The 67,866-nt window shown below is 40.8% G+C and overlaps 1 protein-coding gene across 1 annotated transcript; it reads right to left on the reverse strand.

Annotated features, from left to right (window-relative positions):
• Positions 1-1,637: 1,637 nt before the first annotated feature.
• On the reverse strand, positions 1,638-60,239 carry tll1 (tolloid-like 1). Its single transcript, XM_085355771.1, has 21 exons — positions 59,870-60,239; positions 36,510-36,632; positions 36,256-36,336; positions 34,030-34,203; positions 33,817-33,934; positions 30,948-31,126; positions 30,270-30,375; positions 28,976-29,100; positions 25,512-25,627; positions 25,159-25,261; positions 24,370-24,486; positions 23,982-24,127; positions 23,375-23,570; positions 23,142-23,267; positions 20,459-20,619; positions 20,165-20,345; positions 13,874-13,999; positions 10,885-11,012; positions 4,265-4,478; positions 3,731-3,981; positions 1,638-1,772 (listed from the first exon to the last, which is right to left on the reverse strand). Exons 1-21 carry the CDS (start codon positions 60,048-60,050, stop codon positions 1,638-1,640), a joined length of 3,087 nt encoding a protein of 1,028 aa, XP_085211897.1. The 5' UTR covers positions 60,051-60,239.
• Positions 60,240-67,866: the final 7,627 nt, after the last annotated feature.

Raw genomic sequence — 67,866 nt, forward strand, 5'->3', positions numbered from 1 at the left:
TTATGAACAGATTAATATTTCCTTTAAAAACAAAAGACAAAGAGAACACGAGTGTGGCTTCAGCCTGTGTGTATTTTAATGACCGATGCAGAGGACGTCATGTCAGACCCAGAGGTGGAACGATAAAGCAAAAACTACAGTTAACAGTGGGATCAGGGTCACCTGGAGCTTGGCACATACAGCAATGAGAGATTCAACTTAAAAACACACAACTTAAAAGACACACACGCACATTTGCTCTAGAATCACCTACGACACACTAAGAGAAACAACGCAGCCCATTTGCAACACATATCCTTCGAATTGTCCTTTTTTCCCCTAAATGCACAAAAAACACGCGTATGTGTGCATGTAACCACAAAAGTGACACAAACACACATGCACTGCAGATATCGTCTTACACCCGGACTTCACGTTTCATGTCTTTTTGTTGTTGCTAGTTTTTTGGTTTTTTTTACAATTAAACCAATCTCACCAAACAAATCAAAACATGGCGCCGACACGAGATGTAAGAGCGACGTCCGATAGCATACATTTGGTTCTAAGGCAATATTGTAGTTCCATAGGACTAGTGCTGTTGATTGCAGAGTGCTGTTTGCACGCTGTCTCCATTTGAAAGCCTTCATTCAGTCTTTCAGTGTATTCTTTATTTTTAGCACCATGGGAATCTCTCCTTCAGTCACTGACTTTCAAGAGACAGCTGTGTAAAATATTCCCTTCTGCTATCCACTGGGGAAGAAGAAGAAAAAAAGAAAATCACATGTTCACTGTGGAGGAAGGGCAACTGGACACACCCACAACTTACAGTGAGGCTTAACATTAACATCACACATCGTTTTGGAAGTCTTTATTTGCATTTAATATTCTTTATTTTCTTTTTATTCCACAATCTGCATAAGCTGTAAGCAAGAAAACCACCAAAACGGCAAAGGGCAGACTCGAGCCTCTTTGTTCTCCCCCCCACACACACACGCACACTCACACAGTAAACACAATGAGTTTTACAATACAAAGACATGGAATAAAATAATCTGCAGCCGTTCTGAGCTGGGCTGAAGAGACCAGTTCCCAGGCCTCAAAGGCAATAAAAATGTTTGTCAGCAGTTTGTCGTGGGTTACTGTGGATGGTAAGCAGCCGTCTGATCACAGTACGTCGCACGGTTCCAGACTCTGGACTCCCTCCTCGGATGCATTTTTAAGGTCTTTAGTTTCTTTGGCATCCACGGTTTATATCTCCGAATATGAAACTAGTGTTTGTGCTTTTTATTTGCATTTGTTCAGCTCCGGGTATCTCAGTGAATCTATATGGATCTCCTGCAACCATGTCGTCCTGTACTGATCACATAGCTTTGATGTGCGGTAACAAAACCATCTCCTCCGTGAAAACGGCTCGCGCGGTCATCGGCGCAATCCCCCAAGTGTTTGCTGATAAGTCTCGATGTTTTTCCTCGTCTCATCTCGGAGTGCAGTGACCTGTGTGGAGCCACAGAGGGAGACAGATATCCACAGAAGAGTCATCTTCTTCTCATAGCTGGCCAAGAGGGGACGAGCTGTACTTTTCTCATTGCCGTGGTGAAGGTCAGGGTAACAGTGGCTGGGGCTGCACAGAGGTCAGAGGTTACGGGCTACGACTGTAGTCATTTCCTGGTGTGAAGGTTCTCCTGGAACTTGGTGCTCGTGTAGAGGATGTGGAAGCCCTTCTTGCTTATTGTGTCGTCGCTATGGAAACGGATCAGCATAGCATCTCCAGGTGAGTAAATCCCCTCTCTAGGCTGAGGAAGGGACAACAGACACACAGTGAAGAGATTGCTTTTATATATTTCAGGATACAGAACTATGCAAAAGTTTTGATCCACGTCTTGACTAATTTCTATATATTTTGCTTCCAAGCAGCCAGACTTTCTTCTGCTTTTCTAAAGTGCTTTTAAGCAACACTTCTCCAGCAATGTTCCCTCTAAGCTGCGCGCGTGCGCAATTGCGCCCTGCTAGCACGGTCTCTGCGCAGAAAAAAATCTACGTTGCGCACAAAAAAAGAATCTAACCTGAATTGAAATTAAAGTAAATATGTTAACAATTCTGTTTTGCAGTGTTAGTCAGTGAGTGACTGGCTGCTCCCGTATGGTATTAGAACGATGCCACCTTATCCCATAGTCCACCCAATAATGCGATTCACATTCGTATATACGCAGCTAATCAACGTCATTGACAGGCTATGACAGCGTCCTTATGTGCAGACACCGGTGTTTTAGCTAGCAAAGCGGCGTGGCTGATGTGGAGTGAAGCCACGTTAATGACAACGTGTACAACCATTGGAGATGTGAGCAGGACAGACGGAACAATTGGAAAAGCGTGGACTTTATACCAGTTTTTAAATTGTGTTGATAGGCCACGAAAACCAGAGTTATGATAAAAAATATATGCAATGTTTGGCTTTCTTCCTGAATACTATCGTTGTTTATATTTACTGCGGGAAGAAATGGTAAAAACGGCGTTTTATAAGGAAAACATTGGCTGCTTTTTCACAAATTTTCAGTCCTTGTACCTGAACATTTTCATGATGATGTTGTTTTTGTTTGTTAAGCCACTAACACTGACCTATGAATCATCCAAGCATTAAAAAAATACCTTCTCAATGGATGAAACAGTGTTGTATATACACAAAACAGATAACTTAGCAAAGAAAAAGTCTTAAATCGTAAATTTAGGCAATTTGTTATGAGCAACCTGTTTGTTGAATTTATAAAATATGTCACAGATAAGACAGTTTGACATATATAAAAGAGTATTTTTGCACCAACAAGGGCTGTTTGCTGAAAACGTGGCACATCTTGGCATTATGTACAGAAAGTCATGCCCTTAAGATCTAGCTGCTATTCACTGAAGCTTCATCAAAAATGGTGTGGGTCTTTCTTAAACAAGGCAAACAGAAGTAAAAGGCTGAGGTATGTCAAACATCCAAAGAACTGGACTGAGAATCAGTGAATCCAAATTAAAATTTTTGGTTCAAATTGTTGTTAATACGTATGGAGGTGATTAAAATAGAGGTACCACACAGTGATTGTCTGCTATCATGGTTTGTGGTACATGTCAGCCAGTGGTGTTGGGGATGGTGTCAAAATTGATGAAATTATGAATGCAGTAATGTATCATCACACTTGGATCCACCATGCAATATCATCTGGACATTGTCTGATTGGTAGACAGCTTCATTTTTAGCATGACAATGATCTTAAACACACTGTCAATGCAGTAAAAGCATATCTGGATAGAAAAACAAACAATGTAACACTATCATGGACTGGCTTCCCCACCATTACTAAAACAGCGTGGGATCATCCAAAGAGGAGCTTTGACTGTCCTTCAAGAAGCCTGGAGAATTATTCCTGAAGACTCCTTAAGGAAATGACAAGAAATCTGCCTAAGAGAGTTCAGGCTATGTTGAAGAATAAAAGTGGACTTTCAAGCTCATTAAAACTGCCTTATATACTGCCTTTCCTATGTATGTTTGCACATTTCAATAAATCGTGAACGCTGCAAAAGTTAACATTGCAAAGTAATACAATGCACATTTATAAAACTAGTTAAAGCTTCACTGACTCAAAGTGCCAAAGCAAACTCATATCTAACCTGAAGTGTTTCATTGTCGACCACTAAAACATGTGGCGAGTCCTCCACAAGTCTTTCAAGTTTACAGAACTCAGAGACGTCCCTGAAAATAACGGTAACTCACCCCTGAACCGCAGAAGCGTCCCAGTCGGTGTGAGTTGGCATCATACCCATTATAGAGCTCGATGTAGTCATAACCACAGTCGGCCTCCTCCTCCACCTCAAATGTAATGAAGCTGAGCTCGATGCCGTAGCCCTGTTCTGCCGTCAGCAGCCACTCGCAGTCAGTGTGACCCGGATAATTGTTGTCTCCGAACTGGGAGTGGGAGTAAAGGTTCTTCTGATGAGCTTCTGCTTTCAGCCGACCTCCACACTCTAAAGAGGCACAAAGAAAGGAAAAAGTATGAAAAAATGGTTTTTGGGGCACTTTTTGTTCTTCCCAGCAGTGAAGAACTAAAGTCAGATTTCATGACGGGTTATTTCAGCATGCACGTGCTGTTAAAGACCACTAGAGGGGGACATTGCTCCTAACTTCAATTAATTACGCTGATGACTTTGAGTGATGCTCTCGACAGATATGGTCTTGCACAGTGTTCCAAGAACAGACTTAAAAAATCGACTTTATTTACTACATAAGGATATTTATATGACCACAGACCTGTTGAGTGTGAAGCTTGGAAACCCTTCCTTTGCACTGAGGCGTCAGAAATGAAGCGTAGGTACATCTTGTTGCCAGTGGACACCAGCGACTCCGGGATCTTACTGCCACACAGACGACCCAAGATGGTGGCTGTGTCACTGTCCCCGTCAAACGCCTCCAGATGGTCATAGGCACATTCCTGATGCTGCTCGATCTCAAACTCATTGAAGGTCTGAAAAGAAGGAAGCGGGGAGAATGGCAGAGACGGAGAATGAATGAATGAGTGGGTGTTAAGACAAGAACCTTATAGGAGCTACCAGAGATACTCAAAAGGATACTTCCTATATTCACAAAAGTGCTAAGAGTGACCTTTATACAAGTTGGCGTCGAAACATTTCTCTATTGATGAAATCACGAACTTACACATGTATCTGCATGATTGGCTGGCAGGTGACAAGCAATTCAAGTTTGTAATTCTAAAAAACATGTAAGTTGTCACTCTGAGAATTCAATCTTAGGGTTTTACAGTTCTGAGTGATGGTAGCATGGCTATGGTGTCATATGCTAGATCACGGATGTCCAACTCGTTTTACATCATGGGCCGTTTTGATCTCATGTGGGCCAGACCAGTGAAAATCCTCTTTTGCCTGGTGTGTAGAAGTTTTTCTATGATAAAGACAAGCTATTAAGATATCTTTATTTATCTTCCTTCAACCCTACCTAACTTGGCATTTGTGTATGGACAGCAAAGGAAGAATTTCATTGCACAGAGAAATGCTATTTCTTCTGTACACATGACAATAAACACTTTGAATCTTGAAAGAAATGCTGCTGTGATAAAAGAAAGAAATCTGTCAGCACATCTCTTAAACTGTAAGAAATTAATGTGTAAACTTTTAGATAAAGTTCTGGTCGTTGCCCAGACTGTTTGGTAAATTTAAAACAGAACATTTCTGTTAATGCACAGCTTATGTCCTATTTTTTTCACCGTGGATCTACTTTTCTGTCATTTAATTTTTTATCTACTACTTAATTACTTTGGTAGTGTATGAATGGGGCATTTGGGAGGTCTTTATCAATACAAAAAGCTGTTAAAGTAAAAAGTCCAAAATGTATGTGCTTCTTCATGTTTTCCAAAGCTGCTCAGTGCATTTGATTGGAGTCTGTGTTGGGCTGATTCTGCCCCTGGGCCTTATGTTTGTCACCCTGTTTGGTCAAGAAAACTACATCTAAAGCCGAGTTCCTGATTTAACTCTTGGCACTACATCTTTGCTGAATTTCATTTTGCTGCTTTCGCTCTCTCTCTTTTCCCTTTGTTTTCAATCTGTTTCTGCTATCCAGTAAAGGCAACATGCTCCGAAAAATCTCTAAATATGCAAGAACCCTTTCGTAAAGATGCTGCACTACTAATCTAATCTCTCTTTTCCTGAATTTGTATCATCCTGGCAACAGGCAGGCATTCTGAGGTCCCTCACCGGTCTCTCTGAGCGACATTAGTTGGAGAACGGCACGAATAAAATCCCTAAAGTTGTTCAAGTCACTTTTCCATCTCACTTCTTCATCCAGGTGCTGTTGAAGGAAAGGGCTTAACTTTATCTGCTTGCTTGGCTCCGTAAAGCTGATTAAATTTGTCCATGTGAGGCACGAAGAGCAGAACTCGGAGATCAACAAGCTTGTAGGTACGAAAAATATTTCTGTAGTGTTTACAAAGTCTCAAAACGTGAGGGCTTTATTATTTTAAAGAATTATTTATAGAACTCAGGAATGTAGACAACATGTGCGAGCTGAAGGAAAAAATAAACACAAAGAAGAGCAGACTGAAGGAAGAGAATGGATTATTTCCAAATGTATTGTGTGTTTTTATGAAGAAATATCTTCACGGTAAGTCTTTCATTAAGCATCAAATCATTTTTTAAACAAAGAGAGGTAAACATGAGTTAATGTAGCTGCAATGGAAATGCATTATTGCACTGTTATTGGGTTCTAATTAAGCATGAGATACCCAAATTCCGTCCCCAATGAGCTAACTGACTGCCTGTCAGGGGCATGCTTAAAGCTTCCCAAACATCCCTGGTCAATAGTACTGTCAGTCTAAGAAATCCCAAAGCAAAGTGAAGTTATTAGAAAGTAATTAAAATTAGCTGAGGCCACAATACAAAAGAAAATACACACTGTCTCCTCAACCCCATATTTATTTCTGATTTCATTTTCTTTTTCCCATTTGTGGCAGATTAAAAATAATTCTTGTCATTGTCCAGGCTGCATGATATATTACACTGGGTTGTTTTTTTTTAATGAAAGATGCAGGATGCTGCATATCACGTTTAGGCTGTTAATCTATCAGTCAGATACGATCTCGTTTTAGAAAACAAATGTTATTTTCTTTCTGAGCGTCAGAGAAGAAACCCCCGGCCCATGCAATGCCTCCACGCGGACCAGCATGTACACAGTGTCACGATTTATAATCCAACCATGTCAGCGTGAGCTGAGTCATAACACCTTGCAGGCCTCGCTCCCACACAGTCACACACTTGATTGGGTCTGTCACGTCACCATAACCATCACAACACTCTGATTTTTTTTTTCTTTTTTTCCATAAACCAACTGACTTGAAGCAGAAAGGAGGGTGAAGGTGGGCTGATGCGTGGATTTCATTACACAGATGGGAAGTGTTTGATTCTGAGGTCGTGATGGTTTCCAGATGTTTCTAACCATACCTCAAGCGAGACACTGGTTTGATGGTCTGACTTGAGCCGTGTACTACATCCAAGCAAATTGTGTGTGTGTGTGTGTGTGTGTGTGTGTGTGTGTGTGTGTGTGTGTGTGTGTGTGTGTGTGTGTGTGTGTGTGTGTGTGCCAGACAGAGTGAGGAATAATTAAATGATCTTAATGCCATGTTCAGATTTCTGGCATTTTATATGTCCTTCTTTGATGTCATTACTGTGGAGAAAGAGAGCACCCCTATTTATTATATGCATACATTTGTACTCATGTCTTTGTGCATACTCACTGAAATGCATATATCTTTATTGAAAAGAGAGTTTACTAACATACCAATAAAAAAAAACTCCTCAAAATCTAGCATAAGGGGAATACATCGTTTGATTTCGCCCTTACCCTACTTCTAAGCTGACTGTAACACTAAATCAAATGAATTTTAATACCTGACCTAATTCCCCCCCCCCCCCTAAAAAAAACAAAAACAAAAGTGCCCTCACTCCACAAGTCTAAAATTTAAAACTGGTCCTCACAGATATATGCAAAGCTAAAGTGCACAAAACAACAAGTAATATTAAAAACATAAAGACAAAGGAGTGTGTATTTAGTATCGTTTGAATCACACAAAGTTACAAAGTTACATTCAAAACGGGAGCAAAACCTCGTAACTGTGCTATCGCAGATGATGATGTAATGTGTTTTGGTTACATAAGCGGTCATTAGAGATTATCAAAAACTAAATGACGATGGATGACAGTTTTGATAACAAGCCCATATTGTGGCTGCAGAGTGGAAGTAAGGTGAAGAGCCAAACGTTTAATGCATCCTTTCAACAGTGTGTGTGTGTGTGTTGGATAGAGAGAGACACATGCATGGGAACATGACTTTAGGAGGATTATCTAAAGCATCCTGTGTAAATGTGAGCATGTGAGTGATTTCATTCTTCTGTATTTGTTTTTATTATTATTTTTCTTTGAAACCAACCTCTGGAGCTGAAACATGAAGCCAACACAAGGTTTGTTTGAAAAGTTAGTCAATCCACACAGACCTTCCGATAAAAAGCCCAACATCTACATTACATCTGAAATAAACAGTTTTATCCCCCATTTAAATTGCATTAAGACTTCAAATTATCCATGATTAAAAGAGTGGCTGTTTTGGTGAGGGCGGCTGACATAGATGGCTGTACTGTAGCTGGCAGAGGTCTGCTAGTCAGAGAACTGGACTATTGCTGTAGCAGGTTCCTGTGTCTGTTTTGTGCACCCATGCAGTGGATGAGCCTTGCTAGACAAGCTTGCTAGCATTAGCTGATAACACAGTTACTCTACCCTGTTGTTTAAATATGCTCACGGCAGTGTTTTTATACGAGAATATCGGTGACGCAGTAGCTCATGTGGCTCATAATCAATCACAATTCACAGGTTGTTGCCTCGAAAATAACAAATGTGACCTTGACCTTGAGCACAGACTGCATGAAGACCTGTTAGGACAGAGGTAATAAACTCATTTGCATTACATTTTACATTGTAGGTGTCGTGCTTTGATCTCTGGTGGGCCGGCCAGTGAAACTCCCCTTTCTGTCAGTGCAATGAAATTTTAATACACATTTAATCTCTTATATCTCTTATATCTTAAGATCTTAAGATATAAGATAAAGAAGTGCAATTTCAACAATGCATCCATTCTCTTCCTCTCATCCTTATCAGGAGCATTGGAGGGGCCTGGAGACGGGATACACCCTGGACAGGTCTTCAGTCTGATGCAGGGCTAACACAGAGACAGACAACCATTCACATCTATGGGCTAATTTAGAATCACCAATTAACCTAACCCCAATAACCACATGTCTTTGGACATGGAAGGAAGCCAGACTACCCGCAGAGAACCCATGCAAACACGGGGAGAACATGCAAGCTTCTTGTAAAACAAGAAAGACTCTCCAGATGGGAGAGTCAAACTGAGGAACTTCTTGCTGCAAAGCAACAGTGCTAACCACACCACCATGCTGCCTCACAATGTCAACAATTTATCTCTGTTTTTTTTCTACATAAGAACACAACGTCAGATTAAACTGTGAAAAATAAAGGTGTAAAATTATAGAGAAATTCCTGCAGCTCATAGTATGTATAAAGTTTTTGTTATTTTACAGAAAATGTCTCTTTTGTAGACTCATAGTAGTTCTAGAGTAGATGGTGAAAAAAGAAGAACTTTTCTGTAATCTAATTGTTTAATTTGGTGTAGTATGAATGGCCTTCGAGGATGACTTTATCAGTAGTAAAAAGTCCAACATGTATGCCAGCATTCACATTTTCAGTCATTCAGTTGGCCAGATTGGAGTCTAGTGTCAGTCCGATTCTGGCCACTGAACCTTATCTTTGACACCCCTGTGTTAGGTGGTTATTTTGTATAAATATGATTAAATTCTGACCAGTACTGATTCAGAACACAACTCCACAAACCAATTAGAGGCCAGGTTCCTCCCCCTGTTATTTAGTCCCTTGTGAGAACAAATATGAGCTCTGCACTTATGACGTTCATACCTTTAGAAAGTAAAAGTAGTAGTCTAACAGTCAACTAACAGAAAGTTACTTGAAGGCTGCAATAATTAACAGATTAAAGCCATTCTTTAATCTTAAATGCCACTGAAACTCAAACCAATTTTGGCTTCATAATTGAGAAGTCTTACTAATACTCGTAACGAGTGACAATACATATTATAGTTTATCTTTGGTGGACTGCGCTATTTTCTGAACTTTCTGAAATGTATAAACTAAATTATTAATATATTTAAGAGAAAAGTTACAAGTAATCATCTTTTTGCAACATTTCTTGGACAAACAGTGGAAGCAGTCATGATGTAAAGTAAGGTTATGACTTGTTTACAGCATCATCTCAACATGTTTTAGTTGACCTGTCTTGTGCTTTATTACGTTCTTAAATAAAATGTTTGGTCAAGATGAACATTTTTAGAAGCTGAAGACAAACATCAGCTGTCATTTTATCCTCTGAAGTGAACCCCCCCCCCCCCCTCCCCCCAAAGATTGTATGTCATCGCTGGTTTTCTGTTTTGTTGTTCTGACATGTCTCCATCTCTATCCATCCATTCTCTTCCATTTATCCGATTCAGGGGGGCGGAAAAGGCGGGGGTACACCCTGGATAGGTCGCAGGTCTGTTGCGTGGCTAATGCAGGGAGACAGACAACCAATCACACCTATGGGCAATTAAGAATCATCAGTTGATCCCACAAACTGCATGTCTGTGGAAACGCAAACTCCACACAGAAAGACCACTATCATTGCCCCTGTCATCACCTCCATCAAGCAACAGTTCAGAGTTAGATTTCTCCCTTTAAATGACTTCCTAAACTGCCAAGGACCAAATAACCATTCAGATTTGTCTTGGAGCTAAAACTATGCTTAGCTTGCAATTCTCACATCAACTTCTCTAGAGAGGCAACACTGAAATGTCTGAGTTTCTGCAGCAGAAACAAACACTTCACTAAATGGTACTGGAGCTCAATTTTAATGGTGTCTTATAAACACATACATGTGCACCAAATTAGAAAATACGCAAAAGACTTTGTATGTGTGTGTGTGTAGGCAGCACACATGCATGCACAGGCATAGAAAGGCACACTGACACAGATGGCCACTGCCCAAGGCCTTTCTGTAATGCATGAGCACTCACTCACAGTTAGCCCAAATATACAAACATGCACTTTCTCCCTCATTCACATTTGGGTTTCATAAGTGGAACACGAAAGGAGAAGCCAAGCCAAGGCTTTACCATACAAGATGACCCCACAGACAGAATGGTGCGTCGTTACAGTGGGGTGGCATTCCTGTGATTTCCAGGAAAAACACACAGAGAAAGAAAAGCCTGACAATGTTGAACCCGCTTTTACGTGATGCACACTTACAATTTTGACTCTGTGTCCCGGTGTGGCTGTGATGTCCCAGGTGCACTCTTTCCGGCTGGGGTACTTGTCTGGCCAGTTTGGGCTGCTCAGGGTCCCACTGGGACTGTGGATCTTATGCTCACACTCGGCTGGAGACACACACACACACACACACACACACACACACACACACACACACACACGCAAGAGCACACACAGAGAGGAAGTTTAAAAATCATGGCTGCACAGGAAAAGGTCAGAGGAAATGGAAAAGGAACAGGAAGGAGAGAAACACAAGAACTAAATGAGAGAAGAAGATTTCAAAGAAGCACATCCTGGTGACAAGTTCACAGTGGGTTTCACTTGAAATTGGCAGCAAGCTTTGCACAAACACTGCAGTGGGACCTTTGCACTTTCTATACTGTAGCTGAGTACATATATGTATATGTACACTATTTGTATACAGTAATTAAAGTAAGAACCATATCATTATTTTGGATTTGGGAGAGGAGGTGGGCCTGAATGCTTTCTATATGCATTCAGTGAGTTTAGACTGACAAACAGTGTACATTTGTGTAACCATACCTGCACATGTAGCATTCAGAGTCTGTTAAAGATTGAATGCTTTTCTAAACACCATTGCATTCATTGGAGAAGTATCAAACTCAGTGGTTTTTGTTTTTATTCCTGACGACTACTCTGTCATTTGCCCCACTTTCTTTGATTTTAAGGCTTTGTCAGCTCCACCTACTCATTACATTATAGAAAATCGTACTCAGCAGTCAGCTCTTTGTTGCCACAGAATCTCAGAAAGCGCAATGAAAAATATCAGCTGCACTTCATTTGTCACTGATGGACGAGTCTGGAAACACACAGGAGCTGTTTGTTAACACTGACTACTTTCCTCCTGGAGTCTGTCTCAGGTTAAAGCCGTCCAGAGCAGCCCACACACAGTCACACATGGCATTTTCATGCATTCGATTTTAATGAGACAAATGCTATGGCTTTATGAAGGTGCGGGGAGGCAAAAGGCATGCACACGACAAAGACGATGTGTTTGAAAGTGATGGCTTTTATTTCTCAGGAAAACCAAACTCATGTACAGCATGAAATGGCATCCACAAGAACAACACGTGAGTCTGAAACAGCTTTTTTTCCCTTTTTTCTAGCATGCAAAGTATCACATACAGATGTCAAAATCTCCACACAGTTTTGTTTTTACAGAAGAGTGTAACATCTCATGTTACAGATAGAGCCATGGGTACAATCTGATTGAGTTGCTGGTAAAAACGAACAGTTTCAAAGTCATTGCAAGAGTTTAAAATGAGATCCCTGAGACTTTAAAGGATGCTGTGTGTCATTTTTTATATTTCCCACTGGTGTGAAAAGCCATAAAGGTGAGTAACAATTATGCTTAATGATGAATCCAGGGTGTAACAACAATTGCTGAAATCTTCTCAAACAAGCCGAAGCTCATGTATATATATAAACAGGGGCACAGGCCGTGTGACGGGAATATGAATTAGTGTGACACGGCAAGGCTCGCTTACACTGGTGTTGTGCACATATAAACACACATGTACACACAGGAAGACAACGCTACACGCAAAGCTTTCAAGGTCCCAGATGTTTGAAACACGAGTCTTTTTATGAGCATCACGGGGAGTCTTTAGTGAGGTGTGTATGTCAGTGCTGATGTTGTGAGTGTGTGTGTGTGTACGTGTTCAAAAGTTCAACTTCAAAGAGCTGTGTATAATATGTCCATTCAGCAGGGTGTGTGTGTGTGTTTGTGCAAGTGTGTGTGTGAAAGTGCAAATAACCTTTAATAAATAATGTTTTCTGTCAAACTAAAACTTTTTTCCACCCTTTGTCCGTTTCTCACACACATCAGAGTGAACAGAGTTTTAGAGACTGCCAACTGGTTTTTAGGTCATCTGAGAAAAGTTCAAGAGTATCAAGTCGTTTAGAGTGGAGCATCTCCTGAAGTTAATCCCCTACATATAATTTATAATGTCACAGTTTTGTGGGACATTTCTGTGGTAATTAATTTGGACTTGGTGTGTTTCTGTTTCAGGAATGTCCTTTAAGAACAGTCCAAGTTAGGTCTTTTTTAGTCTCACTACACAAAATAAATACTCTTAATATATAATTAAGTTTTTAATTTTTGCTGATGATTTTGTCTCAGTTTTTGTTAAAGAAATAGTAACATTGTGTAATATGTCATGTTTTGAAGTTCACCTGAGGTTGTATTTACCTAATTTTAAGACCTGTTGAGGACTAATTTATTCTTAATATATCCTGATATATAAAACCTTAAACTTGTGTTCCATTTTGCCTGTAGTGCTATTTATTTTGCCTGCATTGTTTTGGTCTGAGCAGGTTCACACAGCACCTATTTTCTTTCTGTCTGCCAAGCTTTTCACTACCCAAGAGGAAGAATGCCTCTACCTGTCCCGAGGCTCATGCGAGTGACAGCGTGACAGGATGTAAGTACTGATGGCGTCTCCCCTCAGCTGAGCTTTAACGTTAGCTAGCTGCATGCCTTCTTTGGTTGGTGGGTGTAGTTTGACAGAAAGAAAGCAAGGTCATGATTTCAGGAAAAAAGACATTCCTGCGGAGTTTTTCAATTTCCTTTTTCACTGGGGCGCACTCCAAGGCAAATGCCATAACGTTTTATTATATTCAGGATATTGCAGACATTTCTACAGTGGACATCCCAGAAATTGGACAACTCTCACTTGAACAATTTAGATGAATAAATAGCGCCACAGGCCAGAAGATTTGGGGGTGAACTGTCCCTTTAATCTATGTGAAAAAATATAAGCCAAAGAAAAAAAACTCCCTCAAATGTAAAGCCTGCTATCATGTGGATGTGTGTGGACAGCGCGTGATGGATGATGGCTATTCTTATGAATGAGCACATGCTTGTGTTGATGCGCGACAGCATGCACGTGTGCTCCGGTGCTTTTATGCCAGTGTGTGTGTGGGTGTGAATGCACATGAAACCCACCTTCCTTACAGTCATGTTTGTTCTCATGCAACACGAAGCCATGGCGACAATGACACACGTAGGAGCCCACCGTGTTGATGCACTCGTGTTGGCAGCCGCCGTTGTCCTTGCTGCACTCGTCTTTGTCTATGAGGGATACACATGCAACACATCAGTGATGTGGAAACATCAGAGAGATGAGATGGTGGGAAGGGAGAGAAACAAAAGAGGACAGTAATGAGGTGCGGGTGCAGTGGAAAAGGAGAAAATGAAGACAAGTTAAACATTTTATTGCAAGGCTGAGAGTTAAAGCCCAGCAGGATGATCAAGTGAGCCATCCCGGCTTTGAACGCTCTCTGCAGCTTACTTTTGTTTTTTTACTACAGTAACAGCTGGAGATCAATAAAGGAGAAGTTACTCAAAAAGGCAAAAGTTTGCATTGATTGCCACGGAGAAGAATATCTAACGAAAGAAAACAAAAAAAACTTTCTGAAGTTTGTTAGTTTGTGTAAGTCTGTTGTTGTGTTGCAATCGTCTACGTTCAGGTCACAGCAGCTGTCTTATTTAGGTTTACTGAATTTTGATTATTCTTTGTGTTTATTTTGAAAGTATTACTTCCCTTGTGTGTCCCAATGTGTTGTTTTGCGTCCTTAGTTGTCCCTACTTTGTGATCCATTAACTTGTCCCTGATTAGTTTCATCTGTTTTTTGTTAACATACCCTGCTTGTGTATCTTGTTTGTGTACTTGTTTTAGTCTGGGGCCCAGTTGCAGTCGAGCCCCTGTAACCTCTCTTTGTTATGAGTGTAACACAGACTGAAAGCACGCGTGGCTGCTGAAGGGTCTCTTAATTAATGGGTAGGGTAGAACCACAGGAGTAAGCTTTGGGATGCACTTGGCTTTCTCTAATGATGGAAGAAACTTCAAACCATCTGCAGTGATTTATACAGCTATCAGATGGAAGTAATAACATCATGTCCATAACTTTCAACATGCATACACTCTAATGAACAGTCTCTGTTTATGTTATTCGTATTTTAGTGTAGAGAGACAGAATATCAACCAAAAATCCAGAAAAAAAAACACATTACATAAAATGTATAAATTGATTTGCATGTCATTGAGTAAAATAAGTATTTGAATCAAAACAGTCTGAATTCTGGCTCCCACAAATTGGCTGTGTGTCCATGTGGCACACAAATTACAAGATTGTAGACCTGCACAAGGCATAGTGAGCAACAACACCATCCGCAAGACGCTTGGTGAGACGTTGACAACTACTAGTGTGAATATCAGGAAATGGAAGAAACATAAAATGATCATCAATTGCACTTGGTCTGGTGCTCAAGTCAAGATCTTGAATCACAGGGTTAGGATGATCATGAAAAAGGTGGTAGATTTGGTAATGACCTGAAGACAGTTGGGACCAAAGTCACCAAGAACACCACTATTAACACACTATACCGTGCAGCACCAATGAGGTCTCCCTACTCAAGAAGGCATATGTAGAGGTCTGTCTTAAGTTTGCCCGTGAACATCTAATGATTCAGAAAAGGCTTGGGGGGGAAGTGTTGTCGTCAAATGAAATCAAAATCATACTCTTTGGTGTCAACTTCATCTGCCAAGTCGGAAAGAGGAGAAATGCTGAGTATGACCTAAAGAACACCATCCCCACAGTCAAGCATGGAGGTGGAAACATTATGGTTTTGTTTTTCTGCTAAGGGTACAGCAGGATTTCACTGGGTTAAGGGAACAATGAATGAACCTCCTTCCCTCAGCCAGAACACTGAAGATGGGTCGTGGATGTGTCATGACAACAACCCAAAAAATATCACCAAGGCAACAAAGGAGTGGCTAAAGAAGAAGCAAATGAATGTCATTCAGTGGTCTAGCAAGCCTCTTTTATGTAATGTGTTGTAATGTGTTTTTTCTGCATTTTCAGCTGATATATCTCTTGCTGCATTAAACTGAAACTATAGTAAAAGTGAGAGAGAGTTCATTTCTTTGGAAGTGAGCAAACTTGCAAATCCAGCGGGTGATCAAATAATTATTTGCCCAACTGCATGTCATAAACTGTATGATTTTTTTCAATTCATCATTCATTTTTGCTATGTGCTGATACATAAAAGATTTCATCATTCATCAACTGTATAGGGAATTGGTCAGAATCCAATAAAAACTTCTTAGTCACTTTTGGAACCTTTAAGCCTCTGTATTTATGTTTATACCCCACCATGGTACTTTACAGTCCCATCATATACTACATAATTATGTTAGATTATTATTGGAGCTACATATTGGTTGTACTGAGTAAAAGACTCCAATATATATGCAAAATATGAAAAAATATTCACAAGGTTAATATAAATTAAATAGTTTGTTTCATCATTCAATACACATTACCTCAAAATTCAGAGTGAACATGTGGTGTCTTGCGAATGTTTTGGGAATCTGAAGAATCTGAATAGAATTTTAAAATAAGATTTGAACACCAAGTAAATGCGCATGCTACAGTATTGTTTGGTCTGTTCATCTTTTAGTCCATTGTTATGCGGTTGCTAGGTAACATGATGATGTTGATGAATATATCAAGCATCAATCAATTTGTTGCTATAAATTAGAAATTAGTTATTGTTGTGAAATGTCAATGATACAGTACCTTTCGGTGTTATAGATGCATAAAAGCTGCAAATGGATTATTTTATCCTCTTGGTAACTGGCAACATGATGACATCATAATGTCTGATATAGATGAGAACCTTCAGGGCTTAAGATGTACTTGTGTACCAATGTTGTTTGCACCACTCCCGATCATGTAAGAGGAGTTTTTAGGTAAACAGACACAGATTGTTTGTGTTATAGTAAAATGTTTGGCTTGGCACAGAGTTTGATCAAATTGATCCGGTTGCAGGTTAAAGGTGGAAACGTTTTAAAGTCCAAAAACAAACTCACTTCCCAATCATTTTCTCTCCCTCATACTCAATTTGTGGTGTCCTCTAACCACTTGGATTCACCACAGGATGGGCTGGGTGAGAACAAAGACTTTGGTGAGGCTGAATCCCGGGTGGAGGCGGAAGAAGCAACGGAAGGTTCGCTCTGCTCGGGGTTGCCACGTTAAGCGCGGAGACAGAAAGAGGCAGAGGAGGTGAGGATGGATTGCAGACCGCACAGGAAGACAGAGGATGTATGGGGAGAGTGTGGGAGCACAGTGTGTTTGTGACTGAGAGAGAAATAGATTCCTATAAAGAGATGTGAGATTAGACACAGACGCCAAGTCTCACTTCAACTTTGGAGCTTGTGAATCAAACTAGATCTGCTTTTAATGAAACCACTAAATCCTCTCTCTCTCCCTCTCTTTCTCCGTGTGTGTTTGTCTGTGTCTGCTGTGGTATTACAGTGCTATTGTGGGCTCAGTCTCACCCTATCACAGGCTAAGAAGCTTTGCGGTCGATGCTACACAGTGTTCATTGTAGTTGTCTTCAGGTCAAGCACAAAATGTCCACACGCACGCACGGGCAAACACACACGCACACACACACGGATTAGTAGTATGTGGGAGGCTGAGGGGACCTCCCTAAAGCTGCTGGCTGTTCACCAACCAAAAGCTATCCCTAAAAGCTTCTGACAGTAACTGAGCCACACAGCAGCTTTTAACACACAAGTACGCACATTATTCGTATCTGAGTAATTTCCTTTTGCAAGCCTGCCCCACTGAACTGTTTAGCTGTGTGTTAAAGGTGTGCTGCAGGTTAGTTGAATGCAGTTAACAGCTTTTCTTCCTCTGAAGTTGAAACTGTCCTGATTTTCTCTTCAAGTTTGCAGTAAATTGTTTGAGTAAAAAAGAGAAATCTGTATCATAACATCCAACAAATTTCTCCCTGAAACAGCAAGCGGGGAACATTTGTTGTATTTTTAGTGGAAAACCGGGCTGTGTCCCAATTTCATACTGTTTAAGACTGTCTTTGAGATTGCAGTTTAAAAAAAAATCAACGTACATATATTTGCATACGATAATCATGGCCCGGATTTATGAAAATACATGATGGTGACAATACTTAAACATTTTGGATAATAAAAAGCTTTTTTCACATCATGCATGCTATATTTCTTTTGGCCAGCTTTGATGGCACAGATTTGAGGGGTGTTGTTTCAGTTTGCACTGTGACCACATTCATTTCCATCTAGACTTGGATTTTTTTCTCCTGTATTGATGATGGGAGAGTCTTTTTCAGCGCATCCCAAACATTCTTAATGGGATTAAGGTCTGCACTCTGTGATTACCAAGCCAAAGAGTGATGTGTCATGCTTCCCAAACTGCTCTTTTACTCTTAGAGCCTGATGAATCCTGGCATTGTCATCTTGGAACCACCAACAAGGAAGTAAAAATCCGCTGATGGAAAAAGCTGACCACTAAGTGTATTCAGGTACTCAACTAACCTCATTTTTTTGCAGGGCCACATTACGCTGCTGAATCAAGACCTGACCAACTGAACCAAACCCAGATCATAGGACTGTAGCCAGAGGCTGGCAGTAGGGAGTATTGCTTCATTTGCCTCTCCTCTTACTCGCATCACTGTCCTACTTTCATTGTTCCAGAGTCCAGTCATTATGGTCTTCAGCAAACTGGAGCCACACTTCTTTGGTGAAGATGATGGTTCTGCATTATACTTCAAGGTCTTTAATAATGTGTAAACCTAATGCTTCTTGGTTCAGCAATCTCCATTTGTTTTATTTGCCTGATGCAAACCAATAACCCTTTCAATCCTTCTGAAAAACAATAACATGTTTTTCACAACCACAGGATATGTCTTCTAACATGGTTGGTTAAGCTCCTCACAGCATCAGTTATGGTTAAATAACCTGTTACCATCCAAAACATAGTAATCACTGCAGTAATTATCTAGTGTAAGTCTTAGTTTGCTTAGTTAACCAGGTGATGACTTGTTTTTGGACAGGTAGTGTATATTACTTTTCATTCAGTAAACAGTAAGTAGCCATATAGTACATTTATTTGCTGAATATTTTAGAACCTGTAAATTGATCAAACTCACCACTTTCCTCATTACTTTTTTCCATATTAGCTATCATGCAAACACTGTGTGACATAAAACAATAACTACACATTCATTATGGGTAATTCCATTATTTACTTTACTTACTAATTTTTTAAGGGTTTTCATTTAAGGCCTAGTTGGGAGCTTTAATTTGGATGACAGAAAGTTGTAGAATAACATCTCATAACTCCATATTATCACAATTTTAGTCCACCGAATCATAGATTTTATCAATAATTTGTACAATACTGGGACACAGAACGTTTCCTTCTGGAGCAGAATGGATAAAGAAAGGATCCACATCAATAAAGTAGGATCTATCCATTCCCTTAAGTGACCAGAGCCAATCAGAGATCAATCCCGATTGTGAGGTCATGTTACCTCTGACCTTTGATGAGATTGCCAGCCTGGTGCCGACATGACCACGAGTTGAACTGACGCGCGTTACGTCCTGGCACGACTCAAACACAAACATACGCTCCTGACACTGTGCCAGTCTGTCTGAGGGGAGAGAGGGCAGAGAGCAGGGTGAGTGGAGGAAGCCAGAGAGCAGGTGGAGGCAGCATGAAAAAAAAAAAAAAAACCAGACAAATATGCAAACAGCTCTGCATACACATGAACATTTCACCTAATACTAAACCATGCAAACAACCTCAAATGAATTCACAGCAGAGGGAGATGGGGACACAAAATGAGGCATGTAGATGCTCAAACAAGAGTGTTTATAAGAGTGCTAATGCCTCCTAAAGCCACTTCTTCTGCTCTGGACATTACACGGTTACCTAAATCTCTGCGGCACAGTCAGTGATGGCTTAGATATCAGTAGCAGTGTCTTTCTGCTTTTTTCCAAGCGAGTGTTTTACTTACCTAATCTAAACAATCTAAGCAATCCAGATTTTTTGGTGAGTGCAACATGACTGGAAAACTTTAACACAACACATGGCTAATTCTGACTAATCTCTCTTATTTCTCCTGTGTGCATCTCACCTTTAGACTGATATGTCTCGTTAGTCTAAACACTGAAACAGCTGCCAGCTTCAAAGGTTAAAATGTTTGCAGAAGGGGAGGATCAGTGTTCGGCATGAGTTTCTGGCAGTGTGACTGAATTCCAGTGGTGCCGAGCATGAAATACCAGAAACCGCCCCTGCACCATAATCCACTTCTCCTGTGTCCATCTTATTTAAAGACTCCTGACATTCCAGTAAAAAACAGGCCTGACACACACAGTCTCACACACGCTGAGTCACACGTGTGTTTTACCTGAGAAGAAGTGAGCTTTAAAGCCTTTCTTAGAAACGGTGTTGTCCGACTTGAACTCAATCCTCATGTTGTTGTACTGAGAGGTGATGACCTCCGGGACCTCGGTACCACAGTATTTACCATGCAGCTTAGAGTCGGATGAGAGGCCGCTGCGCACTTCTACGTAGTCGTATTTACACACCTAAACAAACAGGCAAGGCTCTTGTAACAAACAGTCACGAGGTGGCTGCTATTTTTACCTGCTTCCTTTCTCTCTCACTGAAATGTTGCATACAAATACATGGACGCACTCACCTCGTTGCCTTCAAGCTCGAACGCTTCAAACTGCATGGAGATGCGATACTGAGTGGGTGCCACCACCTGCCACACGCAGTTTTTGTTGGGTGGGTACTCTTTAGGCCAGCCAGGTGTGCTAATGGTCCCATTTAACTTTGATAGAAGACCACCACATGCCGCTGGAAACACACAGGTGTAATCAGTTAAGAAAAGACACAAATTCAGCTTTTTTTGCCTTCATTTGACAGTTGAAATGAACAGAGGAAACTGATTCTGTGTAAAGTAAGTTTTTTTCATTATTATAAAAACTTTGGGATGCACCTTCTCATTGAATTTAGTTTGAAAAGCTGCTTGAAAAAAAGACAGCAGAGAGTATCTGAAAAGAGTTGAATCACTACATTTACAGTTGTAGTCAAAAGTTTGCATCATGATCAACTGAAGTTTGCAGCTGCCCAAACTAAATGCCTTGTGGAGAACAGTTTTATAGTCAGACCAGACAAAGGCTGAGATATTTGTCTATTCACAATGTGAATAGATGTATGTTTGAGGGACTTTCAAATCTAAGACCTTTGTACTAACTGTGAAGCACGGTAGAGGCACCATCATTGTCTGGGGCTGTTTTGCTGCCAGTGGTACTGGGATATTGCAAAAAAGCGGATGAAATAATGAAGAAGCAGGACTACCTCCAAACTCTTCAATGTTACCTACAATCAGGATGTAGACAATTGAAACTTGAGTACAACTGGGTGTTCCAACAGGAAAATGATCCCAAACACACCTGGGATCATTCCACAGGTTTTGGAATGAAGAAAGCAGGCTAATATTAAGCTTCTGGAACAGGTTTCCCAAACCAACCAACCAATTTAAAGGAAATCTATCAATTTTGCCAAAAACAGTGATCATCTATCAAACCAGAATCATGCCAGAAGCTTGTTGATGGCTACTAAAAGTGTTTTGTCAAGGTGCAGCTTGCAAAGAGATATTTAACCAATTATATATTTGATCCCGTATGTTTGCTTTTGACCCAGTGTGGACTGAAGAAACTCCAAAATAACTTCAAACGTATACACCCTATATTTTTAAAAGGAAAAGAAAAAGAGAACAGAAATAAATCATTAAAAGCCATTAAAGTTCATTCTTAGATCCATTTGTCGTGGTATTTATGCCCATGATGAATGTAAGTAAACTTCTCAGCACAACTGTATATGTTTTATTATGAAGCACCAGGAATCTCCAGCGTCAAGCAGAAGTGAAATGATGTTTTGGTCACTGTTACAACTACTACAACATGACATGATTTCACTTCCTTCAACAGCAGGATTTTTTTTAAATGACAGGTTAACCTTTTTTTTTAAAGAAAAGGTCACTTACTATTAGAGGAAATATGGCATTGATGTAACTAATTATAAGGCAACAGCAATGCTGTTATGCTATTATCAAAAATCTTATATTAAGAATGCTATAGCTAGCTAGCCCAAGGTGAGCATACATCAGGTGTCAGACAGATATGTTACCATTTGATTTTACTCGAACAGTTTAACCTTCCACATTTTTGAAATGCTCCAAAAATTAAAAGGATGTTTTATTACCTTTTCATCTTTGCTGGTTAACACAGACTAGAGAAAAAACTGATCAAATTCACTTTGCTTCTCTATGGCAATCGAGTAGCAATTTTTAAGGGGGATCGTTTCCATGCATGCTAATCACTGTATAAATAAGCAATGAGTAATCTAGGTACCTTAAATATAAAAATGTTTTATTATTGTCTCTCTTTTATGACAGCTACTTTCAAGCACCTGTAGTCCAAAACCTAAGCTAAAGAGGCGTAAACGTCAGCTGCATGTCTGTGCCCCGGAGAGTCACTGCACTACAAACACCTGCAGTTCCACAAATTCTGGTCGGTCCCCCAAAACCTTTACCACAGAAATATCCAGGTTTACGCCCTGATACAAATAACAGCTTCAGTCTCTAAAGCTATTTTTCTTCAAAACTGTGCTTTATTTTAACTCACTGCTTTTTGTGTTATTAGGGGCGGGGTCTGTTTGAGGCTTCACTGTTTTTAATTTAAAACTCTGAAATGCCTCTTAGCTGTGTTTGTGGTGTTGGAAGCTGTCGGAATACTCTCGAGGGAATTGTCAGATAAATAATATTCCTTGTTGTGTGAATCACTGTGCTAACAGCCTGACCAAGAAGTCCAGTTTATTTCACTGAGTGTAATCTAGTAGTATTTTAATTTAATTTATATGTTAGCACTAATTAGCGGGCATCTTTATCTGTGCATGTTGTGTAACAACATGTGTGACTTTATAGGATACTCACAAAACACCTGCCTCATCTAAGTCTCTCCTGACTGTCTTTTGACCACCAGATGTGTACAAAAATGTGGCTACTTCTCTGAAGAAATACTGAAAGGCATCAATTTAAGTTAATTTCACTAGAATAGCTTTAATTTCCTTCACTCTCAGAAGTGGTTTGGTTATTTGTTTCAATATGTTGCTCATTACAGAGTAATCTTGAGGGATTACAGGGCAAAGCATGTAGCCATGAGTCAGAAAGATGTTTTTTTCCTGTTGACGGCGACCATTCGGATGTTTTTTAGTTTATTTTGCCAAGTAACATTCACATCCTACAGAAACACAATACAGAGGAATGCACATAGAAGCAGGAATGCAGCGTGCCAGGCACACATACTAACTGTTACCTTCACAGCTCTTCTTGTCAGGGGCTAGTTCATAACCTGGGTCACAGGCACACTTGAAGCTGCCGAGAGTGTTTACACACCTCTGTTCACATCCACCATTGTCTGGCTTGGCACACTCATCATCCTCTGAAAACACACATACACGTCAGAGTGCATAACAAATGCTTTGTGAAAACACAATCAACTGACGCACAGCTTCTCTTTTTCTCATAGTCACACACACACACACACACCTTTGAAAAAGTTAGCAGCAAAGCCGGCCTTGTTTACAGTCCCATCTGAGACAAACTTCATCCACAGCGTGTGTGAGGTAGAGCGCACGTCCTCGGGTTTGTCGTAGCCACAGAATCGCCCAATCAGAGGGCTTGTTTCGAGCGGGCCATCCCGAACTTCCAGGTAATCGTAAGCGCAGCTGTCGTGCCTCTCGATCTGCACCAGAGGTATGCACAACAAAAACAGTGAGATACACGAAACATCGTCCTTTTTACATCGAATCACGGCTCATGCTTAATCGTCTCCCTGCATCGTAGTTCATTTTTCCCTCTTAATCTAAGCTAAACTGAAAACACGACCTTTGACCTTACCCATGTGGAGTCAGATTGAGTCGTTTAGCAACCTGACATTTCAACAGCATTCAAACTACAAAACTAATCCTCCGCCGCCTGCTGTGTGTCCCTGCACACTCACACAGACACACACATGCATGCACCACTACATTTATTAACTTCTTAGCAGCTCTACAAGCGTGAAATTTGACCCAGACATTCCTAAGCACAAGCACGGGATACACATAAATGCATGCACAGAAAGGCACACACACACACAAAAGGAGTGAGTCACCTCGAAGGCCTGGAAGCTGAGCCCAACGTTGTATCCCTCAGATACAGCGATCCTCCACACACACTCTTTGGAGGGTCTGTAGTCATCAGGATAATTGGGAGACTGAATCTGCCCCGAGTCCTTGGTGATTTCCCCTCCACAGATCGCTGCACCGGGGAAGACGAGAGGAGAGAGAAAGGTTGGGTGTGCATCAGCTGCACTGACTAAAGACACCTGAAACACAGTCTGTGTACACTATGAATAATGAAAGCCCCGAGATAACTCACAGAGCACATAAGGTCATCAAATTCACAGGCTGGAATTATTATTCACAGTAATTATTAAAGGTCTCTGGATTCGAGTGTACGAATGCTTTTATTTGTTAGTTTGTTTGAATGAAGGCGTTTACCTTCGTAAATGGCAGCGAAGCCTTTTCCTACCCAGTTGCTGCTGCTGCGGAACTCAATCCACATCCTGCTATCAGTTGAAATCAAGACGTCGGGAACTTTATCTCCGCAAAACCTGCCTGTGAAACACACACGCAAAAGCAAACCCTTTAAGTCGTGTCATTCAGTGACTGCTGGGGCAATGCAACTCACAGCTGACAACATGACACTGTTACAGCCTCCTCGTTCATTTCAGTGCGATCGCTGCAGCTGGCAGAAAAAAATAAAGTCATCTGCCACTTAGAATGTACAGGCATTCACACTGTGTAAGTAGAGTGCACTATAGTGTGTCTACACGTATGTGTGTTGTAATACAACAGCATACTGTGGAAGCATGAAGACAAGAAGAGAAAACTATATTGCTGCTGCAATACTTTTGCCTCAGAGGAGTTTAAACAGCTGTGAAGCATCTTGTTATCTCATCAACTTTCACCTGTATTTCCTCGCATGGATTTCACATAACACCATTATGTGTGTTAGTGCAGATTGTGTTGATGTATACAATTAGCGCAGTTGTCAATCCTAACACAGCCTTAAGAGCAATTAAATGAGTCAAGAGGAGTTTAAAAAGCCTGTTATCTATTTTAGAAAATTGCTCCTGCTTCTTAATCTCGGAGTTTTAAAAGCCAAGTGGAGTGGAGGAAAAGTGAGCTGCCACAAGCTAAAAATAGGAGTGAAGTTACTCATTAACTTAGTCAGGGAGTAATAGAGTAATTAATTTTAAGGCAGTCAGCCTGCTTCCTGCCTCTTACCAAGCAGCGGAGCTTTCCTCCAGTATCCATCTCGAACTTCAATGTAGTCATACCAGCACAGACTGCTTTTGTACAGATCCATGGTGGTGAAGTTCAGAACAATCTGGCAGAGCAAAAATATGGAAAAACAACAACAACAGCAAAAACGTGTTTAGTAAGTTTAGTACAGATCTGTTCATTGAAGATAAGGAGAGTGAGAGGACAGGAAGAGTGGCCTACCTGCAGTGTTAAGACTTAATCAATATCCAGTCACTCTGGCAGAGGTTGCTTATTTTTTATTGGCTTTGCATGCACATTCACTACACTGTAGGGTGCTACTGAGTGTGTGCGCATGCATGTGTGTATGTGCGCACCTTTTCTCCGGGTGTGACAGATATTCTCCAGACACAGTGTGTGTATGAAGGGTATCCATTGGGGTAACCAGGAGATGAGAAGTTGCCTGTTGACTCTTGGAGCGTCTCCCCACATGCTGCAATACACACACACACACACACACACACACACACACACACACACACACACACACACACACACACACACACACACGCACACACACACACACACAAATGGAGTTACATTTTTGTGGCAAACCCTGCCATCGTGTGCAGTCCTTTCAGCTTTGTACTGATGGTTTACAATCGGTACATTACTAAAGAACACATGGCTCTCATATTTATTATTACTCTCAACCGTCACAAAATGTTTTAACTGCCATTTTAAGTAAATATATTTCAGGCTATTTATTCAAAACAATAGCATCAGACATGCTCTGTTTGTGAGCCATTTATGTGTATATTATCTGATGCATCCATATGGAAACTGTTAGACATTATTTCTGACGTAGAAACAAACTCGCGTTCCGTGTTGCTTTTGGCTTCTTTCAGTTTTGCATGTAGGAGGCTACATTTTTTTGTCCCTGTGTGCATCCGTGTTCATGTGAGGTCCAACCTCAGTCATGAAGCCCTTTCACCATTTAGCAGAATTAAACATTCCTCAGTAGTAAAGTCACTGACTGTAAGTGAATAGAAGTGGCAAACTTTTAATTCATCACATAGGAAAAGAACAACAGGGCTGAATGGAAAAAACAAACCCGCTGCTTTTCTCTCTTTATCCGTCATCTTGAGTTCAGTGCTGTCACTCTCTTTCAAAAGGAGGTTAGCCAAATGTGCCCCTCCAATCCCATGATGCATGCTGTTTTCCCCCCACAATGCCCTGGGGCTCTGTTCATCTGTCAGTGAATATGGTATCACTCAAATATGACCTTATAAGGCTGAAGTTGTATCTGTTTGCAGCTGAGACCCACTAACACAGACTCGCTCACTATAGACAATCAAAATTATTAATGGTATGTATGCATATAGTACTGAGCCACCCATCATTTCTTGATATTTTGCTAGGAAAATAGGAAATAGGTGTGTACTGTTTTAATGAGGTTGAATGTCAGTATTTGGTGTGACCAGTTTTTTCTTCAACACAGCCTGAACCCTCTTAGGCAGCTTTCTAGTAATTTCTTTAGGTAGTCTTCAGGAATAGTTCTCCAGCATTCTTGCAGGACATTCAAAGCTTTGGATGTTGGCTGCCTTTTGTTCTGTTCTCTGTCAGAATGATACTGCTTCAGTAATGTTGAGCTCCCGGCTCTGGGGAGGCCGATCCATGACTGAAAGTGTTCTGTTGTGGATTTTGCTTTCAGATCAACTTTGCCTCCTATGTTGATCTTTAGAGTTATATTAAGTTAGTTTGATGTCTTTTAAACTGTAATATATGTGTGTGTTCAGGTGTAACAGTAAATGAGACTACATTTACATGTAGGTATGGCTCTGAATCTTGTGTAGTGTGTGCACTGATCCTTTAAATTTGTGAGAACACACTTACATCAAATGACCACCGCCATCCATTGTGGTTCTGTGTAAACTGCTGGCATACACACATGTCAGATCTCACACGTCTTAAGTAGGCCCGAGTGACAAATTTCACATTAGTTGGCTGAATTATCTGACACGTCATAGACTTGGGGATGAAACACATTTGAATTCATCAATCCATAAGAACTGTTACCACTGACTTTCATTCCGGTTCTTGTGTAATTTGGCAAACATCAGCCTTTTCTCTCCATTTTCCTTCCTTAAGAATGGCTTCCTGACAGCCATCCTTCAACTGAGAGCATTTCTGGTGAGACTGGGTAGATGGATCAACTAAAAGTCCAGCTGCAGGTCCCGTGTCAGCTCTTCGCTGGATTGTTTATATTACTATTTAGTGAATCCATGAGTTTCAGATACTTTTTTTTCATTTTCTTTTTCTGTCCTCTACTTATTCAGTTTCCTCAAATTATTTAGGGACACACTGCAGAGCAAGTTTTCAGCTTATGTTTTTAATTAGCACGTTATTAGTGCAAAAATACTATTTTATGCCTTAAAACACAATCTGAACTCAAACTGTGTTATCATTGGCGTTTCTTCATAGATTGAAATAAAGACATGGGACATTTGCAAAGGCACATTTTTATGCTTAAATGATTAATAGATCAGTTTTAAGTGAATTAACCAACACAATTCCTCTGAAAATGGTCAGGTACACAGACTGGACTAAAAATGAGTTGTTAAAAAGCAGCTAATGTCCAATAAAATAAATCTTTGAAAGAAATTAAAAATAATTTTAAATTATTTTTTAAATAAAAAAATATTTAATTTTCTAATTTCTCCTTAAACTGGCTCCTTGAAAGCAAAATGCAAAGAAATGAAGAGCAAATCACAACTTTTCCACAGTACTGCATATGTCAGCAGTAATATAGTACCAGAATACATACATTAATAAAATAAAACTGTGGTTTTATTTAAATATGTTATTTATTGTGTCCCACACTCCGTAGATCATGAAGCACAGAGCTTATTGTGTTCAGTGTTCAGTTATTCAGCCAACTACTCCACAGTACCTTCATCACATACCTCCTATAGCTGAAGTTTGCCTGCATACATGGCTGGACTTTGGTGTGCTGTTGCAAATCGCACAATAACACACTGCACTTAACAGTTTATAGATATCCAGGTGCAAGTGCAGAAATAGGATCATTAAAGGATCAGTAAATTTTACTGTGTTTCTACAATGAAACCAGAGCAGCTCTTCTGTCTGTAATGCTGACTCTTTTGCTTTAGAGATACGCATTGATTTTGCTGCTGTCAATTTGTGAGAACAGTACACGTAATCAAAATGACCAACACCATGCCAACAGTTTGGCATGCATACTCGTCAGACCTCACATCCAGGCCCGGGTGACAATTTTGACGTTAGCTGGCTGAACTGATGATGCCTCATAGACTTGGGGATGGAACTGTGTTTGTGCGTCTGTGTGTTTTCAGAATCAGAATCAGAATCAGAATACTTTATTGATCCCTGGGGGAAATTATTTTTTTGTGTTTATGTGTTTTCATATGTGGTCAAAAGTAATGGCATCATTTGCAATTATAAACCTTTGTGACATCGCTGCACTTCATTGTGAGAACAGATCCAGATCACATTAGAACGACTCACCGGGGACCAGAGGAACGCCAGACAAGCACGGGCGTGCACTTGAAATGTGTGTGTGTGAGAAAAAGACACTGAAAAAATGGAGGGAAGCATCACATGAAAAAACAAAACATGTTACTCAATTTCATGTCCAGACCCTGGAGAATGGAGGGCCGGGCCGGTCTTACGCCAAAGACGTAAGCAGATAAACAGAAGTAATTTTTTTAGGTACGCGCTATGACGACAGCACTCACATTCACTGACGCACACAAACATGCACAGACACACTGCAGACTGAAAGTAAAAGCATCTGTACCTGGACATCTATACAGCTTTCTTGCCTGTGCAATGTCTCCTTTACTGAGCCTGGTCCGCTGACCAATTGCAGGCCGGACCCCATTTTCATCTCTGGATGGAAGGATGGTGTCGAGGAACATCCCGCTTCAGCGAAGAGAAAAGAGACAACATGTCATTGCAACACATCAGTAAAATTAAACAACAATCTAACAGTATGGACAAGCAAACAATTTTCACCCAACCATTGCAGTTTTGTGTTTTCTCTAACATGTGCATTGGAACTGACTGGGGAATGGGAGGGCTTATATAAGCGGGTATGGCGCAGATTAAAAAGCATCCTCAGTCGGAAAAAATGTAAAGTAAACCCATGACACTTTCTGCTGCCAAATCCAAACTTTTTTCACCATTTTAAATGGTGCAGATGTATAAAAAAATTGGAAAAGATTTCTTAATTCTGAAAGGCTTCCATCAGCTTCACTGCATCATGTAAACACATCTGATTTCAGATGAAGTAAATGTGCTATAGTTGTCAAAGTCAACACAAGCACAGCTCAGTAGGGCACAAATATGCTTCAAATGCAAAGTAAATCATAAAATCATAAAAGTTGCAAAGCAAAAACAAACAGTATGAAATACATGACATGGTAATGACAGGTGAAAATAGTTTGCGTTACAATAAAGTTTGCCATTTTCACTCATGCGCTTTTCTAGACGCCCCTCTGAGCTTCATTTGACATTATAAACTTGCGCAGCAATCAGACTGGACATTAAACGAGCTTTAGCCTGCCAGCTACCTAGTGTAAGCAATGTATGATGCCCAGCTGAACAGATGTAAGAATTGTGCAATCAGGTTGTTTTAAAGCTAGAGCTCTGTGTCCTGCTGCCTCAAGCAGCAGCATCTCCTGAATCAAATGGAGCATTTATGGTAGTGGGAACTACTTCCTGCTGTGTACTGCATGTGAAAAAGATCAACTTTGGACAGGGTCCCAACCTGATTCTCCTGAGGTTATGTAGCGATCATGTGAGAAAGAAGCTTTTGACATGTGGGTAGGACACCTAAAAATTGTTAATTGGCAATTATACCAACGCTGGTTCACAGTGTTTCTTGTTGTGTTACTATGTGAGTAACACAACAAGTGAGGTGTTTAATTTATGCATAGCTGATGTTTGTGCACGGAAAGACAGACTGGAGCTAATATAATAAAACCAAACAAAACAACAACAGCACAACACAGAAAAAGCCCAGACTTTACTGTTAATAACTAAATCAATCTTGGCATATCATAATCTTTGAAATTCAAACCACTGCTTACCGTGAGAAGGTGTTCCTGGCGTAGTGCATGATGCTATCAAAATCATATGGCTCCCCAAGAGAGTTCACCTCCCCTGGCTCCATCTTGAGGAAGTTATATTCCTGGCCTGGGAACCAGAAATTCCACGCACGCCGTACAAACACACACATACGCACAAATATTTGCACACATGCAGATGTAGCAGCATGAGGAGGTTTTAGTTTGATCAACAGTCAGACTGTACCTACTTAGTTTGCTTTCATAAGTGCAAAAGCAAACAGCCTGCGCAACACATCTATAAAAAAAAATAAAATGACTAAATGTGAACAGAAAGGGTATCTTGGGGCTTTTATTCAAATACTTAAAGTCCAGCAGAGCAAAACTGGTGAAAGCTCTGATTTGCTTCTAAATAAAGCCGTGGGTCAGGTCTGAGATACTGCTGTGTGATATGATTTCACACCTGTCAGATTACACTGTGGTGCAGAGAGGTGTGTTTGAGCAGAAGTGACAGACTGTGGTGAGAGCGGTCCAGGTGACTTCACAGTCATTAAAAGGCTCATTCACACTCACTCAGCTTCTAGACTGAGTGTGAATTTGGAAACGCACACACTCGGTCTAGAAGCGTTGCTGTTTGTCTGCGTCTAGAAACAACCTGAGTGATCCCAGCAGAGACCACAGGTGTCTAATAATAGGTCTCACCTGGTTGGATGTTATCCCGGATGATGGTCACGTGATCGTCACGGTCGGGCCGCGTGTGTTCGTGCCAGAAGCCAATGACGTGGCCCAGTTCATGCACCACAATGCCAAACTTGTCACAGTTCTTTCCTATGGAGATGGCCTGGGGCCCGTTTCCACGACGACCCACATAGGAACAACACCTAATGAGGATTAGTAGGAAGTTGATAGCAGAGAGATAGGTAATTTACTACACAGTTGGCAGTGGAAATAAGAATCTGCAGTGTTATGTTCAAGTAACAATAAACGCACACACACACACACACAAGCGCACACACATCTTTTCAGGATTTCCTGGCCTCCACTACATCCACAAGAGGAAAAGCGGCAGGATTTAGGTACATAAAACACTCTGATAATGCTGCGGTTTCATAACCCAACGCTGTGAGAATTCACATATCGCTGTTCAGAACGCACGCATGCACATAGACACACACACACACACGCTTTCCTTCTCTTTTGCTGGGTAGCAGAGACATTCGTGCCAGGCTAACAAATCTGATTAAAGTTATCCAGTGAGCTGATTGCACGGTAAGGATCAGGAGTCACTGGAGTAGATACAGTCTCACTCTCTGCTTTTTTGGGTGGGGGGGTGGAGGGGTGGAGGGAAACCGTCAGTAAATTCATACAAACACACAACAGATGTACATGTACTGTGGTTATGTGTGCATTTTTATTTTATGTTTCCTTGTTTGTCTGATTTACACACATCCACACTGCACATCCAACCTGCAGGGTACTTAGAGGTCAGCTTAAAGTGCCTAATGCAGCCAACCAATCACAGAACACGAGCAAGTGACATCACCAGTTAACACATAGATATTTTCCTCACCTGCTGGTTTTTACATTTAAAAGCAACCTCATTTGGACTCATCCATGTATAACTTTTTGAGCTTCATCAGGCAACAAATATTATGGTTTGAAGTATTTTTGATGCTTGTGGCTGCACGGCTGGAGATATCAAAAATGCAATTTCTTTTTAAGCACTTTATTGGAAAATTATAAAGATGTCTTTCACGATTTCAGAAAAAGAAAACCACAAGTTAAATTCCTTCTTTACACAAAAACACTGTCCAAAAACTTCACATATAAATTACAATTGCTCTAAAATTGGAGACGTTTATTGTCTCCCGTTAACTTTTCCTTTAAATGTGCTTCAGTGCTTTTGATTCATGATGCCATGGGCACATTTTAGTCTACGAGGTTTGATACCACAGTCTGTTAACATGTTTGCGAGAAAATTTCCAAAGGTACAGAGAGTCTGCAAGCAAGCATGTGATTGTATTTAATTCTCCAGCCATAAAAAAAGTGTTTCAAGATGTGACTTTGCCACAGTCAACAAGGGTATTATAACTAACTCAAACCAAAAGAGAAACCAAATTAAAACTACAAAAAAATATTGCAAGAGACACTAAAAGAATCCTAAACTGAATTCCAAATTTATTTATTTATTTTTTTAAATCAAATTTGACTCTACACATCTACAGCTTGAATGTTGAGGTAAGGTTACATTTCTCAATGCATCAAAATAATTGATCAAATAAGTGTTAAAAGTTCAAATGACTCAGCAGTCAGAAGCAAGTCTTAGAAAATGTTATGATCTTCTTTTTAAATTTGGTCAAATTTTTTGGGATGTCGTGTCTGTGACCCAGCTAGGCTGTGATTGTAAAACTTGGTTCAATTTTAATAATAAAAGCCGCTATAAACTATATTAAACGTGGGTGTTGATTTACCTCACTGGGTTGGGCAGGTAACCCAAGGCTAATGCAAAGGCACTGGTTTCTTTCGTATTGCAATAAAAACTAAAAAGGCCCCAAATATGTAAATATGTTTAACTCTAACTGAACAAAGACAAAAAAATACATTAAATTGTATTTATACAGCACCAAATCACAACAACAGTCACTGCAAGGTACTTTATATTGGTAAAGACCCTGCACTAATGGAGAGAAAACCCAAACAATCAGACGACTCCCTATTAATAATACTTGGTGACAGTGGGAAGGAAAAACTCCCATTTAACAGTTAGAAACGGATAAAAGAAAAAAGAAAATGGAACTATAATAACACTGACAAGGATGCGGTGAAACCAGCAGGTACTGGATATTTGGTCTTGAATATTAACTTTTGAATGTGTCTGTTCTGTTAACCACAATAACCGCTAATAATAATCGATGTACACATACTGTAATAACTACACAGTCTCTTAATGTAAACTTTTGTGGTGCTAGCAGAACATTGGATAAAAAAAAATCTATATATTGTGAAAATCCTTGTTTCAAAAACATGAATTAAAATTTTTGTTACTCCAAGTCAAAAGCTCCAATTTTGCATCTATAAAACACTTTGTCATATAAGCAAAAGCTGGAACGAGTGAGAATTCTGCATTTTGACATTATTAATACTTGTTAAATAAGAATTGTTTCTAGGTCATTTTTACACCAACTCTGTAAAGTCACAGTTGGAGCTGGATATCCTACTCTTTCAACCATGTGCACAACACTGTCTCAGAGCGATAAATGCCCTGATCTCAGGCACCCTACAACCTCCCATCCAGTCAGTTGAAGTGTCACCACTGTACAAACACACTCTGACCCACCGTGCTGCCACTCGACAGAACAATGCCCTTCTCCAGAATATGAACAAAAAAACTGCACGAACATACAAACACTTAAGCCAAGCGCCGTGATTGGTGGGATGGGGAAACAGGAGCAGGACAGGAAGGAAAGTAGAGCTATTGTTGAGTGACCACATCGTCTCTCTGTGTGACAAGGTCACTTGTGAACTCTAGGTACACACACAATCACAAACAGACACACATTTCCAAACCAACCCGCAGGGTCTGTAGGTGAAGACTATGTAGCTTTCTTCATCTGTCTTCTCAATGAAAGTCACGCATGTCTGTTTCTCCCAGTGGCGCATGGCCTGCTTGAACATGGCCCTCTGACTGCCTGAAACACACAAATTTTACATCCTCCTTTTACACAATCACTCATGAGTGTGTGATTTACTGCTGATCGGGCAGCCGTCCAGCGGAGTTGCTTACCAGTGAAGTTTCCTCCTATGACGTAGGGAATGACTCCTCCAGGCCATATCCTCTCAGCTCGGGAAGTGGCTGCTCGAGGAATACGAGTTTTCACAAACTTTCCATTCTTCCCAGCTTTCCCACTTTGGCTCTTTGGACTGGCAGCTCCCTTGCTGTCATTTTTGGGGAGATAATCTAACAGAATGGTGAGAGGAAAAGTCACAGTTAATTAAGTGTTGTGTTCAAACCTAATAAATGTTATAAATATGAGGTCATAAATGTGCTTCCACAGTATTGGATAATGATGCTTCTTGTTATATTTGACCTTTCACAGTTTGTTTTAAAGGCCCACAGTAATAAAACTCAAACAGACATAATGTAGTTATGCTAATGCAATGCAGCTTTTTACATTTACATTGAGTCAAGTTCTAAAAATAAAAGTATAGCAAACTTTCAGTGGTGCCAGATATCAGTGTGTAGACCAGAGGTTGTGTTGCAGCTTTGTCGGGTCTATCAACACTTGGAAGAACTGAAAACAAGTAAACTTGTAATGGATTCAGTCTCTAGATCTGCTTCTGGTGTCTCTATTTCCTCATTGTGAAGTACTTCATTTGCCTAAACAGCAAAACAGGCTTTTAGGGTTTGATGAAATTTCAATTTAAAATCATCCCAGAAAGATGAGCAAGTTGTCTGAGGATTCTTGGAAGGAAAAGGCACTTTTCTAACAAGCTACCATGGTTGTTACTTTCTACGATGTGATTATTTGGTGCTTCTTCTAGAAAAATCAGCTTGTCACTGATTTGTGGTATGACTTTGGTTTTCATGAGTGGGCCCTCATAAAAGTTTATGGTGTAGTTACAGCCATGTGAAAAAGAGAGCTTTCACAGCAATCTGTGAAACATGACATATTTCACTGTGTCACAAAGCAAAACTAAACTGCAGAAGCAGAGGGTGAAAAACGTAGTACAGCCTTACTGCTTCTATTGGAATTAAGGGTTGAAATAGCAGCCAGGTGCTGCTAATTAAATGCACTCAAGTAACTGATCATGAGAAAGTGTGAGCACCTCCATAAAACCAGAACTTTCGGCAGTCTGGAGCATTCAGCTGTGTACTAACGAAGTGCCACAACCTGGATGACCCCACAACGCTTGGACTGCAAAAAACCCAAGAGCTACATCTGAGACTCTACAGGCCCCAAAGTGTTAAACGTTAAAGTTCATGACAGTTACACTTAGAAAGAGAACAAGTATGGCTTGTTTAGAAGGCTCTCCAGGAGAAACCCCAAAACTTATAGAACAATGTCTTTTACACAGATGAAATTAAAATGAAGATGGTTACCCATAATGCACAGCACCACATTTGGAGAAAACCAAATACAGCATATCACCAAAAAACACCTCACAGCAGCTGTCACCACTGTGATGGAGCAGTGATGATTTGGGCTTGTTTTGCAGCCACACAGCCTGGACACCTTGCAGTCACTTAGTAGACCACGAACTCCAGTATACAAAAGTATTCTAGAGTCAAATGTGAGGCCATCTGTTTGACAGCTAAAGCTCGACCCAAATTAGGTCATGCAATAGGATAATGATCTCATGCACCACATGAAATCTACAAAAGAATGACTGAAAAAGAAAAGAATCAAGGCGTTGTAATGATGCTGTCAAAGTCCAGACCTCAACCCGATTGAAATGCTATGGCGGGACCTTAAGAGAGCTTGCATAAGCAAAATGCCCACGAACCTCAAAGAAGTGAAAGAGACGTTGTTATGAAGAGTGGGCCAAAATTCCTCCCCAACAATGCGAAGGACTGATAAAGTCATACAGATAATGATTACTCCAAATTATTGCTGCTAACGGTGGTTCTCCTAGCTAAGGAATCATGGGGTGTGCTTAGTTGTTTGCAGGACTGTATAATGTCCTGTGGAAATTCTTTCACATGACACAGCATATCACCACGATTCCTATTGAATTGAAAGAAAAAAAGTTTATCTCACTGGGACTGTAGCCTAATTTATGTATCTTAAATGCTTTACTGTGTCTTTATTGTTTTTTTCTTGGTTGCAGTTGCAAGGGGAAAAGAAATTTTGCTTGCAAAGAAAACCAATAGGCTGTCTAGGTCATTCAGTTCCATAAACATTAATGACTAACAAAGTAAGTTAAATAAAGTCCCTAAGCTCCACCATGCAGACTCAGCAGGTTTCATGAAGTTTGAAAAACAGCATGGGATGAATTTTAGTTTGCTTACCAAAACCAAACCTACGTATTCTTTCTAGCAGAAGGTATAAAGACCCTCTCTTCTTCAGAGTTTCATGTTCCTCGATTCCACCTGGCAAACAAAAAAAAAGAAAAGAAAAATTAGACAATGACAGATCCTGTTGTCCTCAGGTGACCTCCTGTTTACTTCCTTCCTTTTCAAGCTACTCTACTCTGCAACTGATGGGTAATGACAGAGTTTCAAAGAAAACACAAGACAGTCACAGTTAGAGTGAGTCCACTTACCAGACGTGTGCCCCTGTCGAGAGTGTGTGTGCATGTGTGTGTGTTGTGTCAGGTCTATCATCCTGTCAATCTGGAACATGCGCAGGTCTTCCTCATCTAATGCGATGTCACCCCAAAATACAGCTGGAAGTAAGAGAACATTTTCCAGTTATTATCAAATCCTAATACTGTTATAAAAACTCCTTAAAAACTCCTTTGTCCCACACGCCATCAGACTGTTTAACTCCTCACTGGAGGGGAGAGGGAGGAGAAACAGGGGGACAAGGGAGGGCGGGAACAACTGAGTTGTAGGGGCTTTTCTACACGGTGCAATATTTGCAATATTTGCAATATTTGCAATATTTGCAATATTTGTTTTTTGTTTTTTGTCTCTTTCTTATATTTGACTGTGCAATAATCACTGTGCAATATACTCACTCAAATGAGCAATCCTATTTATCCATATTGTATATTCTGTATCTATATATGTGTATATGTGTATATGTGGTGTATTTATGCTTATATCCTTACTCTCATTCCCCTTAATGTATCTGTAACATGCAACTTCTTTCGGTGCTTTGCTACTGGAAACTGAATTTCCCGGAGGAACCCACCCGAGGGATTAATAAAGTTTCATCTAATCATCTAATCAAAAAGTGAAAATGCTTGCATTTCTGTTGACCATCTTAGTGCATGCTTGTAAAGTTCAAACACAAAGACCCAAAGCTAAACCATGACCAGAATCACAATGTGCTGAAGTGTAACAAATGTGTTTTTCAGTTTCAGACCAACAGGAGCCAAAGAGTGTGATGTTGTACCGGCTAATTTAACAGCACAGCAATCTAACTAAGAACAAAACAATGTTTCTGAAGTTTGTGAACTTCAGTTTTGATGGCTCAACTTGAGAGACGGTGACCACGTCGCAAGTGAGAGGCTGAGGGACACTGCACACATAGACAGTAGTAACTTAGGGTGGCTGTAGCTCAGGTGGCAGAGCAGGTCAGCCACTAATCTGAAGGTCGGTGGTTCGATCCCAGGCTGCCTCCTGGCGGCATACCAAATATCCTTGGGCAAGATACTAACCCCGTGTTTGCCTACTGGTGGTGGTCAGAGGGCCCGGTGGCGCCAGTGTCCGGCAGCCTCGCCTCTGTCAGTGCGCCCCAGGGCAGCTGTGGCTACAACGTAGCTTGCCATTGCGAATGGGTGAATGACTGTAGTGACTGTAGTGGCTACAATGTAGCTTGCTATCGCCAGTGAGTGAATGTGTGTGTGAATGACTGAATGTAGTGTGAAGCGCTTTGAGGTCCTATGGACTATAAAAGTGCTATACAAATGCAGGCCATTTACCATTTAACCAAGATGAAGTACAAGCAGCCACCTGCGCGACCAGGTCAACGTGAGACTATTGCAATCACGATCATGATTTATGAATTCCTTTTGTATTTAAAAAAGATGCTAAACTTGTAACTGAGCCCATAAACTCACAAGAAAAAATGTTTCTGCAGGTAATAAATGTGGTGAGCAGTGAGATAATTTTCTCAGAGACTGGTTCATATGTATGAGGTGTTTTTCCAGAAGCACTGTAGTTTATAAATTCTTGAACCTTAATTTGTACATGTTATATAATATATAATGTCTTTGTAATGTGCAGCCATATATGATAAATGCCACTACTTTGAGTAGTGGCATTTATCATATATGGCTGCATAAAAAACCCCTAAAAAAACAATGGATAATGAAAAATAAAAGTTAATCACAAGTTAAACGGAATATTGTGTTTCAAACACCACATGTACAACAGTTTGTGAGAGTGGAAATGGAAATGTTTGTTTCGTTCTACTTTTATTTAACACATGGGAACAGAAAGAACTTACATTTCAAGGTTGTTACAGCAGGGATTTATTTGTTCTGAAGTCTGATTCATGTTCAAAGTATTTGACCTATTACAACCTCCAGTTCAGTGGTCGTGGTTTCTCGGATTAGGGAAATACAAATATCCTTTTGTTACAGTCTGGGCAGCTGCTAAGGTAGATGTCACACATACCAGGAAATTACTCAGTGACATCTATTACTTTTGAGGTGATGACTTAATTTAACCTTCTGGCAATCAACTGTCTAACTTCCTGCACAGCTATACAATCAATTGCCAGATCCTCTGCTCTAATATACAGAAATCTGTATCTGATATAAACTCAGAGATCAAAGCAGCTGTGTATTGCTACACAGACACACACACACACACACACACACACACACACACACACACACAGCTATCTTCAGTGTTGGGTGTAAACATGTTAATCGTGTCTAATCGTGTCACATTACATTTTTCAGTAACACAATAATGTAACACATTGCTGCACTAAATTCAGTAATCACATTACAGTTACAATTACATAATCACTTTCATTACAAAGGTTCTTCAGTTGCATGCCGGGCAAATGGAAAGAAAATCATATGAAAGGTGTCTTTTTCTTGCAAATATAACATCAGCTCTCCACAAGCAGCTGCACAGACAGCACGTTAACACAAACTAGTCAAGAATCAAGAATGGCCTTAAAGTTGAGTGCATGCTGACCCCAGCCAAGCAGCCAGAGTCTGAATTTGAACAGGTAACAAAGACAATGAAGGGCAGTCAGGCTTAAAGCCTCCTTTACACCTGTACATGTTTCTACAGTATAATCACTGTGGCAATTACTTTGAAGTCTCTTTGCTCTGGTTTCAAACTTCGCTTCATGTTCAAATTTAAACACTGTAAAAAAAAAAGTATGTGTCCTCATTGAGAGATTGGTGTGTTAGCATGTGGGGCTATGGTTTATATGCATTTCAGGTTGTCTTATGAAGTAATGTATAAGTAATGTAACAAGTAGTGTAATGAATTACTTTCTCCAGGGAGTAATTAAGTAACCTCAACACTGGTAACAGTGGCTGTTACAGTGGCCTGAAATCAGGACACTCACTGCTCTGCTGTTTACTCTCTCTACTCCTGCCCTTGCACCACTGACATCCTCTCTTTTTCCTGGACAAATGAGATATAATCTATCAAGCCTGTTCTGGGGCTACCTCGTGATCTTCTACCAGTTACTTTTAATGAAAGTGGAAACATCCGATCGGATGCTCAGACCACTTCAGTGGGTTCCTCTAAATGCAAAAAAGGAGCGGCTCCAGTCTTTGCTTCCTTAGGAACTTCAAGCTTCAAGCGCTTCATTTTGGTGTTTACATTTCAACAAAAGACAACCACAACATATTAGCCAAGAAAACACAAGAAAAACTCCTAAATCTCTAAAAGCTCCACGAATAAAATGCAGGATTTCTGAAAAAAGGACCTGAATGTGGCTGTGCACCTTCACTCCCCATCCATTCTCCTTTCAACCATCCTGCTGAGAAGAACAGATTGATGTTCAAATTCAAAATTCAAATTCAAATTCAAATTTTATTTGTCACGTACACAGTCATACACAGTACGATATGTAGTGAAATGCTTGGACAACTGCTCGTGGCCTAAAGAAAACAAAAAAGGAAAAGGCTATGAATAAGATAGGAAATAAATATGAAAAATTAAAAAGGGTAAATTTAACTAGGAAGGAATAAAATATAAATTAAGGTTAAAAATGAAATAACTGTACAACACAAATTAGAATGAAGGGTAAATTTAACTGGGAAGAATAAGATAAAGATAAATATATAAATTAAAGTTGAAAATAAAATAACTGTACAACAAAATACACAATACACAATATAGAACTATATAAGAATGTATGAAGAAATCTAAATATAAATAAATATATACACAATAACAGCAGCTGTACAAGTATTAACCGGAAATGAAGAATATAGTGACCAGTGTTGTGCAAAAACAAAGTCCAGAAAGTCCAGTGTGTGTGTAAGAACCATATGTGTGGGTCAGTACTGTGTGGTGGTGTGATTGAGAGACCGTATCGCCTGCGGGAAGAAGCTCCTCCTCAGTCTCTCTGTGTTGGTCTTCAGGGAGCGGAATCGCTTTCCTGACCTCAACAGAGAGAACAGTCTGTTGTTGGGATGGCTGAGGTCCTTCACGATCTTCCTGGCCTTGGTCCAGCACCGCCTGCTGTAGATTGAGTGCAGGTCAGGGAGCTCGGAGCGGATGGTGCGCTCAGCTGACCGCACAACCCTCTGTAGAGCTCGTCTGTCCTGCATGGTGCTGTTCCCGAACCAGGTTAAGATGTTTCCCGCCAGGATGCTCTCTATGGTGCACGAGTAAAAGTTCCTGAGCACCTTGGAGGGCAGTTGGAAGTCTCTCAAGCGTCTGAGGTGGTAGAGACGCTGTCGGGCCTTTTTCACCACGGTGTTGATGTGACAGGACCATGACAGGTCCTGCGTGATGTGAACTCCGAGGTATTTGAAGCTGTCCACTCTCTCCACTGGGCACTCGTTGATGACGGGGGTCTGGTAGTTCCTCTCCTGCTTAGTGCTGAAGTCCACTATCAGCTCCTTTGTCTTACTGACGTTTAGAAGGAGGTTGTTCCTCTGGCACCAGTTCTCCAGATTCCTAATCTCCTTCAGGTAGGCCGTCTCGTTGTTATCAGAGATCAGGCCCACCACGACGGTGTCGTCAGCAAACTTGATGATGGTGGTGGAGCTGGTAGTGGCCACACAGTCATATGTGTACAAAGAGTACAGCAGGGGGCTCAGAACACACCCCTGGGGGGCTCCAGTGCTGAGAGTGGTGGAGGCTGAGACATGTCCGCCCATCCTTACTGCCTGTGGTCTGCCAGTTAGGAAGTTGGAGATCCACTGACACATAGATGAGCTGAGTCCCAGATGCTCCAGCTTGGTGGTGAGTGTGGAGGGAATTATGGTGTTAAATGCAGAGCTGTAGTCTATGAAGAGCATTTTAACATAATTCCCCCTTCTAGTGTCCAAGTGAGTGAGTGATGTGTGGAGGAGATGAGAGATGGCATCGTCTGTGGAACGATTTGGACGGTAAGCGAACTGTAGTGGGTCCAGTGTGTCTGGTAGTGAAAAAATGATGAAGTCTCTGACCAGGCGTTCAAAGCACTTCATCACTACTGAGGTGAGGGCTACAGGGCGATAGTCATTGAGAGAAGCAGGGTGGGGTTTCTTCGGGACAGGAACAATGATGGACTCTTTGAAGCATGTGGGGATCACCGACTGAGATAAAGAGATGTTGAATATCTCAGTGAACACAGGAGCTAGCTGGTATGCGCAGTCTCTTAGGATACGACCTGGGATGCCGTCTGGTCCTGCTGCTTTCCTGGTGTTCACTCTCTTGAAGGCTCTCCTTACTTCATGCTCGGAGATGACGAGCACGTTTCCGGTGCTGGCAGTATCTTCCTGTCTGCAGCCGTTAGCGCCGCTAACACTAGCATTGTTGGAGACCTTAGCTGCAGCCTCGAAGCGAGCATAGAAAGTGTTCAGCTCGTCTGCCAGAGTCACGGCCGCGTTCGTCATACCGGTTGTTGGTGCTTTATAGTCCGTTATTGTCCTTAGTCCCCGCCACAGGCTCCTAGAGTCACTCTGTTGGAGTTGTGACTCTAGTTTCCTCCCGTAGCGCTGCTTCGCCTCTTTCACCGCCCTCCGCACGTTATATGACGCGGCTTTGTACGGGTCCATGTCCCCCGTCATGAGTCCCGTGTTGTAGGCAGCGGTGCGGGATCTCAGAGCGTCGCGGATGGTTTTATCCACCCACGGCTTCTGGTTGGGAAACGTTGTGATAGTCTTTGTCTCCACGGTATCATCCGCTAGTTTCCCGATGAATCCCACAACCGCTTCCGTAAACACGTTGACGTCATCGTCGGAGCTGTTTCTGAACATGCCCCAGTCTGCGTCATCGAGTGCGTCCTGTAACGCGGCCACCGATTGATCCGTCCAGCGCGCGACCTTCCTCTGAACCGGAACTTCCTGTTTCAGCCTTTGTTTGTATTTTGGCATGAGGAAGATGGCGGCGTGATCAGATTTGCCAAACGGGGGGCGGGATTGTGCCTTGTAGCCGTCCTTGACCGTAGTGTAGCAGTGGTCCAGTGTCCTTTCACCCCTGGTGGGGCAGGAGATGTGTTGATAAAAGTTCGGCGCTGCGCGTTTGAGGTTGGCGCTATTAAAGTCCCCCGTCACAATAAGCGCAGCGTCCCGGTGTTGTGTCTGGTGCTGTGTGAGTGCCTCATGCAGCTCGCATAAGGCGGTGACCGTGTCCGCTTGTGGTGGAATATAAACGGCACTTACAATGACCGATGTAAATTCCCGAGGTAGATAAAAAGGACGACACATGATGGACAGTAGTTCCAGATTTGGTGTGCAGGAGCGTGTGAGAGGAACAACGTTCGCACTGTTGCACCAGTTGTTGTTCACCATTAAACACACGCCGCCTCCCCTTGACTTCCCCGAGTCCCGTGTCCTGTCCATGCGGTGAACCGAGAAGAACTCGGCCGGCTGGATGGCGTGGTCCGGCACCGCTGGGTTCAGCCATGTCTCGGTGAAGCAGAGGAGATTGCAGTCCCGAATGTCTCTCTGGAACTTTATCCTGGCCCTGAGGTCGTCAAGCTTGTTCTCCAGTGACTGGACGTTGGCGAGCAGGATGCTAGGCAGAGGTGTGCGGTGTGCACGAGCTCTCAGCCTGTTCCTGACGCCGGCTCGCTTCCCTCTAGGCCACCGCCGCTTCCCTTTGTTCTCCCTCGAGATCTCACTCGGCCAGCTCGGATCCGGAGTTAAAAACTTCGAATTGTGAGTACATTGTATACCAATAGAAACAAGAGTGTCACTGTCATACCTAATGTACCCAATGGTGATGATTTTGCCGATTTAGAAACGCTGAAAACTAACTTAAAAAACAAAGACAAAGAAAAAGTGGTCGGAGCAGTCGTGACGGCAGCCGACCTCACCGGTGCCATCTTATAGCGCCGGTGTTGATGTTGATGATGTTGATGTTGTATGTTGATGTTGATGATGCTGACATTAAAAAGCAGTCCAAAAAGCTGTTTTTGCTTCATTTTTTGATATATTAATGAGAAAACATGAAGTGTAATCATTTCAGGGTGACCCTGAAAACAGATAAAAATGTGCATGCTTAAAAAAATCATCATTTATCTATGTTTGTACATGAAAAGGACAAATCAAAAACTTAAACAGAACTTTTGGTCCAACATCACTGTCAGGGAGCACGCTGCTTCGATTTTTCAAATGTCAGGTCTACAGGCGAGCTGCAGTGATACCTTGATACCTTTGAGAAGCTACACGGTGGCAAAAACAGCTGCACTGCACGTACTGTAATAGACCTTCCCTCCTCAGTCTCTTCATCACCTCAGTCCAACACACACACATACACATAGACACACACGTAAACACAATTACCCCGCTAGCTTGTAACAATGGACAACTGAACGATAGTCATCTCTGAGTGATTAGCTGAGCTGAGTTATTGGCCTCCACAGGGATTCAAGACACTAATACACTAACAATGGCACGGGAGAAGATTGTCATTTAGCTAATCGGGATTGCCGCTAAAGGAAAGGGGGTCAGGGTGCCATTGTGCTCAACTCGGCACTATTGTTACAGAGAAGAGCAAACCACGGCGTCCATAGATTTATGAATAACAACATCAGATGCAGTCTGGGAGTGTGTTTGGCTCAGTGGTGTTTTATATTTTGCTTAGATTGGAAGGATAGCAATCTAAATTAGAGCTGGATGTGAAGCAATGTGTTTATTTTTATATATTATGTAAAAAATCACCTTTAAAACCAGAAAGAGCCAGCATTTGATCAGGCTGCCTTAGTATAAACTGTGGAGGTAGCTTGAAACAGTAAAAGAAGTAGATGTGCGAAGATATGCATTTATTAAACATCATGGTAATCCCTGCTTTTATTACATAATTTACCAAATGCACATTGTACAATCGAGAGAGAGCAACGATCACCGCAAATGACCAGCAGCTGGCTTTGTTCGCACAATAGTCCAAAGTAGTCTACAGCAACAAAAAGCATCAGACTTCTGAAAGTCTGAAAAATTAATTATTTTCAGTCTTTCTTTAATTAATCTTTCATGATTCACTAAGTCTGACTCTAACTTTGAGCTACAGGTGATGGTTGCTACTGGGTTCGTGCTGAGCTCCACAGAGATGACCAACCAGTTTTTGGTATTTTAATGAGGGTAGTACGTCACACAGCTTGTGCACAGTTCAGCTTGGAAAGAGATTTGTTTAGGAAAATCCATTCTTCATTTGTCATGAATGGTACTAATCAAACTTCTCACTGTCATTTTTCGAGTATTTGCAGCTCTGTTATTTATGCAAGAGCAAATGCAAAACAGAATCTGCTATCCCTTTAAATATATTTTTTCCCTGGGCATTTTATAACGAGAGTCTGGATTGGATTAATCCCTGGTTGAAAGGAAAACCATTTAAAAACATATATAAAAAGAGGTTTAATACTATGTGAAAAGGCTGATCTGGGTGCGACTTTGACACATAAAGTCGCAAAAACAGCACAATTACACCAGCACGTTTTTAAAGATGTGGTCTGGATAGTCCTATTAGAATTGTTATTTCTGACGCTAAATTGCTGTGGGTGACAAAGTTTTCCTCTAGCATGTTCTCTGCGTTCATAGTGAGCCACAGAAGAGTGAAAAAACAAAAAAACTGAACAAACAATCGACTTAAATCTGCTACTTCAACAGCAAAAGGACAATGTGACAATCCTCGTACAAACACAGTCTGCATCACCTTGCATGTGCATTGGAAAAAGACTTTCCCTTCATTTTTGCTCCTATTTGTGGGGCAGCGTGAATGTGACAGTGTCCTGAGATTACACTTCTCTTGGCTCTGAACATTTCAGGACAACAAGGGAAAAATATAAGGACTAAAAGTTTTCCAGAGAAAAGGAGCTGACACAAGCAGAGATACAAAGTGAGAAGTGGAGGGGGAGTACAGTGATAGTAAGTTTGGCCCATTGATCGTTAGGGTCTTGTTAATCCATAGAGATACCATAAATAGCCCAAAGTCAAGCCACGGGGTGAGGAGGGATGAGAACAGTGATGCAGGGAGATGCAGGAGGAAAGGTATTGATCCAAAAACCCCAGGACGTCCCAGGAGGTCTACATCATGCTGACCAGGGCCTTACTGTTCGCCCTTCAGCAGGGGCACTGCAGCAAACACACACAGTAGCACACAGGGACACACACACACACAACAGTAATGCACCAAACACAGTCTGAGAGGTAGAGGCATCACTACTCACACGTATTCACCCCACCAGCCCACCATGTTGCCAGCTAGCAGCGAGACTGCTTTGTGTCTTATTGATCAAGTTCTCAAGCAGACACAGCTGAAGTCAGCTTTCTGCAAGTAATTCTGCAGCCTGACAGCGAATGTCCAACAGATGCGAGCGTCACTCATTGTCATCTGAACAAAGCACGCACACACTGATGCAAAAGAGCAATCAAACATAAGCTTTTAATACAATGATAACACAATGCAATTCAATTAGGATTTAAATAAAAAATAATGGCTGCCCTATTTTAGTCATGTATTATATTTCCCTGCCTGAACTTTTATGGTGGTTTATGATTTTTTTGTGATCACTAGATGAAAAAGATTTTTGTTTTTGCTTGGGTTTCTCTTAAACACTCAGTGAAGCAGTCGTTGCCATGTTCATTTGAGTGCTGCCACAGATATGTTTCAATGCATTATCTTTCCCAGTAGAGTTTGTGATAACAGCATTCAAACTGGAATGATAATACTAATCCTAATGCTATCAGTGAAATGCATATTTAATGTTGATTGATGTATGATTTGTCTCTTTTTTGCAAAACAAACTACGCTCAAAATGCGAGTGCAAAGAGGTGGAGAACGAGCCCATAACTATAACTGCTGAAGTTAAACAAGAATTCAAAGCAGTTCGATCGAAGTGATTATTTCCTGTGTAGTAATGTTTGTCTGGCTTCAGCTTTGTAACGTACCATCTGTTTTCAGAACAACCAGGTTTTAGTTAAAAAATAGCCTGAATGATAAGTATGTATATCTATGAATGCTCAACACACCCTGAGCACACAGCTTACAATGTTATAGATATCTGTAAAGGAGATTGTACATATTATTCATTGCATCTATGCTGATTTATTCATTATGCATTCACTACCCTGAAAGTGCAGGTCTATAGAGAATGAGGTCAATCTGCTGTTATTCCATGCAATGAGTTGCAACTCAGATGTCCAGTTAGTCCTTTTAATTACTTGGCAGGTTTGTAACACAGCCACTGATGGCCATGTTCCAACCAAACAAGGCATTATGGGATTGCTAAGAGCTACGCTAACAACAACAGCGGCATTTCAGGCATTGAAAATTGCATATGTGACCAGAGAACACCTTCATTACCGCATCTGTCGGTATGGATTTATTGTGCAAAGTTTCCAAAAAGACAAAGAGACTCGAGGCTTCATTAAAGCTTTTAAAAAGGGTTTTGATCACATCACAGCCCTCGTTTAAAGGAGACGCCAGCAGCTTTCAAGGGAAGAAAGTAAACTACTTAGTTCTCAAGATATTTAATCTGTCACATAAGACATTGTCAAACTAAGATGGTGAAAATGCAGCTAGATTAACTGATTTTTTTAAAACAAATTTGTTTGCTTAAATGTTATTTGTGATAAATGTAGCAGGTGTTTTTCTGTACATTTTGACTGCACTACAGTACAGTATACAGTTATGCACTACTGCATTCTGCACTCATGCTGTACTCACTGGGGTGTATCTAACACAAACACACATACACAATGACTGCACACACACACACCTCACTAAGCTCCTCATTAAGCAAATATAAGGTCACAGTGTAGGTGGGCTAAGATGTGGGCATCCATGTGTGTGAACATGCATGTATATGAGCCCGTTCACTCATGTGATATTATTATGCTGTATATAAATGTGGCTGCAAACGTGCCGTTATATTAAAAAAGAGATTATCTCGGCCCCGTTTGAGGATTTTCTCCAAAACTAATCATTGTGCAAGCTGCTTTATCTACTTTAACCCTTTGCGACCAACAGCAGGTGCTGCAGTTCAACACTGATGGTGCCAGAAAAGGTCATGATGAGGCAAAGTACCAAAAATGCAGGCCTCAAAGAGTTACAATATGGCATGCTTTTGAGGTGAGAGCTTATGAAGTGGATTTATTAAATTGATGCTCCACCCAAATATCTGTTCACTATTGAAACCTCAGCTTTGTTAAGAAGGAAATCTGTGTTTATACTGTAAAGACCTTTTTTGTGCATTTTTAAAAATATATATATATATACTGTGTGTATGCTCTGTTGTGTAGTGATTACCACATTTGCCTTACACATGAAAGATTCCCAGTTCTAGACCAGGAGGAGACATGAACCCAGCCTCAGGGGTCGCAAGCTGGTGTAATCCTAGTGCCGGATAAACAGGAGGGTTGCATCAGGAAGGGCAGCCAGCGTAAAATTTGTGCCAAATCAAATATGTGGATCCATCCGCAGTGGTAACCTCTTGGGAAATAAGGGAGCAGCTGAAGATCATTCCTTTGCATTGGTCAGGACTGGATTATCACACTTTGATTTACCCATTGGTGCTCCTGATATTTTGAAGCATTACTTCACTGTCTGGCTTCAAATTCTTTTACTTCTTTAGGCTCAGCCTCGATTTAAACTCAACTCTGCTATAAATGATTCTGTTTTAAAGGAAGTCCCGGATGAGCAAGCAGCCTGTGTGATCAATTTATGCACAAGACTAAAGCGATTGTGCATAAATACTCAAATGGAAGCCAATCATATTGGCTTGTTTAACTGACTTTAACTGAAACATCTAGTCGAGCAAACCAGTGGCAAAGTGAGGGGAAATATCAATGAGCCTGGAAGCTAACATGATCTTTTAAGTGTAAAAAATATGATTACATTAAAAAGCCTAATATGGATTCAAGGTTTCCATGTTCCCTTGTAAGAGGCAACAGTGATACCAAAGATTAAAAATGGATATAGATGGCTCCACTGGTTTGTCAACTAATATTCTGAAACCTCAACTTGGACATTTTGCCCATCACCATCTCGGTCTTTTAAAGTTAGGCACGACAAGTGGAGCTGACTGAAAGACTTGGACACTGCTCAGTGTAACACCAAGATCTTTAAAATCAGCTCCATGATTATTCTTTTTACCAAGCTGACAAAAAACATTATGACTTAGAAACTATGAATCTTACAAGTTCAGTATGTATTGTCAATATGTATAAAGTACCATAGAAAGAGTTAAAATATCATGTTGACCTCTGACCTCTCTTTCAACATCAACAGATTGATCTGAAAGTCAAAGTTTCTTACTGCCATTGTTTGTATCAAAAACATATTGGCATATAGAAAATCATATCTACATGTATATGTGACACGTATATCTTCTAAATACCACATTATAGTTTGCATCCAAATATGATGTCACATTTTTTTTTTCATTTTGATTTTGATTTTATTGATTAGCATTCAAATTCAAATCTCAGTGAAAACAGTGGGAAAAAAAAAACAGTGAAAGCAGAACAAAAATCTACCATAAAGAAAGAAAGCATGAGACAAGGCTAATCAAAAGGTATTGGCTGAAGCATTTGCTTATTACGCCAACCCTTTTCACAAAATATCTTTTTGTATGCAGCTCCTGTACACAGGGCTTGAAGAAAATAATAAAACAAAGCAAAAACCAAACAAACAAACAAACAAACAAACCAACAAAAAAAAAAAAAAAACAAAGAAAAAAAAACTTTCCACCTTAGATAAGTAACTACATCAAAGCAAAAGAATCAAGAGGTTATTTTTTTTTCTCCTTTTTGCTCTTTTCATTCTTGATTTATATATTTTTCTATTACTCTATTTTTAAACATGTTTTTAAACAAGGAAAATGAACTACACCTTTTTAAATCACTGTCATAACTATTCCACAGGTTAACTCCTCTAACAGAAACACATCTCTGCTTTATGTTTGTCCTTATCTTGTTTTTTTTAAAGAAATCTGTTCCCCTTAAGTCATATTGACTCTCTCTGACTTTGAACAGCTTCTGAGTACTGGGGCAAAGCAAGTTATTTTGTGCTTTATACATTATCTGTGCCATTTTATATTCAACTAAATCATAAAATTTCAGGGTATTCAGATTAATAAACAAAATGTTAGTTGGTTCTATATAGTTTGATTGGTTTATAATTCTTATAGCTCTTTTTTGTAACTTGAAAATATGAAGAGTGTTCGTTTTATATGCATTACCCCATATCTCCAGACAGTAAGTCATATATGGAAGCAACAGAGTACAATAAAGTGTGTATAATGATTTTTTGTTCAGGACATGCTTTGTTTTATAGAGAATAGCAATGGTTTTTGACATTTTTGTTTTCACGTGGTTTATATGAGACTTCCAACTCAGCTTATCATCAATTATCACTCCAAGAAATTAATTTTTGTACACTCTTTCAATTTCAATTCCATTAACCCTTATTTTAGATACATTTTTCATTTGTCTAGTGCCAAAAATAATCAATTTTGTTTTCTTTATATTTAATGATAACTTATTTACATCAAACCAGTTTTTTAATATATTTAACTCCTTTTCCGCTGTAGTCAGAAGCTGTTCTAAGTTTTTACCTGAGCAGTATAGAGTGGTATCATCAGCAAACAATACACATTTTAACAGTTTGGAAACACTACATATGTCATTTATATATAATATAAATAATTTAGGGCCCAGCACAGAGCCCTGAGGAACACCACAAGTTACCTTCAACTGCTTAGATTTTACATTATTGAATTCGACATATTGATATCTTTCATCCAGGTAACTTTTCATCCACTTGTATGCTATCCCTCTTATGCCATATCTCTCTAGTTTATTCATTAATATAGAATGATCAATTGTATCAAACGCCTTTTTTAAGTCTATAAAAACACCAACAGTATATATAACAGAAAAACATTCCAAACATTATAAAACACATCAACAATCAGATGCTCCAACTAGTCTGACTAGTATAAACAACAATGTAAAAGGACTTAACAACTACAACATTTGACCTCTGACCTCACTTTTACACTTCTACCCCAAAGTGTGTTGCATGTTTAAAGACAGGGTTGCTAAGAGACAGAGAATGAGCTGCCTAGTTAGTCATAGTGGTATAATATCATATAATAGGATCAAGTTATTCATGTCAGATCGTTTACAAATCAATACCTGTAATCCCTTATCTGACTTTTACTGCACTACAAACTTCTTGAATTTAAAAACCCAAATGAATTTATACAAAATACAATATTTCCTTTAAAGGTAAATATTGGAGAGTGAGCTGCCTTGGTGAGTTTGCTTCTTATTATCTATTTTACTCCTAATTTACAAAATTTGCAAAAAAAAAACCAACCACCATATTCGGTAAGTTTTGAAACTGGTGATTGAAACCAGGTTAATATCTGCAGAGGCCATAAATAAATAAATAGTCTTATAGTCTTGTATAGCTTTTGATTGATTTTACCAACCAAAGGAGTCAGTTTAAAGCACTTTCAAGTTGGCCTTCCTTTACAGAGTACACAGAGGGGGGTTGTGTCAAAGCCTATGTGTGACACAAGCCCACGTACCAACCTTCATAACGTTCACAACACTGATCGAACATTAGACTCAAACACAAATTGTAAAGTGTTGAAATTCCTGGAGATGCTACATGGATTGTCTCTATGGATTTTTTTTATCCCGAAACCCAAAATAACTGCTGTGAAACCAAACTGTCCAAAGCCCCCATTGTCCATTGTGAAGCAAAGTATGACTTTGAGTAGCACTTGAAATTGAAACGGCCGTTTCTATTCTTCTTTGAGTGTTTAAGATGGAATAATGCTGAGCTACTGCACTTACGCCAAGGTGCTGGAATGTAAAGAGATGCTGCAGTTTTTCTATCACTGGTAAAAAAAAAAAAATGTGAAAAATGTAGCTGCTTAGTCCAAGTCCAAAAATGTTCATACCCACACCCTGCTGCAAGTAGATTTTAAAGAGAGAGACACAGAGGCAAGAGACAAGAGTGACATGCAATAGAAAAAAATCCTGAATAACACAGGGTACTTACAGTGTTGGTGAGTATTCACTGAATTGAAGCCATAATTAGAAACTTTAAAATCACCAGTCGCACTGAGGTCTGACTCTATACAAAACACGCAAACTCTAATTATATATTTTTACAGACGTAAATATAGTCCCAGACACTGACAAAGACCCAGTTACACACTTGTACACTGACACATCACTGTGTTTACCTGCGCCACAGTGTGCGTGTGTGTTTATCTAGAGATTAGAATAAGCACAGTTTCTTCATCCGTGAACACAGCTGAAAACAGATGGCAGGGCCGTGCGGCACACACCTGGACATTTGAAATGACCCGGAATGAAGTCCAGACTGATCATAAACAAATCCAGTTAACAGGAGCTTTTGTCCAAGTGGAGCTATTTTTAGTTTTTTCAGTAAATATTGCTAGTAGTCTATGCCAAGAGATCAAAAGGAAAAGAAGAACATGTTGTAAAATGCTATGGATGGAAGGTAAAGGGTAGGAGAGCACAAATATGTTGAGTAAAAACCACCTTATCTCCACTGTTCATTGCTCAAAGGGGGTTTTCTCTTTTTCTAAGGTCTTGACCTTAAATGTGCTGTGACCTGAGATGACTCGTGTTGTGAACTGGCTGCTGTATAATTAAATCTGAAATGAATGAAAAGATTTCAAAGGCCTCGCTCACTTAGAACTCTGAACTATAAATTGACAGCGAGATCGCGCAAAGACATGTTTGGTATGAGACAGAATAACATGATATCATATGACGCATGCACTCACAGAGCTGGTGTAACCCCCTAATCACTTTACTGTGACACTGGGATTCCTCCCTAGCGGGTCATGGGTTTGGCCAGACATTGTGACGGGACGTGATTACGGCTCGGTTTCCCGTCGGCGTGCCCCGGGTCTGCACCCAGGGAACGAGCAGCCAACTGGCCTTTAAATGCACAAAGTCATAGAACAGAGAACAATGTTGTTCTTGTTGAGATCGCAGATAGCTGAACCCAGGTGTGACTACATAGTTTCAATTACCGGATGAGTAACTTCATTTGAAGTTGGATTTCAGTGCAGTTGCCGTAAATGATGAGTTTCAGTTAGATTACAGTGCATAAATCAAGTGAAGGCATGAAATCTTTCCAGTGGAGCAGCGTTCACATGAGACTCAGGCGGAATTGATTGACTCACATCAGAGGAATTTTTAAAATAATCAACTTGTAGCTGTTGTTCGTCCATCAGCTGTGCCTCAAATTCCCCTAAGCAGTATGATATTGAGAGGGAAATGGAGACATCGTTTGGTGAACTCTTTACAAAGGAGAAGCAGCACCACAAGGAGTCGTACAGCAGCAGAAGACCAAAGAAGAGGAAAGAAGAGGTACGATGAACTGCCCTCCACAGTCACCTGATCTCAATAGTGCTGATTATCTATGGGGGCAATTAAAGACTGAGAAAACCAGAATTTATGACATCATAAGGATCCTAAAGAGATCTTTGTCAGAGATCTGAACTCAAAAAGATATTTCTCTTTACCTGGTTTGGTTAAACGTATCTGTCTTCAGCCACAGGTGACAATACAGGCTAGCTCAGCTACATGGTCATCACTTTTTTCCTGTAACATTAGCTTGCTTAGGCATCAAAGATCGCAACTGCAGCAGGTGGAGTGTAGGGAGGAGTTTGCTGCTACAATACTTAGACAACAAAACAAGTTTGACTGCCAGGAGAAAGATGCTTTTCTTCAGACATTAATGTGTGAATGGGTCTGATTTTTTATTTTTTTGCTTCTATAAATACCATCAGGGAAAGCTGGGTGACATAAAAGCACCTAGACATTTAATAATTGAACGGTGCATGGCAGGTGGGCGATGTGAAGACGATGCTGACTCATGGCTTCTGCTGCTCCGGAACAATGACGCTCCAGAACAAACAGTCGGCCCTGGGCATGGCCGCAGAGTTTGTGCTGAGGCGGGAATCCTGAGGAAGACTTCGGAAGCTCAGTGGCAGGAGCACTCTGCTCGGGAAAATCCTGTTTAATATAATATGAGTGAGACCACTTGCTCCCTCGCTAACACACAAAGATGCAAGGCAGCCGCGGTGCCAAATGTACACATACACATGTTGCTCTAGTTTCCTTCCTACTGATGAATGGGGGAAGGGATGAACAGTAGCTGCAGCTCATGTCACGACTTGGTGGGCTGCATGTACAGTACACAGCGAACATATACCTGCACAGGCGTTCAAATCCCAGGATCTGAGGTACGCTTGGGACACTTCTAGAAAATTTAAGTGTGAGTTAAACTCGTACTAATCAGCTGTATTGGTTATCATTACTAATTTCTTTCTCTCTATGCCACAGTGGGTTTTAAATCAAAGAATAAAGATGTGATTGAAGCGCAGACTTGCAGGTTTAATTCAAGGGTTTCAACAAAAGCTTTGCATTAACTGTTGAGGAGGAATTACAGCCATTTCATTATACAGTCTCAACATTTTCAAAGGCTCAAAATTAAATCAAAAATTGATTGACAAACAGCTCTTTTATAACCAGGTTACTCCTGTTCCTTTCTATGACAAATTAAGCAGATAAAAGATCTGTATAATTAGCCCAGTGCATTGTTTACAAAAAAGGAAGCCTGAAACACTATAGATGACAACTAAAGTGAACAACCATAGAATTATTCCCATTGTTAAGAAAAACAACAACAACAAAAGTATGGAGAAGGGGGGAAACAGTTAATTGTTAAAGTATGCCACGTCATGTATAAACCATGTTGGAGGTAACGTTATGGCGTCGACGTGTATTCCTGTTTGTGTAACCAGGCTACTTGTGTTTTTTATTTATCATGCAACTGCTGATAGAAGTAGCAGGATAGATTTTGAAGTGTACAGGGTTATGTTCTCTGCTCAGACTTAGCCAAATGCTTCAAAACTGATCAGACAGTGCTTTACAGTGCAAATGGATAATGACCTAAAGTTTATAGCAAAAACAACACAATAGCTTCTCCAGCCAAATAAAGGCCATATTCTTGATTGGCCAAGTCGGTCTTCCGATCTCATCCCAACAGAGCAGCTTCTATGTTATGGAAATGATGACAAAGAGAGCCACAAACCAGCAGCACCTAAAGGTGATTGCAGTAAAGGCCTAGCAGCACTTTGCATGGATATATTTATGTACAATGTATATCAACCTGTATATCAACATCAGATTTGTTTTCCCCAAAAATTGATAACAGCACCTGCTGTGCATCTGCAAGCCACTTTGCAACCTCCACCACAGTTCCTCCTTTTCATGCTACAGTATGTCTGACTTAATCCGTGTCCTGTTTATTTTGGATTTGTTTTGTTTGACGCTCTTTCTGCTGTTCTTCTTGACTAAAACAAACCTATCCACGAGACTTTCAAACAAGCACACCCTGCATCTTGTTCTGTGGTGAACAAGATAACGCAATTGCCTCAGACTGTGGCGTACACTTTAAATGGTTCTTTAAATCCCATGTGCCAGAATCTTTTATCTGCATATAAAATGAGAAACTGATAGAACAGATCCCAGTTATTTTACAGTAAAGTACAGTGTAGTATGGTACCTTATATATTCTACCATCACATCTGAATCAGCTTCAGCCAATGTGAAACGGTTTATGAGGTGATCCCTCCAATGAAAGGTTGAATTGAAGACTGTGATGTAACTAGCCATATTACCTGACTATGTGCAGTGACAATCTGATTTAGGTGCACATGATGCAGAGAATAAACAACTTTGTTTCATTCATTAATTTCATTCATCTATTCTCCGAACTGCTTATTCACTTTAGCATTGTGGGAGGCCTGAGGCTATTTCAGCTTTCAAAGGGCAAGAGGTGAAGTACACCCTGGACAGGGTGGCGTGGTTAACGCAGAAATATAGACGTTGGCAACTGTGACAGAGTTTTAGACTCACTGATTAATCTGACATGCATGACTCTGGGAGGAAGTTGGAGCACCAGAGAGAACCCACACAGGCACAGGAAGAATATGCAAATTCCACACAGATGTGCCTGTGCCAGCCGGTGGATTCAAAGCTAGGACTTTCTTGCTGTCAAGCAACAATTCTTAACTATTTTGCCACTGTGCCACCCCTCAAACAAATTTTGTATAAAAATTTTTAAATCTTTTAAGTCTTATGTTGTAACACCTGATCTCAGTGATGTGTCCATAAAAAAACAACACACTGTGCCCACACACACTCCTACGATGCCCGACTATTGTGTTTAAAGTAGAGAAAAGGTAGTAATGTCTCTGATTCCTCCTGAAGAAAAGACCCACAGCCTTTAGATACCGAGGTTTGTTTAGCTTTCACTCGATGTGTGTGAGGATTTTATGAGAACAGTGATTTGGAAGGAAGCATGAATGACTCTTGAGTGAGCGTAGGGGCACATACGTGTGCGCATTTGTGTGTGTGGGCGTGCGCGTATGTGTGTCATCTCCAGCTGAGTAGCAGGATGCAGACAACCAGGAAGAGATAAGCGCGGGTGAATGGAGGGAGCTTAGCATGTGTGTGTGTACCGTGTGTGTGTGTGCATGTGTGTTCGTGTAGGGAAATCACTTCACAAAGGCATGGAAGTGTGTGTTCCCCTGTCTACCAGCGCGGGACTCGGAGGAGATAAGCAGACAGCCAAATATTCCCCTTGTGTTTTCCCAGCAAAAACAGGAGGCGGAATACCAACCACTCAGACCGATGCCATGGGGTCAGGCGTGGAATGAGTCGCGCTTCCACTTCTTACAAGCTGCACATAGCTGCCAAGTCAGTGCATTAATTGCAACACGATTACTCCAGAAAATCTCAGGAGATGTGTGCGTGCGAGTGGGTTTAAATTCAGCTGCACATCAGCAGACACTTGTGTGTGTCTGTCAGAGGCTCTGCAGGCTCACACTGAAACATTTGTGTGTCCGTATCTGTGGCTGGATTAGCATATTGAAAGCTTGTATTTCAGAATGTGCAGGTAGATATTAAATGACATGCTCCCACACAGTACTAAGTGGAACAGTTACAGACATCAGGTGGTGAGGATGCAGGCATAAAACAAAAAACAGAATCATTTACTCGTTTGTATTTACAGTAGTGTTATTTTTTAGCCCAAGACTTGTGCATCTAAACAATAAACTGACACCATAAAATGATGAAAACTTTGCAAACTTTGAGCCAGATGAGAAGATAAGCAAACTCAATCTGCTGATGAGCATCATGCAAAACAGGCCAAAGCTCCAGAGCACCCTCCACACCAGTGGCTCTAAAAAAAATTTCTGCCTTCAGAAGCCGTAATTGACCCCACTACACACACATGCACAGCTTTCAGCAATTATTAACAATAAAAAATGACTCAAATTGAATTTTAGAGAAGTAAAGGTCATCAACATTGCATCACCAGACTTTATTATCTCTGCACAAATCTATCCATCCTCTTCCACTTATCCGATCCTACACAAATCATTCAAGTTAATTACATTTTTTTTAACCTTGGTCGTCCACACCCCACCCACAGCAGTTTCATACCTCACCAGTGGGGCTGCATTCACAGTTTAAAAAACCTACACTGACTCTGAGATGAGATGGTTTTGTCATTTTCTTATTATAAACCAAATCATCAGAGGAGAAAGTAAAAGGAGAATGAAATTTGAGGACTCAGTATTTAATATAAATGAGCTATACATGTTCAAATGATGTAAAAAGGTGCCAGCTGTCAAATGTCCAATAAAACAGAAATGCCTGAAAACAAATGGCACTTGTAAAATTATAAGGCTTATAAGATGAACGTATGTGTTGATTATTAGGAGTGTGTGTGCCTGTGTGCGTTTATGCAATTTGCTGCAAGAAACCTCAGCAGCTGAGTATAGAAGGCTCTTTATGTTCATCGATATTTTCAGAAAATAAATACATTCGCTGTGTTTTTTCTCTCAGTTATTTTAACCTTAAAGACTCGCTCGGTCTCACAAACATGCGTAGACTTACTGACTCCCTTTAACCTGCCGGGCTCCCATCAAAACACACACAAACGAATGAACGGTAAGTTCTTTGCATAGCTAAAAAGCCACAGAGACATGGGATTGCAGAGTCAACATAAAAATCACCCATAGAGATCAGTGTGACATGCACATGAGCAAACACACATGCAGACACACACACACACACTGGCCAATGTCCACGGTTGTCAGGTTTGTGTATTTGGTATGGGAAGAATGTGTGTTGGTCAGCGTGTGGACGCTTAGCGCTCTGGGGTGGAGTTCTTATCAGTCCAATGTGTCATCGCAGACAACATTAAGTACCACTAAAACACACATGGACACGCATGTACACAAACACACACGGAGAAAGACACACAAAGTCAGGAGGGTGTAACCCCAAACAAGGATCCAGATTTTAAAAGATGCTTATTTATTTTACACCATCCCAACATCCCTCTTATAGAAAGAGGAGAGGAGAGGGTCAGAAAAACCTTAAAAAAGATATCAAAAAGATATTAAGTTAGATTATGAAATTCGTTGTTCTAGGCCTAAAAGCAAGAAGATCAACACACATATGTCCTATTGTTGGCGTTTTCTCTCTCATTTTGGAGCAAACTCGAGCACCTTGAGCCTACTGTGATTATGAATTGCTGCTCTATATATGAAACTGAACTGCATTTTCCCTTTTACCTAAGACACAATTACTAGGTGCCAAATGTTTCTTATTAATGGTTTGTGCACTTCAGGGACAATTAGGGGAGGAGCCAAGTAGTGGCCAAGGGTGGCCAGGGCCACCACACAGTTAATTGTGGTCATCCAACACAACACAGGATGGAGCTCCTCAGGGCACTGTGCATATACTCATCAGCCCTGAGGTACATGTATTCTTCTGTTTTACAGGAACACCTTTTTGCAGAACAATTTCTCAATCATTTTTGTTCCCAAATGAACAAAAACATAAAACCTAGGAAAAAAAGTAATAATTTTATAGCTTATCAATATTTTAAAAATTAATAACTTGAGCAACAGCACAAGCTTGTTTTCATCAAGTGAAGGTAAAAAAAGAAGCATAAGATGTATTGTCTGTATAAGATAATAAGAAGAGTGAGGATTGAAGGATTTAATCTAATTATTCTTTGGCGTACAGTCATTTCCACAGTGGCTGGTGGTTGAATCCACTGGCCTGTTGGGCCTTTTCTGTGTGTTTGCATCATCTCCTAGTGACTCCGTGGGTTGTCTGCCGCATATTAGGTTATTAGTGATTCTTAATTGATTGTAGGTAGTGTGTCTGTCTGTTTCTCTGTCAGCCATATGACAGGCTGGTGACATGTCCAGGGTGTACCCTTCTTCTAGCGCTAGGACAGCTGGAAGAGGCTTTCACAAAAATTGTAACCCTTAATTGGATAAGCAGAAGAACATGGATGATTCACACCGCTGAAAACGTAATAATACCAGTTTCTATCTGGTGTATCTTATCTGGTGCTGCCACTGGTCATCATTACACTGGTAACAGTCTAAAACATTTCCCATATAGCCAGCCTTAATAAAATGGGGATACGTAAATGGTCACCAACAAATACTGCATTTAAAGGTTATGGTCCAGGCGCTAACAGAGGAGAATAACTAGGAGGAGAGGGACTGGTTAAGAGAGCGACTATATAAAATCCAAAATGACCCCCCCCCCCTCCCGCCGCCAATAAAAGACCTATTAAAAAAATACACCTCTTATGTATAAAACTTTAAAACTTTAAAAAACTGGCAACCACTCGCTGACACAACAGACACATTTATTTTCGATTCAGTGAAAGATTTTCTTTCTTTTATTTTTTACACACAAGAAATTCGTTCATAGCGATTAAGCCACATCAGGGTGTTACTCCACAACAACTACACAAATGTTAAATGTTTATCACGTGTGCACGCGCATGTGTGTGAGAGACAGAACGTGAATCCGCGCCTGTGTAAATCCAGCTGTTATTTTTATTCCTGTTATTAGTTGACTTGACATCTGCACACGCGCGCAAACGTATGCGATCCATGCGCGCCACCAATATTTGGACTCTGGGGGATGCTTGAGCTGAATGTGAGCATGTTTGTGTGTTTGCATGCATTGAAAAGTGCATCAGACTTAACGTGACCGTCACCGTGGCATGCACGTGGCATGCATCTGCGAGATCGCTACAGACACCGACACCGGTTATGCGGTTATTGGCAGAAGCGCGCTGTCATCCCTCATACACACACGCACGTGCCGCCTCGGAGCCAGCTGTAGGAGGGCAGGATCACCGTGACCAGAGTAATAAATATAGTTCTTGTGTTACTTTTATAATTTAAAAGCTAAAATAAAGTAAAATGACTCACCAGCTTTGCAGGGGTCCTTGTAGTCAATGGTCTCCGTTCTCTCTTCCTCATAATATTCATAGTCTGGCTCCTCGTAGTCGAAACAGTTACAAATAGTAACTTTGCCCCAGAAAGTCAAGCCGGCAAGCACCAGTGTGATCCAGCGCATCTTACCAGCAAGTGCGGATGGCACACGGTCCATCTGAAGACTGAAATAACCAAATAACGGCCTCTCTGCTCGTCTCGTGCGCTACTGAGAGATGGACAATCCAATCTCCGAAGCACGGCGTTAAGAATTTATCGGGCCATCTTGAAGATTGGCGTCCTTTGTGACAGTCTGCTTGTGGATGGTGTAGGTTGTAGTAAGTTACCCTACTCCGACTGACTCTCCTCCATGGTTAAAGTACGCTGAGGTTTCCGTGCGTCCGTCTCTCAGTCAGCAAAGTGTCCGCTGAGAAGCTCCGCTGTCCTCCGCTGTGGCTTCGCAGGTGAAGCTGCTGCTAGACAAGCAAGAAAGAGGAGAGGTTAGGAGATCAGGGCTGGGTGATCTCTGAGCGTAAAGACGCACGGTGGTGTGTCTGCTGCTGCTGCACGCACGAGAATCATCCACCTTGTGTGTTTCCAACCAACACTCTCGTCCCTCGCCTAGCGCAATCTCTCTCTCTCTCTCTCTCTCTCTCTCTTTCTCTGTGTCTCTCTGTCTCTCTTTCTCTCGTGTCCGGTGGTGGTACTGTCTCTCTCTCTCAACCCAAGTCAGCGCACCGCCCATTCACACACACACACACACACACACACACACACACACACACACACACACACACACACACACACAACCGCACTGTTCGTCCCAAGTGGTGCAGAACCACACGTCTCTGTCTTCTTTTGTCTCCATTCAATGGACCATTCGCAGTCTTCTTCGTTCGTTTTTTTTAATGCGCAAAACTCCTGAGCCTTCTCTCTGATCTCAGAGAGGAAGCCGCTCACTAATCATCACCGGCTTAATTGGACCTTTATTCACATTGACCCGCAAAATAAAGTGAACTGGCAGTAAAGAACCGGTAGCGGTAAAAGTAACACGGTGGCCACAAATTTGCCTGTGACTCTAAGTAGGTGTTATCTGGTTATTCTGAGGCAGGTGCCAAGTAGGTGAGAGCCAAACCATAAACGCCCAGAGGCAGGAGCTTTACAGTCATGACGTGACAAGTGGTCTTTTATTCTGGCCCCCTTCTGAGTTGCTGTCATAGAGAGAGGGAGAGGGACATCAGTTTTAAACCTTTGAAACTTAAATAGTGAATTTCAATAAATAAATAAATAAATCCCTACTGAACAATGGCCTTTAGAGTGGGAGATAGTCTGCAACCCGAGATAGATAGATAGACCAGTCTGCCATTCACCTATGATGTCTTCTCTAATCTCTCATAAATACCCTTGGCAGCAGTAGGTCGGTCAACAACCGAGTTCGTGATCCTCCCCTGCATCCCTGACATCCACAGGTCCAGCGCAGCAGCCTGAGCGTGTTAGTTCATGAAAAGAACGCTAAGAGCATTTAGGCAAGAGGGGGAGAAAAAAATCCTTTACAGTCAATTTCATTTGACGTATTTTACTCTAATTTCGCACGGACTGCAAAGTTGTCAGGAACCACCCATAATCTCCCCCAGTGCTGCCTATACACGTGCACATGCACACACGGAAGACTACAGCAGTAAAAATAAAACCCCAGCAGTTGTTGACAGACAGTGAACACCTTGCCAGTGTAAATCCTCCTGAGACAAGCTCACCCATACGTCTCCACAGCTTACCTGCTGCGTTTACCTGCCCGGGGCGCGTTGGATTGCTGCGGAGCCACATAGCGACCCATCGTGCTGCAACTGTGGGGACTTTCTCCGGAGTCTCAGGGGGTCTCGGGGTGTCACTCGGTACCGGCAGTTTCAAACGTGCCTGACTCCCCCCATTTATTACCGGGAGATTACCGGAGCGCTGTCTCTGCCGCTCCCGACTAATCCTGCCCTCTGGGAGAGGTAGCGGCGCGCTGACGTCACGCCATCAATCCAGCCGCAAGCTGTCCACTATCCACGGTTGGACACAAATCCCTTAGAGCATAGGTGTCAAACTCTGGCCCGTGGGCCAAATTTGGCCCGCAGCCTAATTACATTTGGCCCGCGAAGCCATACCAAATTACTATTAGAGCTGGCCTACTGGCATTATACAGCTAATGTATATATTGTTTAGTATTAAGCTTTGCTTGTTCCATATTCAGTTTATCAGCTAAACTTGTCCATAAGAAAAGATTCATTCTTATATCTGGAGGAATATATATATATATATATATATATATATATATTTTTTTTTCAATAAATATTAACGTTAGCCCGCGACTTTGTTCCAGTTTTGAATTTTGGCCCACTGTGTATCTGAGTTTGACACCCCTGCCTTAGAGGCAGCACACACGCGCGCCCACGCACGCGCGCAGGTCGACACACTCCTGTTTTTTTTTGTCCCAAAATTAACCTGCTGGACAACCTGAAAGTTTGTGGGATAGAAAAAAGGAGCAACAACCAACTCTGACAGGATGAATCTGTGTCAGTCTGATTCCTCATACTAAGATCAGGGTTCTGATATTATCAACGAGTCTTAATGGCAAGAATTGCACTAACAAGGATAATAAAAATAAATAGGTAGATAAAGAAAAACTTTGGGGAGAGCAAGCAAACTGCCATCACCAGCAGGGTGTGCTGAAGCACTACTGCTTAGCTCAGCAAAAAGTTTGGCAGGTAAATGCCACGAGCCACTACTCTAAGCCAAAACGAGCTCTTGCCCTCCCACTCCACATTTTCAACCATTGTACAAAAACAAAAGACAAATGAAATTTTAATGAAATAAAAGTCAGCACAGCAGCACTGGCTGACACTTGCTTGTGTGTTTTCCAACCACGTCACCTTCACTCAGCTTCATTTCACTTCACAAGTTTCTACTGGTCATCCATGCCTAGGGGTATCTTATAGTTTGTGACTCACTGCACTAATCGGTGTGTTTAAGTGTGCAGTTGTTAACCGCAGGTCAAATACATTCTTTCTACATCCATGTTATGCCGATGCGTGTTGATTTGCATAGACGTTTGGGTGAAGCTGGTGGGCATGTTGTTGTTTTGGGAGTGCATGTCACAAGACTCGTACTTACCACGAGAACAGTGTTAAAGTTATTTTAAAAAGCCTCCACACTTTACTTAGTGTTTGTGTGCGTGTGTGTTTAGTGCTTATTTGTGGTCTGCTTTTCCCTCTCGAACACCTGCAAATTAACACCAGGGAAGGCATTTAGTGGCATTTTTGGCCTTTCAAGCCACTTACAGTCCATCTGTGTGGTTACTACCCACCAAATCTATTCAGCAAAAACGCTTCCTTCTTAAATAGGCTCCAGCTATTGAAATTAATGCTGTGTTCAGGTATTTGTGTCCCTATTTAAAGCACTTATCGATCAGTGAAACTCTGTGAAAGTACCTCGCCAGCATTCTGACCCAGCGCACTGACCACCACCCCTCCCTGAAGCCACACTCTCTCATATCCAAACACACACATACACCCACACACAAATATCAAGAGGAACCCTCAAACAAAGCAGCAGCCCCTCGAGACTCCTCCAAGTGCTGTGGTCTGCAGGTATTGGAGCACTAATATTAGCTTTGTTTCTAGATGCAGTAGAATTGAACTGCACCAGGTTTGCTGCACACTACTCTGACTTCAAAGATATGCATTATCTGAATCAGGCATTTGAGTGATCCACTCTGGTTATAACAGACTGTTTAAGCTATCTTTGTCACTCATAGAGTCCCCAGTTACCTTGAATTAATTCTGCTGTAATCCATAGAAACATATCAAATCCACAGCAACATTTCCTACACTGCCATTCATCTATATGAAGACAACAGCCACATTTTCATGATATTCATGTCAAAATATTACATTCAGCTTTGATGTGCAACATATTCATCAACCTGATGAAATGCTGCTAAAAACAGAGATTTTGACCCAAAATGTGACTTGAATGAGATTTAAAGCACGACTTATCAAGCTGAAAGAAATCTGTAATGTAAAAAATGTATGCTATAATATGAGCATACAGCTGTTTTTACTTAAATAGATAAAAACAGCTGCATGCTCTGGAAGGCGGACACAGTGGTGGTGGTGGAGCATTTAGCTGAAGAAGCAGATGTTTCCCTCAGGAACATGTTAAGTATGTTATGTATATTTAGCAGGTTTCCAAGAACATAAATAATACATGTACACTACAAACGCCCCTAAATCAATGCATACAGCCCTAAATGAGATCTTAAATCTGAAGAAATTGATCATTGCATGAGAATCTTATTTCTGGTGACCTGGTGTATCTCTTTGTTTACTGCTACAGCAGTATAAGTAACACAACATGTAGTGGTACACTGTGACGCCATGTTACTGTAAGCATTGTTCAAGTAAATATCATGTATATTCAGGTAAGCTTTTGTTGCGATGCAACCTACTGAGAACCTGTACTTAGTTCTCATAGCTGGTGGATATATCATACAAACAACACAACTCTCTTTTCCTCCTTTTGCTACCATTTATTCTATTTGCATTTATTTTTGTTGGTGTTTTTTTCCACTTGATGCAGGATCAGCAGATCATTTCATTCAAATTTCTGACTTTTCTTCATAATTTAGTTTCTGTCCTTTTTTGGTTAAAATATTTTTTTAAATGGCTCATTTGTGACGTAGCACAGTGCTTTGTAACGGAAAGCATGGCTAAACATCGGTCAGTCATTCATCCAAAATAAACTCCTTGACTGGACTTTAAGGTCAAAGACTTCAAGGGTCAAGTTTTTAACCACAATAACAAGGTAGTTGACTTTGTGGTAGGACTTGACTTAAGCGGTCAAAGAAGTGCAGGAGACTGATGCTTTGCAGTGTAGCAACTGATTTATTCACCATTTTGTGACCCAAACAATATTTACAAAGAAACAAATAAGAAACTCAACTCCAAATTAACTCAGTTCAAATAAACATAACTGAACTTAAATCAACGGAAACTAAGGTCAGCCTGCACACAGCTACACTGACCTGAACCTTTCTCTTCGAACACCTGAGTTTTTCTGCTTAAATAGTCCACTTAACCAAACAATTTCTCCTCTGGACTATTCCATTCAGTAGGTAAGATGAACATGATTATATTCAAACCTCTACTGCCACTCTTTACTAACAACATAAACTCTATGGTGTAATCAATACATAGTACAACAATAAATCTATTTCTCCATAAACCCTCTAAAATCAACTTTATTAAATTACAAGAATTCTTCCCCTTCTGCACCTGGTCTCATCCTGTGACCTCAGATGAACCCAGAAGCTATAAAGCAGGAAGTAAAACTACATTTCCTCCTTTTGTTTCTGGAAGACAGGTAGGTAAGGTAAGTTCTAAACAATACAAATTAACAGTTGAAATAAAGAACATGTTAACTTAACAAACTCGTAGGAATTGATTTAAACCAAGATGTTATATTATATAATCTGTAAAAGTGCAAAACATAAACAAACCCGGGATAGTAGATGTTTGCCTGTTGCAGACTACATATGAAATATGGTTTAATCAGAACAAGAATGTTGACTAAGAATATGGACAAATGGTCTTCTCACCCACTTTGTCACAGACTCCATAAAACAGTAGTATTTTTCAACACTGGTAACCTACGTGATTACAAAGACATTTCCTGTATACATTTTTTGCCCACTAATCCTTCATTTATTATATCTGTAACTTTGTTCATCCCCTGCTGTCCTCTAGTTGTTTTTTGCTGTTTTTTGTTGAAGGCCTCATAATTCAATATCCTATTTTTAAAAAATGTTTAAAATAATTACATCTCTGTATTTATAAATAGATGTAATAATTTATTTACTGCACTTTGGTCAGTGAAATCTGTGTGTAAAAATGTGTTTATAATATGTGCCTTATAAATAAATGTTTACTATCTTACTTGCCTACTTATTTAGTTACTTTTTTGTACGAGTTTATCCCCACAAACTGCATTGTGGGAACAAGAACCCCCAAAGAGCAAGTGATGCTGACCACCTTTGATCGAGCCGGAGAAACCTCACCTTTCTGTATCTTTCTTTATCCTCAGGGCTTACAAAGCTATGACCGCTAGTTAGCTAATAAACTAAAGTCAACTATATAGAGTGAACTACCTAGTCACATGAGGCAAGGTGTGAAAACAGGTGTAGGTTTTAGTGGACTTTAGATAGTTATATTAGTCCCGGTGTTAGATTCAGACCTTCCTTAGAGTCTTTACCAGACAGTGTGCTTGCTTTCTTAGGCATATCAAAACTGTTATATAAAAATAATTACCTACTCTTTTATAAAATAAAAGATAAACGAGATTCCTTGGTTTCTTAACAGACACCACTGAGACGATAACCTCTACTACAGCATGAACATCATACTCTTGCCCGACCTCTGTAACTTTCACTGAAGTAAATTAGTGAAAGATAAGTTTTGGATAGCTAATAAAAGAGGGGGACAGGTTAGAGGGGAACAGGCAGAGGCAGAAAATGAAGACAAAGCTAAAACGATAACAATACCTTAGGTAAGAAAAAAAGAAAATATGTGTTCTCCTAGGTCTGCTGACTGTGGAAGTGTCCTAAGAGGTTTATGAAATTCCTCAAGAGGAAGCAAAGAGGTGGCCAGAGACATCCATCACCTTTTGGCTAAAAGACAGTCTGCTGACACCACAACAGAGCCCAGCAGAGGATGATGATAATGCCTGGATATTGCTCGGTAGCTTCAAAAACACGTCGAGGCAGTTTAATTTCCTCATAACTTTTACTGCTGAAAAAGAAAAACAAAGCATACAAAAAAAAATCTCGAAACAATGTGAAACTTGAGGTTTTTATTTTTAAGTTCAGCAGCAAAAGGAATGAAGGCGCCCATGTATGCTCTCTGTCCGTGTTACTGGAAAGTGCATATATATGCAGCACTCACATACAAGACACACATGGCAGCTACTATGTGAAGTGGCTCCTTATGTAAACAGAGCGAGCGGAGGGAAGACGAGGTGTGGAGAGGAAATCCTCTGCATAAATGCCAAGCTGTGCGTGCCATTCGCTCTCCCTTGTTCTTATTTCCTCTTTTCTGCACCTCTCATGGCTCTGATTCTGCTCCTTCATCTCTCCTCCGCTACCTCTCGTGCGGGTGTGCGCGTGCCAGTTTGGAAAGATGACACAGACCTGCTTTTTGTCTTTGTGCCACCAGAATTTGCCGACACGGGAGAAGAAGAATGAAAGCAGGATGCACACTGGTGTCAAAAGATGGCCGCAGCTGCAAGGAGGTAGAGACGGAAAAACATATGCAGGAAAATGAGGAAGGGAAGATCTCCCAGTAAATGCCTTACTGTAAAAGGGTCAAAGGGGCTGTTGAACCTTTACACTCTTATATACAGTGTCTAAGATTCTTCCTTAGCTGTGTCCTGTAGAGTTCATGGATATGTTATTTTTTTAATCTCAAATCATTTGCTGGTACTGAAATGTATTTAGAGCCTAGTGCTGATATATTTATCAATGAGAATATAAAAGTGACATCTCCTATTGGTTTTGGACTTTGAACTGTTTTTTAGAACCAGAAGTTACCACATTTAGATTGAAGGGTGGAGCGCTAAGTTGTGCAGGTACACAGACACACGTATCAGCTCATTTATAAAGGCTGCAGACTAATAAAACACTGGAATTTCACCATAGCCCCATAACCGAAGCCCAACCTTCTCAGAAGGTCTGTACTACACAGCAAGCCAAAATAGAAATCTGATAATCCATTAAAAATGCTCCAAAAGGCACGATGACTGACCCACAGGTCCAGTTCAATGATTTAAAGTCGGAGGACAGGTGACTGGCTCCAGGACTATCAGTCATCCCTAACTCAGTTATCCAGATGCAAAAGTTATTAACAGGAAAAACCCTCCTGGAGCATGTGTCCCTGATCAGGACACATTATGCTCCACAT

Source organism: Diplotaxodon limnothrissa, linkage group LG6 (assembly GCF_057381915.1).
Source record: "Diplotaxodon limnothrissa isolate DT_005_m linkage group LG6, D_limnothrissa_male_GT1.1, whole genome shotgun sequence".
NCBI lineage: Eukaryota > Metazoa > Chordata > Actinopteri > Cichliformes > Cichlidae > Diplotaxodon > Diplotaxodon limnothrissa.

Excerpts from the sequence above, each read along its gene's own strand:
- tll1 (XM_085355771.1), bottom strand. The coding sequence starts at position 60,050 with ATGGACCGTGTGCCATCCGCACTTGCTGGTAAGATGCGCTGGATCACA. Across the intron at positions 24,487-25,158 it reads GAGGAAAGCTCCGCTGCTTG|GCAGGTTTTGCGGAGATAAA; the intron begins GTAAGAGGCAGG and ends TGTGTTTCACAG. Across the intron at positions 20,346-20,458 it reads TCGAGCTTGAAGGCAACGAG|GTGTGTAAATACGACTACGT; the intron begins GTGAGTGCGTCC and ends CTGTTTGTTTAG.